This window comes from Arachis ipaensis, chromosome B10 (assembly GCF_000816755.2).
Source record: "Arachis ipaensis cultivar K30076 chromosome B10, Araip1.1, whole genome shotgun sequence".
Taxonomy (NCBI): Eukaryota; Viridiplantae; Streptophyta; class Magnoliopsida; order Fabales; family Fabaceae; genus Arachis; species Arachis ipaensis.
This window is the reverse complement of record NC_029794.2, coordinates 58,066,131-58,137,819: the sequence shown is the minus strand read 5'-3', so window position 1 is coordinate 58,137,819 and position 71,689 is coordinate 58,066,131. Positions and strand designations below refer to the sequence as shown.

At 37.8% G+C, this 71,689-nt stretch overlaps 1 protein-coding gene, 1 long non-coding RNA gene and 1 other non-coding gene across 7 annotated transcripts; all 3 read right to left on the bottom strand.

Moving 5' to 3' along the window:
* On the bottom strand, window positions 266-338 carry TRNAR-UCU. The gene has a single exon. It is a non-coding gene; the product is annotated as a tRNA-Arg (tRNA).
* Window positions 508-16,830, bottom strand: LOC107623004 (methylcrotonoyl-CoA carboxylase beta chain, mitochondrial). 2 transcript variants are annotated; one of them, XM_016325108.2, is made up of 10 exons: window positions 16,799-16,830; window positions 5,189-5,510; window positions 3,867-4,301; window positions 3,691-3,781; window positions 3,336-3,577; window positions 2,889-3,053; window positions 2,105-2,179; window positions 1,733-1,864; window positions 1,481-1,537; window positions 508-816 (listed from the first exon to the last, which is right to left on the bottom strand). In XM_016325108.2, coding segments are annotated over exons 1-10 (1,725 nt in total). In that variant the 5' UTR covers window positions 16,801-16,830; the 3' UTR covers window positions 508-612. The 2 variants fall into 2 exon arrangements, with proteins under 2 accessions (XP_016180594.2, XP_020970574.1); XM_021114915.1 differs by lacking the exon at window positions 16,799-16,830 and having other exon boundaries at window positions 3,867-4,294; window positions 5,189-5,325.
* Window positions 33,968-67,569, bottom strand: LOC107622088. Of its 4 annotated transcripts, XR_002355973.1 has the most exons (5): window positions 67,124-67,569; window positions 66,599-66,730; window positions 65,569-66,480; window positions 65,404-65,482; window positions 33,968-34,152 (listed from the first exon to the last, which is right to left on the bottom strand). It is a non-coding gene; the product is annotated as an uncharacterized LOC107622088 (long non-coding RNA). The 4 variants fall into 4 exon arrangements; XR_002355972.1 differs by having other exon boundaries at window positions 33,969-34,152; window positions 65,404-66,480; XR_001616065.2 differs by having other exon boundaries at window positions 33,969-34,152; window positions 65,404-66,480; window positions 66,599-66,721.

Here is a 71,689-nt window from a genome sequence, read left to right as displayed (position 1 = left end):
AGGTCTGCGACGAATTATGGTTCATTCTGATGGTGCTGTACTAACACGCCCTCTGCATGTTGAGCTCACCTACAAAGCTGCAAAACACCCTAAATGTCAATATTTGACAAAAATATAATTATCCTTTTCATTATGTTTTTCTGTTTTCTTCTTGCCAAAAACTTGAATATCTTAAATTCCTTATTAGCCATTTTTTTGGTGTTAGAAAATTTTAATAAATTAAAAAGAAAATGAATAAATTCAAAAACAAAATAGCAAAGAGAAGCACGCCCGGTGGGACTCGAACCCACAATCGCCTGATTAGAAGTCAGGCGCCTTATCCATTAGGCCACGAGCGCCGTTTGATGATGTCAAATTCATACTAAACGTATTTAAAATCCATAATTTCTGAGCTATTTATTATACCGAGTCCATCGTGTTTTGCACATTAATATGTTGGCGTAAATCCAACGCGACGTGCATGAACAGTTTTCCATTATATATAGTTACATGATAAATGGCTCACACTGAGAAAAGAAATTTACTTTTCATTTCCACTTAAATTTATTGTTGTAGAAGAGTGATACATCATTGTCAAGGCTGCACCTGCAGCAACTTATATTTTTCGAATAATCACATTCTAAATACACCATATTTGGTATCTTGAGTGGCACGGTTGAGTGACGCTGAGATGCATAGACCAATTACTTTCCTTGTATCAGCTGGATCAATGATTCCATCATCCCAAAGCCTAGCTGTTGAGTAATAAGGACACCCTTCTCTCTCATAAGCCTCCACAACCTTTGCTTTAAACTTTTCCTCCTCTTCCTTGTTCCACTGCCATTACAAGTTTTATGTGAATCATTCAAAGAAAGCGAAGACATAAAAAAGAGGGCAGTGGCAGACTACACTAGCTTCCCCTTGTGGAATTCATAGCATCCCCTCTCTAAGTGGTCAATGTGTGTTTTTAGAAAGATTTAATTACTCTATTGGGCTTTATAATTTCACTATTGGACTTTATAATTTCATCAAATTTTTAATTGGATCCTTATAGTTTAAAAGTTTGTAATTGAGTATCTATACTAGATTAAAACTTTCAATTGGTTCCTTTTTAACTATATTTTGTCAAAAAATACACTTCTTTTAGAAAATATTCATTTTTATGTTTGCGTAGGATGACTTATAGAATATTCTAAAAGTAAATATATTTAGGTTACTGTATTTTCTTTTCTTTTTTTTTTTTTTTTTTTTTTTTTTGTGAAAGAAAATAACTAAAAAGGATCTAATTACAAATTTTTATCTAATATAATGATTCAATTACAAACTTTTAAACTGTAAGGACCTAAATAAAATTTAACGAAACTATAAGGACTATCAGAATAATTAAACTTTTTAGAAATACAGAGGAGGCTATGTGAATTTCACCAAGTATCATAGGAGGTGAATGTAATTTCATTTAACTACATTAAAATTAATCATCTATTGCGCAATTATATTTTACCTGAATTCCTTGTTTTTTCTTATTGGCTTTCTCTATTTGCGCCAGCACACCAGCAGCCTGATAATCACAGATTTCCCAGGGATATATGTAAGACCCCACAAAATAGATGAATATCAATTGATAATCAAATCTTATAGATCAATTGATGAGATATAAAACATGCTAATTAGAATCTCAGCAGAGTCATGTTATGGATCATTTGCTGCAGAAAATTTCTATAAAGAATCACAACTAATAAATAACATGTACTACCTGAGCACCACCCATCACAGATATCCTGGCATTTGGCCAAAGGAACATGAAATTGGGATTATAGGCACGGCCACACATTGCATAATTCCCAGCACCAAAGCTTCCACCAATGATTATAGTTATTTTAGGTACCTGCAGCCATTGATTGAAAACAAGAAAAATGGAAATTTACAATTGAAAGGTCCCTTTCATGCTTTCAGATCTACTTTTATGAAAATGATCAGAACCATCTTTTCATTAGCAGAGTTAACATTGACGCAACAGAAGCACATTCCAAGGCTCTTAATTTTTGGCTGGCTTTGAAAACTTTTGATTAGATAGCTAACAAGTGCAGAATATGTTATAAGTAGGAAGAACCTCAAAACCACATACCTTTGCACAAGAAACAGCCATCACCATTTTTGCACCGGACTTTGCTATGCCACCTGCCTCGGATCTTGACCCAACCTACCAAGTATGCAAGTATCAAAATTTCATTCTTCATTTTTACTTTGAAGTGGGTTGCGACATCATAATTCTGGAAATTTAGGTTTGTATTCTTAACTAGTTAAAAAAGGAATCGAACTAATAGTAAACATTGTCTTTCATTTACTCAAGCATTTCCAAGAAAGCATGACTATGTGATGAAGACATAAAGATAGATGACATGAAGTATTTGCAAATTGAGGAATAGTTAAAGCATAAACTGTTGACTAAAGAATAGTTCCAAAATTCAATATGCACGATATCCATGCAGAAAGTTGTTTAAGAAATAGATGGTTTACTATCAGAAAGGAATATGCAACATCACAGACAAAAGATAAGATGAAGAATCAATACTTAAGCTCTCTTATGAGCATTGACTTTAATCTTACTGTCATTACAGTGTTACTTATCTAACCCCAGCCTACACTTGATTACTCTTCTATTGATTTGCAACTGATAATTCTTAAACCAGCCTAACTTGAATGCCTAATCACAAATTGATCATGGAACAGATTTATTCATGAAAAATGTAGAATATAAATTATTGCTGTTCTCTCAATTAATAAACACTAGTAAATAATGAGATAATTCACAGCATAAGTCGAGCGAAGTTTTGCAAGGGGTACTATCCACTCAAAAGTTAACAACATAGTATCAAAATCAGTGTCATTGAAGAAACCCAAATGCATACCATGAATCCAGTAATGTTTTGAAGGAAGACCAAGGGAATATTACGTTGAGTGCATATTTCAATGAAATGGGCCCCTTTCAGAGCAGATTCATTGAATAAAATCCCATTGTTTCCAATAATTCCAACAGGTTGTCTAAAAATCCGAGCAAAACCTGTTACAAGAGTCTGCACAGATTTTGAATAAGGATGTGTGTATTATACAAACAAGGGAGTTACTATATTATCCAAGTTTTCATCTACATAACCAGTACCTTCATAAGTTATCAAACATCTATTCGTTGCTGCTTATACTTAGTGGCTCCAAACATTTATTGTGCAAGCAAACAACCAATAAATGTTTCACAACTCATCTAGAGTACTGTAACTGAAGAAAGAGAAAGGATCCTACTGCATGACCGATAATGCTAATGATCAAACATCAAGCAAGTCAAGTGAATATGCCCTCACACTGCCATACAATTTCTTGAATTCATCAAATTCACTTCCATCAACAATGTGAGCAATAACCGATCGGATATCAAACTGTTGCTTAAGATCAGTGGGAGCAATAGAACGAAGTTCATTGGCATCATATAACGGCTCTTTATATTCATAGTTTATGTTTTTCAATCCATTTTGCAAAACATCTTTACCAGCCATATGCAGATTCTTTATAATATTCCTCCCAAGAGCAAGTCCATGCAGTTCATCTATTAGAATTAAACAGACAAAATGTCACCAATAATAACTAAGCTAATTTTAGTTAATATCTTCTTTTTCATACAGTTAAATGCATGGGAGAGAAAGTCAACATAGTAAATACCTTGAGCAAAATAGTCTGAAACACCTGATGTCTTGCAGTGCATGGCAGCACCACCCAAATCCTCGGCAGAGACTTCCTCTCCAGTTGCAGCCTATAAAGTCATTTAGTTTTTAAGAAAAGTAATAGCAGTAGTTATCACACAAGAATTTTAGAACATTAGAGTGCCTAGAACTGACCTTTACAAGAGGAGGCCCTGCTAAAAAGATGGTGCCATTGCCCTTGACCATCACACTTTCATCGGCCATGGCAGGTATATAGGCACCACCAGCAGTGCAAGAGCCTAAGACCAGTGCAATTTGCGGAATGCCTTCTGAAGACATAACAGCTTGATTATAAAATATTCTACCGAAGTTTTCTTTGTCCGGAAAGACATCAGCCTGCTTCGGAAGGAAAGCTCCTCCACTATCAACAAGGTATATGCAGGGCAATTTGCATTGTGCAGCAATCTCCTGCGCCCTGAGATGTTTCTTGACAGTGATAGGATAATAGGTCCCTCCCTTAACAGTTGGGTCATTGGCCACAAACATACAAAGTCGCCCATGAACCGGACCTATCCCAGTAACAATCCCAGCAGAAGGCAAGGGTTCTCCATACAAGTCATGTCCTGCAAGCTTTATCACTTAAAATCCATAAGATCCCTAGGAATATTCATCACGAGGCAGTTTCAAATCAAATCAAACACAACTCATTTCTCATTTTCAAGCCTTAACAATTTAACTGAAACTGTTTTACTTCCCCAAGTTATGCAGAAGCAAACTACTATGGGTGTGTTTGCGAGTTGGAATCTCAGAAGGCAGGGGATACATCAGAGGGGTCTTAAGAGTAAAATGAACTTAAGTTTACTCTTCAAGCCCTTCCTTTTCATCCCTCCCTTGCTCTCCATTCAAAACCCAGACATTCCCTAAGGCAACAAACTAGATTTTATCATTTTCATGTTTATGTTCATTTGAACGAGGCTAACTCAACCCCAAAAACAAGTTCATAAGCAATTTGTGACTTCTAATACACCTACCTCATACCCAAGTAACAAAGACAATGATGGATTCCAATACCATAACAGAATTGAGTGCCTAAGTGCCTAACTCAAATCCAAAAGTTAGTTGAAGGCGTCGAGTGCCAAGAGTTACCAAACACAAATACATAAAGGCTATTGTGCCCATATCTTCAAAACTAACCAAGTTAGGTTAATATAGTGATTAGCTCACTAATCCATTTAAACAAGTGTCACGGGTTCAGATACCCCTTTGTGCATGCGACAACCCATTGGCCAGAGTCAAAACTCCCAATTACAATTCAGATCTGCGACGGATTAGTAGTTGGTAAGCCGGGTTGAGAAATACCATAAGAAAAAAAAATCAAAATTGACACATGCTATATAAATAAAGGGACTGTTTTCTTCCTACAAAATTTGACCCTCAGAATCAGGGCATATGCAATCTAAGTAAGAAACTTTACATAAACCCAAATGAAGAAACGAAGCAAATGCAGTAAAACCAACCTGTGAGAGCTCAAGGAATGAAGAACCAGGATCAAGGACGCGATCGATTCTCTCTCTGGGGAGAAGCTTGTTCCTGCTCCTGTTCCTCTTCACAGCTTCTGGTCCTCCACCGGCAACTACCCTTTGGACGTGAGATTGGAGCTCGGAGATCAAGTCTTGCATGGCGGTTGAGTTAGCGGCGAAGACATCGGAGTTGCGATCAACGGCATCGGGAAGAACGCCGAAGCTGAAGGCCCTTCTTGTTCCGAACAAGTTGGAGCAAATCCAACTTGCTTTTCTTCTTCCAACTGAACCAATCATCATCATCATCTTCTTCTTCTTCTTGTGCTGTTGTTGTGTGTTCTTTCTTTTTTTTTTTTTTTTTTTTTTCTTTGCAGTTTCTTCAGTTTTTTTAATTTTTAGGGGCTAAATATAAAATATCAATATCAAAATTTATCATCAATCATTAAAATTTGCCAAAACTTGCTGTAGATTTGCTTAGTTAAGATAATTGCGGTTTTTTTGTACTATTTGGACCAAAAAAAATCAAGTGATGCAATATAAAATGTACTACTATTTATAAGTCAGAAAAATGTATTTTCTGCGAAAGATCGAGAACCGGCAACCGAAATGGTCGAACCGATTCAAGCCTGTCCGGTACTGTGTTTTGAGAAAAATAAGATTTTGAAAAATTGATTTATTGTTTTGAAAAGACAAAAATAATTTAGAATTGAAAACCAGACACTAATCTTAAAGGTTTTGACCCAAAATAGGCCAAATGGACCAAATTGGACCGGGTCCAAGTGGGCCCAAATCCAACATATAAATGTCCTAACTAAGAGGCATTTGGCCTCATTTTTCAGAAATGAAAGAGAGAGGGGCGGTGAGAAGAGAGGAAGAAGGAGAGTACTATTCACCTCCACCTTTCGGGAGCCATAACTTGAGCTACGAAGCTCTGATTGACGAGCCGTTTGCGGCCACGCGAAGCTCTCGTCGAGCTCTACATTTCTATCTAAGCAAACTTGGTAAGAACTCAAAGCTCAAGTCCCAGTTTCGTGCTCTAGATTCTTGCATTTTTGAGGTTATGGTTTTGAGTAGATTTTTGTGGTTTTGCTTGTTTATGTGATCTCTAGTAGCGGGTAATTGATGGATTTTACCCCTAATCTCATTGGATAAGGTAAAGAACCTCTTTATCCTTGTGGTTTGGTATAGTATGAGCTTTAGTTGTTGATGTATGGTTATGTTGTATGTATGAAGCTTGTTTTTGGAGTTGGTGGTGGCTTTTGGTTTGGCTTTGATGGTTTGGAGCTTGGTGGAAGCTTGATTGGAATCAAGTTTGGTGTTTGAGCATATTGGGAATCGGTCAAAGTATGATTTCGGTTTCCTTTATGTAATATGTAATGTTTCTGGATACTGGATGATGGTTTGGATGTAGGTTGAATGAGTTTGAATGTGATCATGATGACGATGATGATGATGATGATGATGATGATGATGATGATGATGATATATATATATATATATATATTGTTAGATGATGATTATTGATGAGTTATGTTGACAGGTGTTGAGGTTCAAAGATGGATGTTGATGATGATTTTTTTTATTGTTGGTTATTGTGGTTCATGTTGAAAGTAAATGAGTGAAGAGATTTGATGAATTGAATGGATTGGTGAGAATTGTGAATAATGAGTCTGAGTGTTGATGATTGATGGGAATGGTGAGTGGTAATATTGAGGTTAATGAGGTCCATGGAAATTGAGATATGTGAGTTTGGTTGGATTTAGAGTTGTTGAATGGTTTAGAGGTTTGTGAGATTGAGAAAAGGGTTGAAGAAGTGTTAGTATGAATTTTGGGTTATTTTGGTATGGATGAAATGTGATTGAATTAGTTTTGGATTGAGTTTTGGTTAAAAATTGAGGTTTTGAGATTTTGTGTAAAACTTGATTTTTAGTGAACTTCAATGGATCATAACTTGGGCCTCAGTTTTCGAAATCGATTGAAATTGGTTTTAAATTGAAGATGATTTCAAGGGCTTTAAAACGATATAAAGGTTGAGGAAAATGGATTTTTGTAGAGGAAGTTATGATCATTCAAAGTTTGGTGTCAAAATCTAAATTTCTGGAGAGTTGCAAAATTTTGTGATTTCTGGTATGTGCGCACGCACACACTAATGAAGTTTTACAACCTGTGCGTACGCACAGCCTTGTGCGCACGCACAAGTTGGGAAGGATCGTCTGTTGGGGGCGCTAGCACAGGATGTGCGAGTGAACAGACAGTATGAATTTTGACACCTGTGCGTACGCACACCCCTGTGCATACGCACACCTCTATACATACGCACACGCCCTGTTTCTCAAACTTAAACTTTACTTTCAACTATTTCACCTTCCCAATAAGATTGCAAGCTTCTGTGACACCATTTTAAGACTCTCTGGCTTATTTTGGGTATGGGAACTTGGGAAAGAACTTTAGAGATCTAGTTGATGTCATTTTGAAAAGTTAGCAAATGGAGGTGTAGATTTCTAGTGTACTAAGGATGGGTTTAGTAGAGTGAGAAAGAAGAATGGTACTGGAATTGAGAAAATGAGGAACTAATGAGTTCGGAATGGATTAAGAATTGATGATGGTTATTATGAGCTTGATGGATATTGAAGGGAAGTGTGCCAGTCACTATATCCTTGAGTTAAGTACGATGAGAACTTAAAGAGGAATGAGGATCTTGTTGAATGTGGAAAGTGTGCCAGTCACTATATCCTTGGGTTAAGCATGATAGTGTGCAGGGTACTATATCCCTAAGAATCAATTATGATTAATGACCTTTTCTGCTGCAAGAGTGTGACAGGCACTATATCCTTGGGTTACGCATGCGAGTGTGCCCGACACTATATCCGTGGGTGAATAGAGTGTGCCCGACACTATATCTGTGGGTCATTAGAGTGTGCCCGGCACTATATCCGTAGGCGTGGCAGAAAAGCTACATCCGAAAGGATATGTCGGGTTGGCATTTATGGACCGACAAGTGATATCACGAGCCAATAGGATAGACATTCATCATATGCATTTCTTATGTGCTTGTTTGCTTTGATTACTTGAGTTTGCCTAATTGTATAATATGCCTATTTACTTCCTGAATTACTTGATATATATGAATATTATCTGTGTTTTACTTGCTTGCATTATCTGTGTTTGTCTGGTGCTGAGGACGTAGGTAGGCGGTGGCGATGAGATCGCACGGAGGGTAGGTTGGCGAGGGCTGTGGGATACAGCGGTGTGATTAGTATTAGTTAGACTTCCCCTAAGTTTAGATAACCCGGTTTATGGTTTAAGTTCTTTATTTATTTATTTATGTTATGTTTGAATATCGATTTGGTGTGAAGATTTAAGAATGCCTTCGGTGTCCCGGAGCCTTACATCTTACATATTGGTCACTGTTACCATACTGAGAACCTCCAGTTCTCATTCCATACTTTGTTGTTGTTTTTTAGATGTAGGTCGTAGTCCACCTCGGTGAGATTGCGGATATGGTGACAGAGCGGAGTATGGTTCCTCCTTGGTTTATTTCTGTTTTTCTTTGTTATAGTTACTCTGATATCTTTTGTATATTTATCTTTATGGCCTTAGAGGCTTATTTGAGAGAATAGTTGTATAAGCTGTTTTTAACTCCAAAATTCTGTATGTCTGTATATACTAGTCGGCTTAAACTCTGCAAGCTGCGACTAGTCCCCTATGATTATTATACTATTATATCTATATATTCCATTATTTTGCATCTATACCTTGTATCTTATGCGTTAGTTTCGTGTGAACGTTTCGTGCTTTTGAAATCCTGTTTTTGAGTTTAATCCTTCATCAGGCTTCTAGAATATATTATTTTCTTCTATATAAATATGTATAAGCCTTAGAATTGTCGTAACCTTTGATTAACCTTTGCCTTACGGCTAGAGATAAGGCTTAGAGTAATTGGGGTGTTACACTACCACCACCACCACTACTACCATCCACTTTGATGAAAATCATCATCAATATCATCTAACGAAATATACATGTTTTGGGGGTATTCGTGGTGGTGCGGTTTGATTTGGTTATTTAAAAAAATATCATATGATCTAATGTTATATTAATTCTACGGTTCAGTTTAGTTTGATTTTTTTACCGAGACCAATTGAATCAAACCAAACCAACTAAAATTGGTTTGGTTCAATTTTTTTTATTTCTCAATTAAAAAAAAAAACATTATGTGCTAGCAAAGCATGAGAAGCATGAGAAGTTCAATAATAAAAGAAATTATAATACAACAATTAAAAAGCATGAGAAGTTCAACAGAACAAAAAGAAAAAAGTTGTTTTGATTAATTTTTTCAGCAAAGCAGCCACATCTTAATGTTCTCTGACAAGACAACAAAACATTGTTCAGCAAATAAAGAACTTGAAATAAAAAACTGAGTTATAACACAAACAATTAATACCAAATAATAAAACTAATTTATATTGATTTAAGTTAAAATCCAACATACGCTAGAGATATAGAACACAATTCACAGAATTATAAAAACATAATAAAAAAATAAAATCATAAACATAGAATCATAATAAATAGCAAAAATAGAAAATAATCAATTAATAATCAACAGGTCTAAACAATAATCAACAAAAAAATAATCAATTAATAATCATCAATCAAGAACTAAAGATATAGAACAATAATCAACAACAAAAAAATTAATAGGCTGAACAGAAAAAATCAAGAAGCAATAGAACCAATCTGACTCGAAAGTTCCATTGTTGAGACCATTCGTGTATTTCTCCATTCGTTAAGCAAGTTGGCCCATTTGTATCTCCAAATTTCTCATTGAAACTTCTTGGTTTTTTATGAAAAAGGTAGTGTTTTGTATAAGCTTTTCCCAGGGTATTTCAAGATTAGAAAGCCTCTGACTGTCTTATTGAGTGGAGTGTGAGGTCTGGGAGAATTTTTCTACTGCAAATTTAAGATTAGTAAGCCTTTGGGAGTCTTGAGATGGTTGGGTGAGGGATGGTTGTTGTTGTTGGTGAAAATTGCTTTGAGGGTGGTTGTTTTATTGATGGGGGTTGAAGGTATTATGTTAGGAAGTGAAGTGATTTTGTTGATGGTTATGGTTAAAATTGTTGGGTATCGAATTTTGGTTTCTCCACCTAAAATTTGGGTGGTTTCTCCATCTGGAGTTATAGGTTTTAGAAAATGGATCATTTTGAGATTTATTTATGAAATATACTTGCTCAGTGGAAGAATATCCATACTCCATGCCTTCACCTTGAGATAATCCATTACTCACACTATAGGAATTTTCTTGAGAACTCACTGCTGACACTTGCATTCCTCCTATGTATTGAGTAATTGCATTTGATTGCTGGGACAAGACTTTATTCTGAGCCAAGAGAGTGTCCAAAGCATCTAATTCCATAACTCCTTTCCTCATTGATCTTTCAGAAGAGTAGAAGTATTGATTGTTGGCCACCATCTCAATCAACTAGTGCCTCATCAGTAGTCTTCTTCATATACAAAGATCCTCCAACCGAGTTATCCAATAAAACCCGTGAGGCAGGGGTGATCCCATCATAAAATATGTGAAGATGGACCCAGTCTACAAACATATTCAGAGGGAACTTTCTAAACATCTCCTTATACCTCTCCCGAGCTTCATAGAGGGACTTTCCTTCATGCTGTCTGAAGGTCTAAATCAGTTCTAAGCTTAGTTAACCTCTGAAGTGGGAAGAACTTGTTTAAAAACTTAGTGACCGGATCCTCCCATGTGGCTATGCTCTCCTTGCACTGATTATCTAACCACTATTTAGCCCGGTCTCTCACAGCAAAAGAAAAGAGCAAAAGTCGATAAACCTTGATGACATGTCATCATGTCATGTTTTTCTATGCTTTTTCATACAAGAAATTGATGATTTGTGCTTAGATATTGAAAGCTTTTGTGCTTAGATGGTATATTTCCTTGATCTTTTGGTTTTATAAATTTTGTAGGAAATAAGTGGAAAAAGAAGCAAAATAGCAAAAAATAAGCTAAAAAGAAAAAAAGAGGAATTTTGGAGTACACTTTGAAGTTTGAGCACATTTTGGAATCTTAGGCCATGCTTTTAAAAGCGTAGCCCATGACCATGGAGCCTTGGCCTTACTATCATGCATTAATGCCTTATGCATGTATGAAGTAATAATGGAAGCATGCATGCATTTAAATTGATAATGCCAATTAAGAATGAATCTACGTAATTGGCATTAGGAATTAATAAGGCTTGTATGCATGAATCATTTAAATCAACGCCAATGCCAAGTAAATTCATGCAATGAATTAATGCTTCGGTAAGTTAATGAAAGAATGCATGCAAGTAATATTATTTCAATACTTTGCCAAGGCATTAAATGAAAGCATGCATGCATGAAATATTTACTATCCATTAGAGCATTTCATTGATGAATGAAAGCCTAGCGTTCATAAATGTAACGGAGCGCTCATTATTGACAAGAGCGCTACGTTGAAACATTTACCTTTTTCGAGCTTGGCACAAAGAAAAGCAAAAAAAGAAAAAAACAAGGAAGCAAAGCACTCAAGCATAGTGCTACGTTAATTTTCTGAACGGAGCACTCATCAAAGGAAGGGTACAACACAAGGCATCAGCGCTCAAATATGTAGCGCTAAGTTAACTTTGTTAACTTTTTCGTGCTTCATCCAAGAAGAAAAGTAAGGCGCTACACAAGCAAGGAAGCCAGCAAGGTTCGAACCAGGCACATACTAGCAAGGAAGAAGTGCTACAAAAGGAAAGCAAGGGCACTGCGTGAAATGATTTAACTGAGCGCTAGTACCACTCTACTTGGGCCAAGGCAATTGGCCACAAAATGCATCCACTAGGGCTCGAATTGGAGCCTCCCTCAAAGGCAAAGGGGCGCTGTGTTGTTTCTTTTAACTGAGCGCTATAAACAAGGCTCGACATGAGACAAAAATTGAAGGGGACAAGGCATTGAGCGCTACGTTGCCTTACATGACCGAGCACTTGATGAGCAGATAATTTATACGCTTTTTGGCACTGTTTTTAGGTAGTTTTTAGTATATTTTAGTTAGTTTTTATTATGTTTTTATTAGTTTTTATTCAAAAATCATATTTCTGGACTTTACTATGATTTTGTATATTTTTCTGTGATTTCAGGTATTTTCTGGCTGAAATTGAGGTACTTGAGCAAAAATTTGATTCAGAGGCTGAAAAAGGACTACAGATGTTGTTGGATTCTGACTTTCCTGCACTCGAAGTGGAATTTCTGGAGCTACAGAAGCCAAATTGGCACTCTCTCAATTGCGTTGGAAAGTAGACATCCTGGGCTTTCCATCAATATATAATAGTCCATACTTTGCCCGAGATTTGATGGCACAAACTGGCGTTCTAAGTCAGCATAGAAATTCTGGCGTCAAAACGCACGAACTGGCATAAAAGCTGGAGTTAAACGCCCAAACTGGCACAAAAGCTGGCGTTTAACTCCAAGAAAAGTCTCTACATGTGAAAGCTTCAATGCTCAGCCCAAGCACACACCAACTGGGCCCGGAAATGGATTTCTGCATTAATTACTTATTTCTGTAGCCCTAGGCTACTAGTTTTCTATAAATAGGACCTTTTGCTATTGTATTTTCAGACTATCAATCTTGGTTCTTCTGGTTCCCTCTCTGGGGCCGAAGCCAATGATCACCATTATCACTTTTGTATTTTCAACGGTGGAGTTTCTACACACCATAGATTAAGGTGTGGAGCTCTGCTGTTCCTCATGAATTAATGCAAAGTACTATTGTTTTTCTATTCAACTCAAGTCTATTTCTTCTCCAAGATATCCATTCGCACTCAAGAACATGATGAATGTGATGATTATGTGACACTCATCACCATTCTCACTTATGAATGCGTGCCTGACAACCATTTCCGTTCTACATGCAAACAAGCTTGAATGAATATCTCTTGGGTTTCTAATCTAAGATTATAACCTTCGTGGTATAGGCTAGAATTATTGGCGGCCATTCCTGAGATCCGGAAAGTATAAACCTTGTCTGTGGTATTCCGAGTAGGATCTGGGAAGGGATGACTGTGACGAGCTTCAAACTTGCGAGTGTTGGGCGTAGTGACAGACGCAAAAGGATCAATGGATCTATTCCAACATGATCGAGAACCGACAGATGATTAGTCGTGCGGTGACAGCGCATTTGGACCATTTTTACTGAGAGGACGGAAGGTAGCCATTGACAACGGTGAAACCCAACATATAGCTTGCCATGGAAAGGAGTATGAATGATTGGATGAAGACAATAGGAAAGCAGAGGTTCAGAAGGAATATAGCATCTTCATACGCTTATCTGAAATTTTCACCAATGAATTACATAAGTATCTCTATCTTTATTTTATATTTTATTTATATTTTAATTATCAATTCTCTATAACCATTTGAATCTGCCTGACTGAGATTTACAAGATGACCATAGCTTGCTTCAAGCCGACAATCTCCATGGGATCGACCCTTACTCACGTAAGGTTTATTACTTGGACGACCCAGTGCACTTGCTGGTTAGTTGTGCGGAGTTGTGATAAAGAGTTGAGATTACAATTGTGCGTACTAAGTTGTTGGCGCCATTGATGATGCCAAGGCCATAAAAACGTCCCACATGGCCGAATGCATAGAGGAGGGAAAGGCAGTGATTTCCACTGAGGAAGACCTCAATGGACGTCCACTGACCTCCAAGGAGTTCCCTAATGAGGAACCATGAGAATCTGAGGCTCACACTGAGACCATAGAGATTTTATTGAATTTACTTCTGCCATTCATGAGCTCTGATGAGTATTCTTCCTTTGAAGAGGATAAAGATGTTACTGAAGAGCAAGTTACTAAGTACCCTTGGAGTAATCATGAAGCTAAATGCCAAGTTATTTGGTAATGAGACTTGGGAGGATGAACCCCCTTGCTCACCAAAGAACTAGATGACTTGACTAGGCAGAGATTACCTCAGAAGAGACAGGATCCTGGAAAGTTCTCAATACCTTGTACCATAGGCACCATGACCTTTGAGAAAGCTCTGTGTGACCTAGGGTCAAGTATAAACCTCATGCCACTCTCTGTGATGGAGAAGCTAGGGATCCTTGAGGTACAAGCTGCAAGAATCTCACTAGAGATGGCAGACAATTCAAGGAAACAAGCTTATGGACTTGTAGAGGATGTCTTGGTAAAAGTTGAAGGCCACTACATCCCTGCTGATTTTATAATCCTAGACACTGGGAAGTGTATGGATGAATCCATCATCCTTGGCAGACCCTTCCTAGCCACAGCAAAAGTTGTGATTGATGTTGACAGAGGAGAATTGGTCCTTCAAGTGAATGAAGACTCCCTTGTGTTTAAAGCTCAAGGATATCCCTCTATAACCATGGAGAGGAAGCATGAAAAGCTTCTCTCAATGCAAAGTCAAATAGAGCCCCCACATTCAAACTTTAAGTTTAGTGTTGGGAGGCCATCATCATGTTCTGAATATCTGTGAGGCTCCATGAGAGCCCACTGTCAAGCTATTGACATTAAAGAAGCGCTTGTTGGGAGGCAATCCAATTTTATTATATCTATTTATTTTCCATTGTTATTTTATGTTTTCTGTAGGTTGATGATCATGTGAAGTCACAAAAACAACTAAAAAAGCAAAAACAGAATGTAAAATAGTATTAAAAATAGCACACCCTGGAGGAGAAGCTTACTAGCGTTTAAACGCCAGTAAGGGTAGCAGAATGGGCGTTAAACACCTAGTCTGGCACCATTCTGGGCGTTTAACGCCAGAAAAGGGCACAAAGCTGACGTTAAATGCCAGAAAGGGGAGAAAAGCTAGCGTTAAACACCAGAAATGGGCAGCAACCTGGCGTTTAACGCCAGAATTGGCACAGGAAGGGGCGTTTACACGCCAATATGGTACAGGGATGAGAAATCCTTGACACCTCAGGATCTGTGGACCCCACAGGATTTCCACCTACCTCATCTCTCTCTCTTCTTCACACCTTCCCATAACACCCTTCCCCAAATACCCTTCACCAATCACCTCAATACCTCTTCCCCAAATACCCCTCACCTATCAAATCCTACCCTCTTCTCCATAATATCTTCCCCAATCCATATCCATCCATCATAAAACCCCACCTACCTCACCATTCAAATTCAAACCACTTTCCTTCCCAAACCCACCCATACATGGCCGAACCCTACCCCTCTCTCTACTCCTATATAAACCCATCTTCACTCCTTCATTTTCATACAACATAAACACTCCTTCTCCCCCTTGGCCGAAATACTACCCCCCTCCATCTCCTCTATTTTTCTTCCTCTACTCTCTTCTTTTATCTTTTGCTCGAGGACGAACAAACCTTCTAAGTTTGGTGTGGTAAAAGCATTGCTTTATGTTTTTCCATAACCATGTATGGCACCAAAGGCCGGAAAAACCTCTAGAAAGAGGAAAGGGAAGGCAAAAGCTTCCACCTCTGAGTCATGGGAGATGGAGAGATTCATCTCAAGGGTGCATCAAGACCACTTCTATGAAGTTGTGGCCAAGAAGAAGGTGATCCCCGAGATCCCTTTCAAGCTCAAAAAGGGTGAATATCCAAAGATCCGACATGAGATTCGTAGAAGAGGTTGGGAAATTCTCACCAACTCCATCCAACAAGTCGGGATCTTAATGGTTCAAGAGTTCTATGCCAATGCATGGATCACCAAGAACCATGATCAAAGTGTGAACCCGGACCCTAAGAATTGGCTCACAATGGTTCGGGGAAAATACTTAGATTTCAGTCCAAAAAATATAAGGTTGGCATTCAACTTTCCCATGATGCAAGGAGATGCACACCCCTACACTAGAAGGGTCAACTTTGATCAAATGTTGAACCAAGTCCTCATAGACATTTGTGAAGAGGGTGCTCAATGGAAGAGAAATTTAAGAGGGAAGCCGGTTCAACTAAGAAGGCATGACCTCAAGCCCGTGGCTAGGGGATGGTTGGAGTTCATCCAACGCTTAATCATTCCCACTAGCAACCGGTCTGAAGTTACTATAGACCGGGCTATCATGATCCATAGCATCATGATTGGAGAGGAAGTAGAAGTTCATGAGGTTATATCCCTAGAACTCTACAAGGTGGCGGACAAGTCCTCTACTTTGGCAAGGTTAGCCTTCCCTCATCTCATTTGTCACCTCTGCAATTCAGCTGGAATTGACATAGAGGAAGACATCCTCATTGATGAGGACAAGCCCATCACTAAGAAAAAGATGGAGCAAACAAGAGATCCCACTCATGGATAAGAGCATGAGGAAATTCCTCATCATGAAATCCCTGAGATGCCTCAAGGGATGCATTTTCCTCCACAAAACTATTGGGAGCAGATCAACACATCCCTAGGAGAATTAAGTTCTAATATGGGACAACTAAGGGTGGAGCACCAAGAGCATTCCATCCTCCTTCATGAAATTAGAAAAGACCAAAGAGTCATGAGGGAGGAGCAACAAAGGCAAGGAAGAGACATTGAGGAGCTCAAACACTCCATAAGATCTTCAAGAGGAAGAACAAGCCGCCATCACTAAGGTGGACCCGTTCTTTAATTTTCTTGTTCTTATTTTTCTGTTTTTGTTTACTATGCTTGATGTTTTATTTATGTTTGTGTCTTATTACATGATCATTAGTGTCTTAGTGTCTATGCCTTAAAGCTATGAATGTCTTATGAACCCATCACCTTTCTTAAAAGAAAAATGTTTTAATCACAAAAGAACAAGAAGTACATGATTTCGAATTCATCCGTGAAACTAGTTTAATTATTTTGATGTGGTGACAATACTTTTTGTTTTCTGAATGAATGCTTGAACAGTGCATATTTTTGAATTTGTTGCTTATGAATGTTAAAATTGTTGGCTCTTGAAAGAATAATGAAAAAGGAGAAATGTTATTGATAATCTGAAAAATCATAAAATTGATTCTTGAAGCAAGAAAAAGTAGTGAAAAGCTTGCAGAAAAAAAAGAAAAAAATGGCAAAAAAATAAAAGAAAGAAAGAAAAAGAAAAAAAGCAAGCAGAAAAAGCCAATAGCTCTTTAAATCAAAAGGCAAGGGTAAAATAAAAAAGGATCCAAGGCTTTAAGCATCAGTGGATAGGATGGCCTAAAGGAATAAAATCTTGGCCTAAGCGGCTAAACCAAGCTGTCCCTAACTATGTGCTTGTGGCGTAAAGGTGTCAAGTAAAAACTTGAGACTAAGCGGTTAAAGTCGTGGTCCAAAGCAAAAAGAGTGTGCTTAAGAGCTCTAGACACCTCTAATTGGAGACTCTAGCAAAGCTGAGTCACAATCTGAAAAGGTTCACCCAGTTATGTGTCTGTGGCATTTATGTATCCGGTGGTAATACTGGAAAACAAAATGCTTAGGGTCACGTCCAAGACTCATAAAGTAGCTGTGTTCAAGAATTAACATACTGAACTAGGAGAATCAATAACACTATCTGAATTCTGAGTTCTTATAGATGCCAATCATTCTGAACTTCAAAGGATAAAGTGAGATGCCAAAACTGTTCAGAAGCAAAAAGCTAATAGCCCCGCTCATCTAATTAAGACTGATCTTCATATATATTTTTGGAATTTATTGTATATTCTCTTCATTTTATCCTATTTGATTTTTAGTTGCTTGGGGACAAGCAACAATTTAAGTTTTGTGTTGTGATGAGCAGATAATTTATACGCTTTTTGGCACTATTTTTAGGTAGTTTTTAGTATATTTTAGTTAGTTTTTATTATGTTCTTATTAGTTTTTATTCAAAAATCACATTTCTGGACTTTACTATAATTTTGTGTGTTTTTCTGTGATTTCAGGTATTTTCTGGCTGAAATTGAGGGACTTGAGCAAAAATCTGATTCAGAGGCTGAAAAAAGACTGCAGATGCTGTTGGATTCTGACTTCCCTGCACTCGAAGTGAAATTTCTGGAGCTACAGAAGCTCAATTGGCACGCTCTTAATTGCGTTGGAAAGTAGACATCCTGGGCTTTCCAGCAATATATAATAGTCCATACTTTGCCCGAGATTTGATGGCACAAACCGGCGTTCTAAATCAGCATAGAAATTCTGGCGTCAAAACGCCAAAACTGGCATAAAAGCTGGAGTTAAACGCCCAAACTGGCACAAAAGCTGGCGTTTAACTCCAAGAAAAGTCTCTACATGTGAAAGCTTCAATGCTCAGCCCAAGCACACACCAACTGGGCCCGGAAATGGATTTCTGCATTAATTACTTATTTCTGTAGCCCTAGGCTAATGAGCATGCTTCCCAAATTTTCAAATTACTTATTAAATTTAATTCCCTACTTTTTCATATCATCCCATGTTCCCATGAAATTCCCCACACTTAAATTATACACAATATCTATCTTAAGCTAACCAAGGATTCAACTTGGGATTTTTATTTTGTTTTTCTGCTTAAGGCTAGTAATGTGGTTATGAAATAGAAGGGGGTTAAAAAGTTCAACGTGGCTAACAAGGGTGATGTAAAAGGTAGGCTTATTTGGGAAAAGTGAGCTAATAACAAATAATGGCCTCAATCATATACAAGCATGTAAATACACTAAATAATGAACATATAGACTGAAACAAAGTAAACACACAAGAAAGCAAGAATAAAATATTTATGGTTAAATAATGTAACCATATAAATAAGCTCAAATCTCACAGGTTGTGTGTTCTTTAGCTATAATTCATGTTCCAAATACAACTTCCAAACAAGTTTTAACATAAAATTTTTTTTCCAATTTAAATTAGTAAAATTTTTCAAAAAATAGAGTTACTTTAACCAAGTAGTAACTAAATGCACAAAATCAAATAAACATGCAATCAAATATGCAAATGTAACAATGAACAAATAAAGAAAATAAGATTATTGGTGTTGAAAAGAAGGTAACTAACCCATGGAGATCGGTATCGACCTCCCCACACTTAAAGATTGCACCGTCCTTGGTGCATGATAAAATGTGCAAGTGGACGGGGGTTGTAGTTCCTCAATTGGGGCTCTTTTTGTTCCTTTCCTTGCCGGTGGTTTGGGAGTAGCTTTCTCTTTACCTTTCTTGGTGGCCATCCTGAAAAGGGAAGAAGAAAGTAACTTAAATTCAAAGGGATAGAGCAAGGAAGAGAATAGGAGAGGTGGTAATTAATGCACATTAAAAGATAAATGATGTTGACACATGGTCATGACTACATGTGAAAAATCATAAACAGGAATATAGCAGTGCATATGAAGACAATTAAATGCAAGGTATTTATTGGCATGCAGGCAAAGGCATGAGTAGCATAGATCAAGCATTTAAGTCCAATTTAAATTACCAAGTCTTTCATACTAACAACCTGTTTGTAAGAACAATTATATTAAATTAATAAAATATAAAAAGGAAATTTGTGAAAAACAGGCATCAGAATAGTAGAATGGAATAATCTAGAAAAATGCATAATGCCATATGAGCTTTTTCACAAACACATAGCATGCATGGTAAATAAGCTATTGAAAGTATTAAATTGAACATGCAAGCAACCCTTTAAAAAGTAATATATAATTGTCAAACAAATCTTGAATAATCCACAAAAATATATAAAAAAATAATTACCCAAATAAATTACTAACACCAATGAAAGTAATGCAATAAATGAAAGTATGCAAATAAATTAAATGAAATAGAATGGAAGTGAAGAGGGATGATGAAGAAAAAGGAAGTGGAAAGGAAGGAAGAAAGAAGAAAAGATAGAAGAAATTAGGATTAGAGAAGAAAAGATAAGATAATTGGCACTAATCTGGATAGGTTGTGTGACGCTGGCGACGCGGTCGCGTGGGTGACGCGGTCGCGTAGTGTGCAATAAGGTCAGGCGACACGGACGCGTGGGGCACGCGGACGCGTGGCCTGATTTGTGCGATTGGCGCGAGTGCAGCCTCGCGCTCGCACAACTCTCTATTCAAAACTTAGTTTTGCCAAAATTCAGGGTGACGCGGTCGCGTGGTCGACGCGATCGCGTAAGTGGCCATTATGGGGATATGACGCGGACGCGTGAGCCATGCGTCCGCGTGGTAAGGCTTGTGCGATCAGCACCAGTCCAACACCACTCTCGCACAACTTTCGGTCGTGCACCCTTTCTTACGTCGATTTCCAGGTCACGCGGCCGCGTGGGTGACGCGGTCGCGTGGGAGCCATTTTTCCCACATGATGCGGACGCGTCAGCGATGCTGCCGCGTCGCGTGCGTGCTTCTCTTTTTTTTTTTTTATAATGCAGTATGCAGTATGCAATGCTAATATGAATGTTAGGCAAAACTCCAGGTTCAATACAATAAAATAAAATAAAACTTGAAAACAAATAAAACTAAATAAAAATGAAAAAAGAACGATCATACCATGGTGGGTTGTCTCCCACCTAGCACTTTTAGTTAAAGTCCTTAAGTTGGACATTTGATGAGCTTCCTGTTATGGTGGCTTATGCTTGTATTCATCCAGGAATCTCCACCAATGTTTGTAATTCCAATGGCCTCCGGGATCCCAAACTAAGCGCAGAGAGCCTTCAAGTAAGTTAAAGCAAGTTTTGCAAACTTCTTTAATTTCAACCTCTTCATCTTGGTAGATTTCTTCCAATTCAGTCTCTTCTGCACTACTTACCAAAGGCATAGGAGGTTGTGCTTCTTCTTCTTGAATCTCTATCTCTTGATTAACCTCTTCCAAGTCTTCAACTATGATATGCTTTGGAGGTTGTACACCCTCCTCAACATCAATATCAACATCAAACACCGTGGAAGGAGGCTCTGTGACTGGACTTTCCAATGGAGGTACAGCATCCCTTAAGTTTGCAACCACTTCTTCCTTTTTAATAATTGCTGCTTGAAAGAGCAGAAGATTGATGGTTTAGAGGTTATAAAAACTCTCGTTGTGAGTATAGTTACTAAACCAAGCAATCAACCTTTCTTACAAACGTGTTGGTTGTCACAAGTAACAAACCCCTTTAAAAATTGTTAACCGAGTATTCATACCTCGGGTCGTCTTCTCAAGGAACTGCGAGGAAGTGTGTTCTTATTATTGGCTATAAAGGTTGTAATCGGGGTTTAGAAGGTGAGAAGCAAGTAATTTAAATGACGAGTGAATTAAATGGGAAGTAAAAATAAATAATAACTGTAAAACAACTTTTGGCAAGATAAGGGAAATTAGAAATCCAACTTAGTTACCCTTCTCAACAATAATGAAAGTTGTATCTTAATTCCACTTGGTCAACCTTTACCGGAGCAAAGGAAAGTTAAGGGACTAATTAAATTGACCTTTGAATCCTAATTATTTCCTAAGAAAAGGTTGGGATTGTTTAAGTTCAACTTAATTAGCAAGATAACGATTATCAATTATGTTGAGTTTAATAACTGTTGAGTTACTGAATTCTTAACCAAAACCAAAAGAGGAAAAAGTAAATTGCTGAAATAATAAAAGTGTCCTTAGATGGGAAGCAATGGCAACTCAAATCAAGAGAACAATCATAAACTGAAAATACCTCAAATTATCATTAATTCAATTAGAAATCTGTAGCATGGAATAATTCTTAGATCAATTTATAATAATAATCAATTCAAATGTTGGAATAAATAAATAGAAGTAATACTAAAAGAACATTAAACCTGGATCCAGAGTTACTCTTGAAACAAGAAGAAATCCTAAATCCTAAAAGAGAGAGAGAGAGAAGATCTCCCTCTCAACTAAATCTAAATCATTGAAAGGTGAAAATATGCGAGCTCCCTTTGAATGGAAGCATTCCCACACTTTATAACCTCTGGTCTATGCTGTCTGTACTTGGATCTGGGCCAAAAAGGGCTTCAGAATTTGCTGGGGGCGTATTCTGTAATTTCTGGTGCGTGGCCTCTGTCACGCGTCCGCGTGGGTCACGCGGTCGCGTCATTCGGAGCTTTTCCTTGCCACGCGGTCGCGTCAGTCATGCGACCGCGTCATGTGTATTCTGCTTGAGGCGCGTGGTTGCGTCAGGCATGCGGTCGCGTCGCTGCTGATTCGTGCTTGGCACACGATCGCGTCATCCATGCGATCGCGTGGATACCAGTTTCTTTAAAGCTCCATTTTGCTTCCTCCTTCCATTCTAGTATGTTTCCTTTTTCCATCCTTTTAAGTCATTTTGCCTTTAGAAAATCTGAAACTACTCAACACACTAATCACGGCATCGAATGGAAATAAAGGTAATTAAAATAATTAATTTTTAAAGCTTAGAAAACATGTTTTTCATTATATGACATAATAAGGAAGGGAAAGTAAAACTATGCAATTAATGTGAATAAGTAGGTGAAGAGTTGAATAAATCACTCTAATTAAGCACAAAAGAACTCATGAAATATGGGTTTATCAACCTCCCCACACTTAAACACTAGCATGTCCTCATGCTAAATCCAAGGTAAATAATTAAGGTTAAAGTGATGGAGTGTTATGAAATGCAACCTATGCTAAATGCATCTACCTAATGAGTCATGCAATTCTAATTCATCCACTCATATATATAAAGTTTACATGTAGCTAAGTTAATTCACATTCTCAAGGGGTTATGTATATATATGTATATAGCCAACCCTTAAATAATAAAGTACTTTAGCAAATGAGATGGGAAAGAAAACATTGTACAAACTTGCAAAACAATTAGTAAATTTGAGCACAGATATATGTTGATGAGTTATTGAACCCTCACTGGATTTTGTGTTTACTCTCTAGTCACTTAGTGTTTATTGGGTTTATTCACTCTATTTTTCTTTTTATTCTTAATTTCTACAGCTTTGATTTTCATCTAACCAATCAACAATTATAGAATATAGTCATACCAAAAAGTCCTGAGGTCTTAATTAAGGTTGTAATGTGGTCAAGGTAAAGGTAAGGATTTATGTATAGGGTCAAGTGAGCTAATAAGTGAATCCTTAATTAGACTAAGATCTCACCTAACATACATATTCAGCAAGATAAAACTTCTTTACCTATTTTCCCATAATTTCTCACTTATTGTTACATGCTCATGTTTCACTTTTTATCATTTTTTTATCCCATGTGCATTATTTTTATTTTGCATTGGGAAATTTCTTTTGTATCTCCTTTTATTTAAATGCTGAAAAAAAAATTAACTTTTTTTTAATGCACATGATAATTGAATCATTTAGATTTTCTCATGAGCATGCTTCCCAAATTTTATTTTATTCCTTTTAACTTCTCTACCTTTTGTTTCTATCATCCATGTACCCAAAAGGTTTCCCACATTTAACTCTATTTATAATTTTCTATCTTAAGCTAACCAAGGATTCACTTGGGATTTTATTTTGTTTTTCTGCTTAAGGCTAGTAATTTGGCTAAATAGAATAAAGGGGTTTTGAAAGGCTCAAGGGGGCTAACAAGGGTAATGTAAAAGGTAGGCTAATTTGGGGTGAGTGAGCTAAAATCAAATGATGGCCTTAATCATTCTCTTGAGGTTCACCAAAATAAACGCCAGAGATGGCGACCTCCCCACACTTAAAATGAAGCATCGTCCTCGATGCTCAATCAAGCCTGGTGTGAAGGAGTGTTATCAATGGTAGGGATGGTAGCTGGGCTCTCCGTGGTGGTGGTGGGTTGAGGGTCTGGCTGCTGTGGAGGTGGGACGGACTGGAGCGGGATCTCCAGATCTGCAGCCTCTATCTGGGGCATAACCTCCTAATGCGGGACAGCCTGCTCTGTGGCTGCCTGCTGATGAGTCTCCACCTGGGAATGAGGCTCGTCCTCGTGCTCATCCTCCTCCTCGTGCTCATCCTCTGATGGCTCTGAAGGGGTGTCGGGCTCGGAGGGGATGTCGGCGCCCTGTCTGATCATCAGCTTTAGATGGGAATAGCGTCGCCTGCTGCGGCTCTCTAATCTCTCATATCGGCGCCTGTTACGGCGCTCCATCTGATCAAGCTGGCGGAATAGACGGTGCACGAGGCGATAGACCGGCTCAGAGGCGGGTGGAGGTGCAGTGGTGGCAGCAGGGGCAGCTGGGGCAGCTGTGGATGAAGAGGGTCCAGCAGATGGAGGGGCTGTCTCATCAGTAGCAGTGACAGGTGGTGGTCTGTAGCCCAAAGCAAGGAAGTTCCTGCTGTGCGGGATGATCTTCCTGTAGTCCGCTGCTGGTGGTCTCTCATCGGCATCTTCCCAAGGCACATCAACCTGACGGCCTAGCCGTCTAACCAGGTAAGGAAAGGGGAGGGTGCCTCGTACGTGGGCCCTGGCCATATAATGCCGGATAAAACGAGGTAAGTATATGTCCTTACCCTCCAGCACACACCAAAGGAGGGTGATCATGGTAGCCGAGATCTCTGTCTCGTGAGTACTCGGCATCACAAAATTACTCAAGACTGATGCCATAGCCGAGCCTCATCATTTAAGTACACTCTCTTGATCCCTCTAGGCATAGTGGTGTTCTGACCCATCTCCCAAGGAACAGCAGGGTCGAGAGCTATCCGTGCCTTTACGGCATCCCAGTCAAACTGCATCTGGCCCATGTCCTCCTCAGCCTGTGCAAAACCATCTGGCTGATCGGACTTGGCTGGGAGCTGGAGAATGGTCTCTATGGCTTCCTCTGTGACCAGAATTTGCTTTCCCCTTAGGTTCACTGCATCTAGGGTAGTAAGGTAGTAGTTGCAATAGAATTCCTAGACCCAAGATGCATTGACCTCTGTCAGTGGTCTCTCCAGAAAGTACCAGCCCCTTTGCTTGATTTGCTCAGTAGTGTACTGCTGGAGGGCTTCTGGAATCTTTAAGGTACGTTCCAGGTATAGATTTCTGGAGTTTGCAAAAGCCGGGTACTTCAGTTCACAGTACCGGTTTGCAAATTTTATAGGATCATTTGCAGGAAGCAGCTGGTTAGCTTTCTCCTGCGGTGTGAAGTTCTTCTCCCGCCATGAGGTATCGTGCATTAGGGAAATGATGGACTGGGAGGAATCTCCTCTCTTGGGCTTGCCAGTGGCCTTGCCTTTACCTTTTCTGTGTGAGGCAAACATCTTGAAAAATAGAAAATCAGGAATGGATAAAAAAATAGGAAAGCAAATAGGCAATTAAACAAAGGAAATTCAAAGCGGTAGGGGAGAAATAGAATAAGGAAAATGAGTAATTGAAATGTGATTGAATTTATGTTAAATGGAAAAAAAAATAAGCAATATGCCATGGTTAGAAAGTTAAAGGAAAGTGAAAATAATCAGAAAAGAGACCAAAAGGGTTGGTATGGTTAGGATTTGAAAAAAAAATTAGTAATTTAAAATCAGTGAGTTAGGAAGGTAAGTGGCATAGAAAAATTCCATGTAACAAGGATTCACAGGTAAGAATAGAAGTACTCATAATTGAACAAGCAGTTTATGAACCAGGAAATCAAAAAGGATGAGAAAGTCTGCCATAGCATGCATGTAAAGGTTTGGGTAAAGCAAAGTAAAACAGATTTCAGAAATGCCAAACCAAAACATAAATGAAAATAATTTAAAAAAAAACTTGGGCAGCATTCCGGCTAAAATTGGATTGTCCCGGAAAATAAACAGCAATTTAATCAGTTCATATGAATTAAAAAAATCAAGCCGCATGTACATAGATATAAAATAAACATAAAAACTCAATGTAAACAGCAGCAACATACAAGAAAGCAGCATATGAATCATGATTATAGCAGTAACAGATTTGCACATAGGGTAAAACAGAAGTAAGAACAGTGCAAGTAAACAGATCTAGATCCACTAACCACAGCCTAAGCTACCTAACATCCTAAAAATCCACTACAAAATGCAAGTATAACTATCCTAATTATAAACATAAACGGAATAAAAAAATACAGAAAAGTGACGAACAGATAAAAAAAATGGTTGCGTGTTGCGGAACCTGGTAAGTGGAAGGGGTGGAACAGGGAAGAAGGTGGCTGCGGCGGCGTCCGGCGCGGTGGTGGTGCATGGCGACGCGGTGGTGGCGGCGGAGGGGGTTGGTGTCGGAGAAAGGGTTTAGGTGGTGGGTGGTGGTTGGAGGGAGAGGATAGGGGTGGGAGGTTGTGGTTGGGGTTGCTGGCTGAAGGGGTGGGGCGCGGTGGATGGCCGGCGGTGGTGGGCGGTGGTGGTGGCGAGCAGCGGTGGAAAGGGAAGGAGAGAGGAAGAAGGAAGGAGAGAGTAGGGGAGGGGGTGGTACGGCGGCGGTGGCGGGTCGGCGGCGGCGTCTGGGTGATGGTGCGGTGGCGGCTGGAAGGTGGTGGGTTTGTCTCCCACCTAGCACTTTTAGTTAAAGTCCTTAAGTTGGACATTGGAAGAGTATCTTGTTATGGTGGCTTGTGTTTAAATTCGTCCAAAAATTTCCACCAGTGCTTGGAATGCCAATAGCCTCCGGGGTCCCAAACTAGGCATGTAAAGCTTCTGCGTAGCTTTAAACAGATATCCAGCCTCCTGGGATGACGAATGTCAGAATATAATCCATGATCCCAAGCTGTGTTTTTAGATCCACCTCCGTTTTGATTTGTAAGTTTCCATTCGGGCGGGTTAAAGAGTAGAATCTCACTCTGGCGACCAAACGTCCTCCGTGATCCATGCAATTGAGCACGATACCAAACTGTGTACTTCGAGGTGAAGCGTGGAACCTTATTGAACCTGGCGCACCAGCTCTGAATACGAGCCATTTCCTCTTACTCTTAAAGCCGCAGAGAGCTCTAAGCTGGCCATCTATTTCAAGAAAACCATATTCAAGTGAATAAGTAAAATTATAAGTTAAGGATTGTACCCACTTGAAGGTTGTATTGGGTGGCAATGGCCTTGGGATAGGTATTTTTGGTGGTTCTACAAGTTCCGTTTCCTTGTGCTCTTCTGTGAATTCTTCCACTTCCTTGCAAAGATCTTCGATTGTATCTGTATTCTGGTCAAAGTCTTCTGCGTCTTCCTCATCACTTGAGACATAGATTGGAGGTTGAGAGAAATCTACCTCCGCATCATCTTCATATTCACTTGGGGAAGATTCTTCGATCTCAGAGAATTCACTTGCGGACGCAAGTTCATCACTAGGAGCACTAGATTTGTGACTATCATCATCAAGGAAATTTGCTTCTTGGATTATTCCGTCTGATTCTTCGTAAACGACTTGCCTTGGAGATTATACGGTATCCTCCTTAGCATCAACTGTAGTGTCTTGGACGGAGTTTTCCTTAATTCTGTATTCCCAAGGAAGTTCAGCATCGCCTAGATCTTCAACCAACTCTTCTTTTTGAACAATGACAGCTTCTTCCACTTGTTCTAGTACGAATTCATTTTCTGTCTTGTCCACATTCTCAATAATAATGAAAGTTGTATCTTAATTCCACTTGGTCAACCTTTACCGGAGCAAAGGAAAGTTAAGGGACTAATTAAATTGACCTTTGAATCCTAATTATTTCCTAAGAAAAGGTTGGGATTGTTTAAGTTCAACTTAATTAGCAAGATAACGATTATCAATTCTGTTGAGTTTAATAACTGTTGAGTTACTGAATTCTTAACCAAAACTAAAAGGGAAAAAAGTAAATTGCTGAAATAATAAAAGTGTCCTTAGATGGGAAGCAATGGCAACTTAAATAAAGAGAACAATCATAAACTAAAAATACCTCAAATTATCATTAATTCAATTAAAAATCTGTAACATGGAATAATTCTTAGATCAATTTATAATAATAATCAATTCAAATGTTGGAATAAATAAACAGAAGTAATACTAAAAGAACATTAAACCTGGATCCAGAGTTACTCTTAAAACAAGAAGAAATCCTAAATCCTAAAAGAGAGAGAGAGAAGATCTCCCTCTCAACTAAATCTAAATCATTGAAAGGTGAAAATATGCGAGCTCCCTTTGAATGGAAGCATTCCCACACTTTATAACCTCTGGTCTATGCTGTCTGTACTTGGATCTGGGCCAAAAAGGGCTTCAGAATTCGCTGGGGGCGTATTCTGTAATTTCTGGTGCGTGGCCTCTGTCACGCGTCCGCGTGGATCATGCGGTCGCGTCATTCGGAGCTTTTCCTTGCCACGCGGTCGCGTCAGTCATGCGACCGCGTCATGTGTATTCTGCTTGAGGCTCGCGGTCGCGTCAGGCATGCGGCCGCGTCGCTGCTGATTTGTGCTTGGCACGCGATCGCGTCATCCATGCGATCGCGTGGATACCAGTTTCTTTAAAGCTCCATTTTGCTTCCTCCTTCCATTCTAGTATGTTTTCTTTTTCCATCCTTTTAAGTCATTCTGCCTTTAGAAAATCTGAAACTACTCAACACACTAATCACGGCATCGAATGGAAATAAAGGTAATTAAAATAATTAATTTTTAAAGCTTAGAAAACATGTTTTTCATTATATGACATAATAAGGAAGGGAAAGTAAAACTATGCAATTAATGTGAATAAGTAGGTGAAGAGTTGAATAAATCACTCTAATTAAGCACAAAAGAACTCATGAAATATGGGTTTATCACTGCTTTGTCCAGTTGTTTAAGTATAAAATCATACTCATCCTCGATGATTTTCTTTCCATGACAACTCCTTTCAACTACTCCTTCATCTTCAAGGGTCTCTCCTACCTTCACCCGTAGGGCTTCCTCTAGCTCTTTATGAAGTATGGATTCGCGAAGATGATTCCTTCTTTCCTGTTCCATATCAATAGCATAATTGGGATCATCTTGCTCTTGGATTGATGGATGTGGGTGCTCTTCCATGGAGGGTGGTGATGGGATGAAAAGATCATTATGTGGTTGAAAAGGAAGTGCACTAGAGCTTGAGGGTTGAATATTGGAGGTAGAGGGTTGGTTCATGCGGGATATAAGATTTTGGAGTGTAGAGGTAAGACCAATGATGTTAGAGATGAGTGTATTGTTATCCAATAGAGGTTGGGATGGATCTATGTATGGCTCATTCGGTTCATAGGGTGGTTGGTATGGTGGATGTGGGTTAGGGTCATATAGAGGTATTTGGTGGTAAGGAGCTTGTGAGTATGGTGGTCCAGAGTTATTTTGAGGAGAGGGTTCATAGGCATATGGTGGTGGTTGTTGATAGTCCATTGGAGGTGGTTGTTGCCATGAGGGTTGATCAAATCCTTGTGGCTCCTCCCATCTTTGATTGTTCCAACCTTGATGCCTGTTCTCCTTGTAATTTCCTCTTCTTGCAACATAATTGTAACCAGACTTATAGCCAAAGGGGTGAGAGTTCATAGTAGCAAATAAAAATTAAAAACAAAAACAAAAATAAAAACAATTTTAAATTAAAAGGTTATTTGAATTTTGAATTTGAAAATTAAATTTTGAAATTTGAATTTTAAATTTTAAAATTTGAAAATTGAAATTTTGAATTTTAAATTTTTAAAATTTGAATTTTGAAATCTGAAAAATTAAATTTTGAAATTTGAAATTTAAATAATGAATTTTGAAATTTTGATTTTTGAAATAAGATAAGATAATAATGAATTTTGAATTTGATTTTGAATTTTGAAATTTAAATTTTGAAATTTTAAATTTTGAAATTTTGAATTTAATGAGGAAAGAGAAAAACAATAAAATGACACAAAACTTAAAATTTTTAGATCAAAATGAAGAAAACAACTAAGAACAACTTGAAGGTCAAGATGAACACAAAGAACAAATTTTTTGAAAATTTTTTTTTATAACTAAATAAAAACCAATAACCTCTTAATTTATGAAAAAGCAAAAATAAAAACAAAAATAAAAACAAATAAACAAGTAAAAAGTAAAAATATTTACAATAACCAATAATAAGGCACACGTTTGCAATTCCCCGGCAACGGCGCCATTTTGAAGAGAGAACTTTTGCGTGGTCTAGAAATTCGCAAATAAATTCTCGTTGCAGGTATAGCTTCTAAACCAACAAAAGTCCTTTCTTACAAACGTTTTGGTTGTCACAAGTAACAAACCCCTAAATAAATTGATAACCGAAGTATTTAAACCTCGGGTCATCTTCTCAAGGAACTGCAGGGAAGTATGTTCTTATTATTGGTTATGAAGATTGTAAATTGAGGGTTTTGAAAGTAAGGAAGCAGTATGTTGAATGATAATAAGAATAAAATAAATAACTATAAAATAAACTCTTGGCAAGGTATGAAAACTGGAAGTCCTATCTTGGTTATCCTTATCAATTGTAATGAGAATTGGATTTTTCTCCCACTTTGTTAACCTCTAACTATGAAGGTAAGTTAAGTGGATGAATTAATTCTGATTCCTCAAGTCCTAGTCTTTCCTTGGGAAAAGTGAGAGTTATTAGAACCCGAATTAATTCTGGAAGAATTCTAATTTTTAATTAATAATGAGTTTGATAACTCAAGTGTCTCCAATGACTCAACCAAAGTCAAAAGGGAAAATTCTAAATTATTTATATAAATAAAAGAAAACAATCATAAATCTGAAATACCTCAATTAGCACTAATAAAGATATCAAATGTAACATGGAAGAGTTCATAAATTAAATTAGGAAAATAAATAAAAAGAACATTGAACCTGTGATGAAGAAGAAATAATCTTAAATCCTAAAACTAAATCCTAAGAGAGAGGAGAGAACCTCTCTCTCTAAAAACTACATCTACTCCTTAAATTGTGAATTTTGAAAGCTTGTTCATGTATGGATGCATTCCCCCATTTTATAGCCTCTAATTTGTGTTTTCTGGGCCACAAACTGGGTCAAAAACAGCCCAGAGATCGCTGGAGAAGAAATCTGCCACGCTGGTTTTTCGCCACTGTGACGCATCCGCATAGATCACACGACCGCATCGTCTAGCGTCAGAGCAACTATGGCATATTATATATTAAATCGAAGCCCCGGACATTAGCTTTCCAACGCAACTAGAACCGCGTCATTTGGACCTCTGTAGCTAAAGTTATAGCCGTTTGAGTGCGAAGAGGTCAGGCTGTACAGCTTAGCAATTTCTCCAACTTCTTGTATTCCTTCCACTTTTGCATGCTTCCTTTCCATCCTCTGAGCCATTCCTGCCCTATAATCTCTGAAAACACTTAACACACATATCAAGGCATCTAATGGTAATAAGAGAGGTTTAAACATAGGGAACTTAAGGCCAAAGAAGCATGTTTTCAATCAAAGCACATAATTAGGAAGGCAAATGTAAAACCATGCAAATAGTATGAATAAGTGGGTAAAGAGTTGATAAAAACCACTCAATTGAGCACAAGATAAACAATAAAATAGTGGTTTATCACCAGCCCCCTTTACATTTCATGCAATTTAACTTTCTTGCTCTTTAAGATTCTGTCCAATTTACTCCCTGCAAGTGAGATCTGCTGAAATTTACATTTCTTGTCATTTAAGATTTTGTCAATTTACTTTTCTTGTTCTTTAAGTTTTCTGCCCATTTACATTCTGCAACTTTAATTTCACTGCAATTTACATTTTGTTGCTTCAATTTCATCAAATTCACTTCAATGTTAGCTTGACTAGACTAATCACCTACTAAAGTTGCTTGATCCATCAATCTCTGTGGGATCGACCTCACTCTAAGTGAGTTTTACTACTTGATGCGATCCGGTACACTTGCTGGTGAGTTATTTGTGTTGGAATTCGTTTTCCAATCCATCAAACCTCAGCCGGGATGCAATTGGTCTTAATTGTGTCACAAATTCGTAATAAGTTAGAGATAAACAAATTTGGATCTTTTTGCAGTCTCCCACTAAATTGACAATTTTGTTGAACAAATGTAACAAGTTGAGGGTTCAACTCAAAATTATTGGCATTAACAGTGGGTGTCACAACGCTACTTCCACAACTCCCTAGATTAGGAGTAGTGAATGAACTAAGAGTTCTTCTAGAGTTCTCCTGGATCAGGGTCGTAGTGGAGTGGTTCTCTATCCCTATTATTCCGCATAGAAAAAAATAAAAGAAAATTAAATTGGAACTCCTTTCACTGTGTGAAGAGAATTCCCAAGAGGAATAAAATGAACAGTAAATATTATTTTTATATATATTCAAAAAAATAAAATAAAGAAAAATAAAAATAACAAAAAGAACTAAATCTGAATCCTACTCTTAAAAAGATCAAAGAAGAGATTTGAAAATTCAAAATTCAAAAATTAAAACACCAAATTTAATTTCTTATATTAATTATGCACTTTAAATAACTAACTAACTAACTTATAAATTTACAATTTAAAATTTAAAAAGGACACCAAACTTAAATTCTAATTATATCTAAAAAATTTAAATTTTCAATTTTAAATAAAAAATGAAAAACTTTTTGAAAAAAAGAAAGAAAAATAGGGAAGGAACTAGCGTAAAGAAATAAAAAAGAAGAAAAAGAAAATTATAAACTGAAAAATCTGCATAAGTTGAAAAATATCTAATCTAGATAATCAAACAACTGGTAGTTGTCAATCTCAACTAATCCCCGGCAACGGCACCAAAAACTTGATGCGGATTTTACAAACAACAAAACACCCACTACAAGAAAACACGTCTATTGCCACACTTTTAAAGCGTGGCGAAAAGCTGAAAAAAGCGTGGCGATAGCTTTTCGCCACACTTTTTGAGCTACCGCCACGCTTTTGAAAGGGTGACCTATGAAAGGGTGGCGGTTGCTCTATCGCCACGCTTTTTTCAGCCTATTGCCACACTTTTTTACAAACTGTCACTTGTAAAAGCATGGCTGTAGGTGGGAAATATGGCCACGCTTTTAAAGCGTGGCGATAGGTAGAGATATGGCTATGCTGTTAAAGCGTGGCGATAGAGAGATACGGCCACGCTTTTAAAGCGTGGCGATAGGGAGAGATACGGCCACGCTTTTAAAGCGTGGGGATAGCCTTATCAAATTAAAAAAAATCCTTTTTTTGACTTTACCTTCATCACTACACAATATAAATTTTCAGTCATTTTCTATTACCAAACCAGTATGCAATTTTTATTACAAGACAAATCAAATAGTAATTACTGACATATATAATTTTTGCTATAATTGTTTTATACATTAATGCTCAAATACAAAATAAATCTCAAGTTTAAAACTCTAATTTCACAACAAGCTTTTCAACTTGAGCAAAAAATACAATGCTATCTAATACTTCAATTAGCTTACCAAATTTGACAATAATTATACAGATTTACTAAGGTGGGATTTACAAATCTTGGTAGGTTTGTTCCTTCCCTTTTGGCATTTGAAACATCATGAAAACATCAGACCTGAAAGCCATCTTAGCAACATCTGTCTGCTCTAGCACTATAGAAAGAACTTTGTCTACCCCATCATTCGGTGTATAGCCTTCCAGCAATTTTTTAATATCTTCAAGCATTCTTTGTCATCTGAATTATGAAGTATGTTCTAGAAATAAAATAATATAATCTAAAAAAACTATGGGATCAACTCAATCATAATATTTATAGTTTGTTCCATTAACATTAACTCCTGTTTCTAGTGTAAATGTTTCGGCATGCTATCAAATAAATTATTTATATCAAATATATATTAAAATGCAAAAAATATATATTGAAAATGAATTCAATAATAATTTATTATACACAAATATACATAAATATACAAAATGTAATCTAATTAATTATACACAAATATACAACACAAAGAGAATCCGAGTTCATTATTTAGCTTTATCATTGCATCAAAAAATCATCACATGGAGGGAATCATTATTTAGCTTTAGCTATAATCCTAAAGCATTTATCATAAACAAAAGCATGCAGGTTCAGTACCCCTAAATTCTAACCACTCCTGTAATTACAATACTTCTAATGATATGTTAGGAACAAGTAGTTTCCAGTCAACCTTGATGATATAATATAGTCTATAGTTCATACATCCAAAGCAGAGACTGTTTTCCATAGTTATTAAAATATCCCAAAGAATGAGTTTCAGGAGCATCAGTGTCAACTTACTTGTCTTTGAGTTTCCAACTGAGATGTTAGAAGTCGGTTGTATTCATCCAAAATCTGTTTTTGAGAAATAACAATGAATCACTAACCATGTATAGAAATGGGAAATATACTCAATAATAGTGGTGCTAATAACAATGAAGACTTAGTGTATTAGAAAATTAAAATGCTATCCTATCAAATGATGATGTGGAACTATGTCTACAAGACAGTATATCTATTAAATATAAAGTGGTTCATGCAAGCAGGCCAGTGTTAATTAATCACAGCAAGCAAGATTATATCAGACCCAGATATGCATATGTTTCTATTTCAGACTATCTATCCAAGTTAGCTTCAACATAAACACAGGACATTCAAGAGTTTATATAGAACAAACATACTTCCAAAACTTCAATACAAAGTGGAAATATAATACTTTTTACAATTATTATATTAGTAATCGCTTTGTCCTCTAACAGATTTCAAGAACTAATGATTTTGTTTTTGGGGCCAGGGGGAGGGGAGACGGGGATTAATTCTAAAAAAAATTATAATGTTCTATACTAATGTAGGACAAAATAAGGGTTGCATAGTTTTATTATTTTTGTTTTTTGTTATAATGTCAGAGAAATCTTGATGCATATAATGTTCTATACACAAATCTTGATGCATATAAATTTTTCGTCCAAATGTTCCTCTTCAAGGTGATTTGAATTGAGATTTCTACTTAAAATCTAATGCAACAGAATAAACAGAGTAAATATATAAAACTGATAAATCCCGATTTCATGGTTTATCTTGTGCTTATTTTAGGGGATTTTATCACATTTTTCCACATTTATTCAATGAAATAGCATGGTTTTGTAATTCCCCCTTGAATTGTGCTTAAGTGTAAAAACATGCTTTTTTGGCCCTTAAATTGGTGATTTTGATTCACTTTAATTCCATTCGATGCCTTGATGTGTTTGTTAAGTGATTTCAGGTTCATAAGGTAAGTATTGGATGGAAGAAATGAGGAGAAAAGCATACAAAGTGGAGAATGTATGAAGAAACAAAGATTGGGAATGCATCAACGGGCGCGCACGCGTACGAGGCACGCACGCGCCGAAGTGATTTCGCGTAAGGACGCGCACGCGTACATGCCGCGTACGCGCGGATGAAGAAATAGCCAATCGACGTGCACGCGCACATGGCGCGTACGCGCACGCGCCGATACTCTCACTTGACCCACTTAAAAGCAAAACGCTGGGGGCGATTTCTGAGCTACCCAGGCCCAAATCCAACTTGTTTCTGAGTGTATTTCATACAGAATTGAATTCCAAGCAAGGGGGAGCAATTAGTTAGTCAACATGAGCCTTTAGTTAGTTTTCTAGAGAGAGAAGCTCCTTCTTCTCTCTAGAATTAAGTTAGATTGTCATGGATCCATGTTTAATTCCTTGCTTTCATCTTGTTTCTTTTATAATCTCTCATGTCTACATCTTGATTTTCTTAGTTGTAATGCTAATTTCTCATTTTGCTATATTGTTTGTGATGATGAACTCATGTTAGATTTGGTTTACAATTAATGTAATTTGATGTTGATGTTTCTTTCGTGTTGATCTTGCTTGCTATTATTGATTTCTTGCTTATGAGTTATGGGCTTCCTTAATTTTAGCATTTTGTGATGTTTACTTTATTGCACATTAGGTGTTTGATATAATGCTTCCTATAATTTTTGAGTAGTTCTCTTGACCCTTGGCCTAGGCTAAGGGGGTTGAGTGATCTTGAGTCCTTGGGTTTTGTTGAATTGGTAATTTTAGAACTCTTGGGGATCAATTTGATAACCATTGACTCTAGCCTACTACTAAGTCAATTAGTAGCTAGGTTGGTACTTATGGATTGATGTTGATCAAGCCATTTGACGTACTCCAAGCCTAGGAGTAGACATTACATACTTAAGGCTTTAAAGAGTAAACCTAATGAGCTCGGTTCCGCATAATTATCAATGTTTGAATTGCGACAAGGATAGTGATTTCAACTACCTAAGTCTTAACCAAGAGTCCCTTATCTTGCTTCTTTAATTGCTTAATTGATTCACTTTTCTTGCCATTTATTTTATTGCCCCTTTTATCAACCAAACCCCCTTTTACCCCTTGCATTCTTATAGCTAATAATTGATCACTTCATTGTTATCCTCGTGAGACGACCCAGAGTCTAAATACTTCGGTAATTTTTCATTGGGGTTTGTACTTGTGACAAAACACATAATCTTAATTTGATGCGAGAGTTGTTTGTTGGTTTGGAGCTATGCTTACAACGAAATTCTTCTTTCTATAAGAGAAATTCCTAACCGACAATGATCACTTTGACCATCAAATTAATGGTGCCATTGCCGGGGATGACAATGGTGCTATGTTATTAGCTATTGTATATATTGTGAATAGCTTGATTTTTGGTTTGTTTGTTGGCTTTTGCTAGTTGTAGGACTTTGTTTTCTTTGTTTCTTATTAGTTTTATTTTTATTTTCTCTTATCACCATGAATTCTCATCACTTTGGCTATGAGTGTATTTCAAACTATGTTGTAGGAAATGGAAGCTTCAATGAGGATGTGCATCAAAGATTTAGAAATCAAAGATGGGAGGAACCCCAAGCTCAAGGACAACTTTCTTGGCAATAACCTCCTCTGAATTCATATGGGTATAATCCTGATCCTAATGCATACCAATCCAATGTGTGTGATGACCCTTATTGTGATTGTCAACCACAACCACCACATGCATATGAACCCCCTCCGCAACATAATTTTGAACCACCTTACTCACAAGCCTTCTACCACCATTTACCTCCATATGTACCCACCATACCAACCACCATATAAACCATATCTAGGACCACCACCTTTCCATCACCAATTCTTCCATGAACCACAAAGTCCATACACACCACCTCAAGAATTTTACCAATATGGACCACCTTCCAATTACAACAACCTTCCCTCAAACAATGAACCCTCTCTTCCACCATTACCTCCCGATGAAGCCTCCATGTTGGAATTGAGAGATCTTGAATCTCATATCTTAAGGCGACAAGAGGAGGATGAAAAGAAGTTCGCGGAATTAAGATCAAAAATGGCTATCATGGTAGAAGCCATTGGTAACATGATCTCATCCCGCCTAAGCCTATATGATCAAGGCGCTTCCATTGTTGAATGTGGAAAAGCAACCAAAAAGCTTGGCGAGGGAGTGAACTTGAAGCTCCATGGAGAGGAGGAGGAATTAAAACAAGAAGTACAACAAGAGGAGGAGGTAGAATTTAGTGAACAAAAGGAAGTAGTGGTTGGATGTTTAGGATATGTTGAGCACATAATGGAATCTCAAGTCGAAGAGCCTTCTTCCACGAAGTTTGGAAGGGATGTTAAAGAGGAGAGTGATGTTGAGGTAGTACATAGAGAGTTGAAGAAAATTGATTAAGAAGTGGATTCCATCATTAGTGATTTTTTGTCCTTGTTAGTCAATCCCCTTGATGATCTTGTTGAGCCTTCTTCTAGTGGATTAGAAAGCAATGTTGAGGAGGATGTACAACTTCCAAGGCAATTGGAGAAGGAAGAATTGGAAGAAGAATCCCCAACAACAAGCCCTCCTATTTATAATGATTCCGAATCAACGTATGATCCCTTTGAGCTTAATGAGTCCTTCCCCACTGTGCTTGGAATTGATGACGAGGTAGACTTCACTAACCCTCCTATCTATGATGAGAGTGATGGGGAAGAGATAGAAGAAATTGGTGAAGAAGAGTGTGAACTTGAAGAAGCTTGGCGAGAGGTAAAGCTCAAAGAACCCTGCCAAGTGGTGGAAAACTCTAGAAAAGGATGGACGGGAGTAGAGTGTGCTTTATCAAGATCTTTGGGAACTCCTCCACCTAGGTTGTTACCCAATCTTTCATTTGAGTGGGTAAAACTTCTAACTCTTAGCTTTATTATCCCACTTGAGTATGGTTTGCTTGAGACGGATGGCCAACTTAGGGCGCTTTGTGGAATTAAGCGAAAGAGGAGGTTGTTTAGTGGTTGGCGTTCTAAATCTAGACTCATTATGGTTGGAAGCTCAAAATTGAAGAGTATGGATTGGTGCTATGCTCAATTGAATGTGTCTAGGAGGGTAGTTTGGTGCCTTCATGAGGATTCAGTTTTCTTGTCACCCAGACAGAATCAAGGCGATCAACTAAAAGATGGGTGCGAAGATAAGATATGGGATACTGGATCACACCATGGAAACCAACTTTGGAAGCTTATATCTTAGAGAGAACCTCACCAAAGCTTGGTGAAAATGGTTGGAACTTCTAAAAACCAATTGAAAGACAAGCACTCTTAGAGGTTCAAGGATGAATACAGGCATAAACCACCTTGACAAGGAACCTTCCAATTATCCAACTTAAGGACTTAAACCTAAAGTGCTTGGTGGGAGACACCCCACCATGGTAAACTCTTTCCATTCTCTTGTAGATATAATGAATGAATGAATTGGGTTCCATTTTATATAGTTTCTTTACTTCCTCAATATATTTTCTTTTGCTTGCTAAGGTGTTTATAGATTCTAAGCCTTAATTAGGGATGATTCTTTGAATTTGAGTTTTTGCTTAGATTGCAAGTTTTCTCAATTTGTTTGAAAATCCACAAAAAAATTTTTCAAAAATTTGATTTTGCATCTTAGCTAGTTCTAGAGTCTTAGAGAAGGTTGGAAAGATTTAGAGCTCTTCTTGTTGCTCTTAAAAAAAAAAAAAACTTGCCACGCGCAAGCGCACATTGCGCGCGCGTAGGCGTACCTGGCGCCTCCGCGCCCTATCATCAGTCAACCCATCCACGCGCAAGCGCACAGTGCGCATGCGTCGATGCGTTTTTGCATCAAGCAGACCAAAAGGCCCGAGAGTTATGCCAACTCTGAGCCCCTTTTGTCACTCTGACCAAGCTCACCCGCGCGGACGCGCACCGTACGCGTCCGCGCCCATTCTCAATTCACTTATCTACGCGCAAGCGTGGATGGCGCTTCCGCGCCCCTTCCTTATTCTCCCACCCATGCGGACGCGCACAGTGCGCGCACACGTGGATTCGAAAAATTCCCTTACCCAGGGATGCGAAAGCCCTAGCGCAGTCGCACCCCCAATCCTTCCCTCTTCTCCAACGTTCCATTTCTTCTTCTCTTTCCCCATAACCGGCTCTGTAACCACCGTCCCGGCGAGCGTCTCACAACCGTCACCGTCGCTACAACCCCCTCTCTTCTTCCCTCGCTCCTTCTTCCTCGCCTTCTCTTTCTCACTCCATTCTCTCCTCTCTGTCTCATCCATTCTCACCCCTGCTTCACCGCCAATGACGGCCGTGACTCCATTATCGCCGGTAAGCCCCCACGGTGACCACCAACCCTCAGTCGGTCACATTTCTTCCTCTCTCCATCACCCATCTGCTCTGTTCAGTTTCTGCTTCCCAGGTATCTGTCTTTCCCTGTTCTGTTTCCTTTACTATTTTGCGTTAATTTTGTTGATTAGTTTAGTTAGATTAGTTTAATTACGTGGTTAGAGAATTTGGGCTGAGTAGTGGATTTAGGCTTGTTTGAATTTGTGCTGCTGTTTGGAATTGTTCGGTTTCATTTGATTTGTCCTGTGCCAATTTGGATTGTTGATGCTAAATGTTACTTCCCTCATGACTACTAGTTGCCTAATTGCTCATTGCTATTTGTTGCTATCTATTGGCTTACATGCCTATTTCATATGAATTCATATCTGGCTTTTGTCTTTAATTGTAATGCATCCATATGGAACCTGATTTGATTGTTTGATTTTGGGAAATGGCCAATTTACTGCTGAAATGCTGCTGAATTTTTCCTAACCATATCTTATGAATCAACATTGTTTCACTTGATGCAACAAACTTCAATTTGACGATTTCTGTGTCAATAGGATTTTGTTTGTTAAATGGTTTTGGAGACTCCTCAAGGACATGTTTACAAGTTTTGGTCATGCTTATTATATTCTTTGCTTGATTACAATGTTAATTTACGTCTATGCATTGGATAGTTTGGGTAAATTTCCAGATTGACCATAAACTTGGTTTTCATTTGAAATTGAGTCCCATTTGCTTGCTTTCACAAGGTTGATGATTTCTTCCACCTATGTGGCTAATGTAACTCATTTTCTCTATACCCAAAGTGGCTAATGGTGCATAAATTTTCAACTCTTATCTCAACCTTGTGACCTTCATGCCTCATTGAAATTTGGTGTTTGAATTTCATTTATGTGCATTGTTCATTGAAGTTTTAATTTTATAATCACCAATTCATACAATTCTAGTGATCTTCGCATTGACTGATGACTTGTTTTCATACTAGTTGCTTTTTGGCAATGTTGTATTTCATCATCAATGACTATATGCAATTCATGGTTGTGAGTATGCTTGCATCCATACTTTGTACACTTCTTTTAATTGAGCCGATAATTGTCATATCACTGATTTTTGAACTAATTTCTAACTCTAACTTGATTAACCAGCTGATTTTCTTCCTCTCTCCATAACCCTTTTTAATCATTCTTTTGAATATAGCATTTCTTAGCTCAATGAACAAGTAATGTGCAATTGTGGTTTAAATTCTTGGTTTGTGACTTGGTTTGAATTTTGAATTTTGTTACTTGCATTCCAAGAATTCTATTTTCTTCACTCACTTCATGAATGTGTTTTACTTTGAGTGCTTTATATCTACTTGGCTAATTGCTTATATCATATCATAACTATTTTTCAGGATGTCAGACAAGGGAAAAGCTATAGCCACTACTTCAAAGAAGAAGAAGCACTCTACCCCTTCACCTTATGCTAATTATGCTAAGAATCCCCTGAATGAAGTGGACAAGGAGAATCAGCTACTCCCATCCACTGGCCCAATCAAATTCCCCAACCTCTACTGTGAGCTTCGCTTCCCTAAATTCCGAAAGACGAACCTGAACATTTAAAAGAAGTTGGTCCTTCCCAATAATGTGAGACGCGCCATAAACACCCACATTCTGGAGTTGGGATTGGACTTTGTTGACAGAGATTTGGGGAGGATAAACACTTCATGGGTGAGAGAATTCTACTGCAACTTCTTCCGTGCTACTCTTGATTCGGTCCAAGTGCGGGGTAGAGAAATTCTGATCACCGAGGCTGTTATCGGGGAGGCATTGCTTTGTCGACCTTGTACTGATGACACATGCGCCTATCAGTAGGCAGAGGTGGCTATCCACTGCATGACTTTTGACTATAAGGCGCTGAAGCGCGTGATTGCCACACCTGACGCCCCTTGGGTGATGGATTCTGGGAACAAGAAACCCAAGGGGATGTGTTTCACTTATCTGTCGAGAGAGGCTAAGACTTGGCAGCATATTTTCGCCCATTACGTCTTGCCCACCACTCACTTCTCAGAGATTCCGATGGATATGCTAGTTCTGATTGGTTGTGTGATGGAGGGAAAGGAGGTAGACTTCCCCCGGCTGATCAGGCAGAGTATGTGGCGAGCTCATATCCGTGGCCTGTTGCCATTCCCTACCTTGGTAACCAGCATGATTGAGCTGGATGATGTCCCGTGGGAGGACGATGATGTGACACAACCACCCCTAGAGAAGCAACCAAAAATCTTGGCGAGAGAGTGAACTTGAAGCTCCATGGAGAGGAGGAGGAATTAAAACAAGAAGTACAACAAGAGGAGGAGGTAGAATTTAGTGAACAAAAGGAAGTAGTGGTTAGATGTTTAGGATATGTTGAGCATATAATGGAATCTCAATTCGAAGAGCCCTCTTCCACGAAGTTTGGAAGGGATGTTAAAGAGGAGAGTGATGTTGAGGAAGTAGATAGAGAGTTAAAGGAAATTGATCAAGAAGTGGATTCCATCATTAGTGATTTTTTGTCCACGTTGGTCAATCCCCTTGATGATCTTGTTGAGCCTTCTTCCAGTGGATTAGAAAGCAATGTTGAGGAGGATGTACAACTTCCAAGGCAATTGGAGAAGGAAGAATTGGAAGAAGAGTCCCCAACAACAAGCCCTCCTATTTATGATGATTCTGAATCAACGTATGATTCCTTTGAGCTTGATGAGTCCCTCCCTACTGTGCTTAGAATTGATGACGAGGTAGACTTCACTAACCCTCCTATCTATGATGAGAGTGATGGGGATGAGATAGAATAAATTAGTGAAGAAGAGTGTGAACTTGAAGAAACTTGGCGAGAGGTAAAGTTCAAAGAACCCTGCCAAGTGGTGGAAAACTCTAGAAAAGGATGGACGGGAGTAGAGTGTGCTTTATCAAGATCTTTGGGAACTCCTCCACCTAGGTTGTTACCCAATCTTTCATTTGAGTGGGTAAAACTTCTAACTCTTAGCTTTATTATCCCACTTGAGTATGGTTTGCTTGAGACGGATGGCCAACTTAGGGCGCTTTATAGAATTAAGCGAAAGAGGAGGTTGTTTAGTAGTTGGCGTTCTAAATCTAGACTCATTATGGTTGGAAGCTCAAAATTGAAGAGTATGAATTGGTGCTATGCTCAATTGAATGGGTCTAGGATGGTAGTTTGGTGCCTTCATGAGGATTCAGTTTTCTTGTCACCCAGACAGAATCAAGGCGATCAACTAAAAGATGGGTGCGAAGATAAGATATGGGATCCTGGATCACACCATGGAAACCAACTTTGGAAGCTCATATCTTGGAGAGAACCTCACCAAAGCTTGGTGAAAATGGTTGGAACTTCTGACAACTAATTGAAGGACAAGCACTCTTGGAGGTTCAAGGATGAATACAGGCATAAACCACCTTGACAAGGAACCTTCCAATTGTCCAACTTAAGGACTTAAACCAAAAGTGCTTGGTGGGAGTGATGTGTGGAAAACGATCCAACACGAAACTCATCGGCAAGTGTACTGGGTCACATCAAGTAGTAATAACTCACATGAGTGAGGTCGATCCCACAGGGAGTGAAGGATTGAGCAATTTTAGTTAAGAGGTTGATTTAGTCAAGCGAACAAGAGTTGATTTGAGTGATTTGTATCCAACAGAAGCTAAACTGCATGAAATTTAAAGGGAGAGGGATAATTGACAAGAATTAAAGTGCAGAAGAATTAAAAGAGTTGAATCTTAAAGTGAAAGTAATGTAAAATGCAGAAACTTAGATTGCAAGAAACGTAAATAGCTGAAACTTAAAGTGCAAGAAATGTAAATGGCTTGAATCATAAAAGGATTTGGGAGTTGGGATTGCAGAAATTAAACAAGAGAAAGTAAAATGGCATGAATCAGAGAAGTAAAGTATGAATTGAAATGCAACAGATCTAAACAGAAAAGAACAATTGCTTGAAAATCCAAACAGAAAACAAACTGTAGCTCAATTGCAATAACTCAAGGGAAGTTGAAGATCTCAGGGTTGGAGGAGACTAGAGAACAAGTCTAGATCTCAATTCCTTTCTTGATCTACCCAAGAACAATTGCAAAAGAAATGGAAGAGTAAATTGCAGAAGAAGTAGAAGGAAGCAATAAACAGAATATAGATTCAAATCACAGTTTCTAGAATTATGCAGAAAATAAACAAAGAGATCTCAAGGTGAGATTGAAATAGAATTTCTTCAATTCTCCACCCAATATCCAAAACAAAGATCAAAAGGGTAGAGGCAAGAACAAAGAAGAAGAGAATTCAATTCTCTCCTCAATTTCCAAACCTCCAAAGCTAGAAATTAAGATTGACAATTCAAAAGTAAGCAAAAAGGTCCTTTCTAACTCAAACTAGCTTCTATTTATACACTTCCTATTTTTGGATTTTAGAATTTGGAGTGGGCTTTTTAATTTGGTGAATAATTTAATTTAAGTTGAATTTTGGTTCAATTTTGGCCAATGGGTGCTTGCTCCCAGTAGTGTGCTCAGTTGGTGGGGAGAGCGCAACACTCATGACTTGTGTCCTTGGCCCTTTGTAGCATGCCAAGCTAGCACCAGGGTAGCGCTCAGCTCTTCCCAAGAGTGCAGCACTCCCTTTGCTGCCTTGAGGCTTGTCTTGTGCGGACCAAGCTCCTTGACCGTTGATGCATTCGCATATTTTCTATTTTAACTAGTTAGTTTAGTTGGTTTTAGCTTAATTTCATGTATTATTACTAGAATAAACAAGCAATTTTGTGAGTTTTCTCTACATGCATTCATAAACCAAGAATTAGGTGAAATTTGGCATAACTCATGCAAATGATTTAAGAAGTTTATAAACAAGTTGATATGAATGATGCTCTTGAAATTCATTGCATAAGATAGCAAAACTTTTAGGAAGATTCTTTGGTTTATGTTAGGTGATAAAGAAAGAAGATGATGGAGCAAGAATTGGAGCAAGAAGGTTTGGAGATATATCAATCTTGGCAAGGAAACAGAGGAAGCACGTTGCCAACTCTGGAGTGTTTGTGGACAATGCCAGGAAGCTTGAAACAGAGCAAGAAAAGAAGCTTGAAACAGAGCAAAAAGGGGAGCTTGAGAGTGTTGCCAGGCAGGGAATGAACTGGCGTGTTCCCTGGCAATGCCCATAACAACGTCTAGGCCAAGAATTTTGGCTAGAGGAGCTCACTAGCACGTTGGTGCTGGCGTGTTCCTTGGCAACTCCAGCAAAAACGCCCACTTTAAGGCACCCCTAAAGAAGGCTCGAGAGCGTTGCCCAGTGAGGGATGAACTGGCATATTCATCAACAACGCCAATAACAACGCTGGTCCCTGCAAGGTGGCTATAGAAAATGACCTTGGGCGTTGCCAACTTGAAGTTGAATATGCGTGTTCCTTGGCAACGCAAGGCCAAGAAAGTGAGCTAAGGAGAGCTCGAAGGCATTGTTGCATTAAAGATGAAGTGGCGTGTTCATCAACAACACCAGCAACAATGCCAAGGCTAGGAACTTGGGCCAAGGGAGGATTGAGCGTTGCTAGTGGCGTGTTTGCCAACAACTTCACCAACAACTCCAACCAAGACAGCCTGACCTCACCTTCTTCAAGGATGTATAACTTGAGTTACAGAGATCCAATTTGAGTACTTCTAGCTGCGTTGAAAAGATGATATTCAGAGCTTTCCAACGATATATAATAGTCCATAGTGAAGTATGAAATGGAAGCTCGAATCAGAGTCATCTTTAGGCCCCAAAAACAAGGAAATGAGGTTGAGATTCAAGGAAGAATGAATGAGCCAAGAGAGGGGGTCGAACACGTTGCCAGGGCCAAGATGAACTAGCGTGTTCCTTGGCAACTCCAGCAACAATGCCCAGGCCAAGAAATTTGGACTAGAGGAGTTCTTGAGGGCGTTGTTAGTGGTGTGTTTGGTAAAAACGCCCAACCAAGGCAGCCTGACCTTGCCCTCTTCAATGGAGCATAACTTGAGCTAGGAAAATTCATATGAGGTAATTCCAGTGGTATTAGAAAGTAGACATCAAGAACTTTTCAATGATATATAATTCATATTGAAGCAAAGGATTGAAGCTCAAAGTTCAGGCAACATCAAGCATAAAAAGTGAAGAACAAGCAAGTGTTTGGCAACAACTTGGGCAACAACTTGGGCAACAACGCCCAAGCACCCTATCCCACTCCCAGGAAATTACCATGCACGTTGCCAACGTGCACCAAGGCTGGCGTGTTTGCCAATAACACCAGGCCATTGGGCCAGAGCAATGAAAATGAGCCCTGTTTCCTCTGTTTGACAAGAATTCTTTCATGAAGCAAAATCAACGAAGAGCAAGGACCAAATTGCTAACCCAAAAGGAGAATTTCAAGGAGTTTTAGGAATAGTATAAATAGAGAATAGTTTTGTACTTAGGGAAAGGATTTTTAGACACTTTTACAATTTACATCATAGTAGTTACTTTTACTAGCTTTTCACTCTGCTTGGTGCTACACTCCCAATTGGGAAGCATAGCAGGGAGGAAGTTAGTTTTCTTTGGCAATTTTTGAATTTTAGTTTTCAAGAACTTCTTCTTCATTCTTCATTACTCTTCTCTATTAAATTGGAATGTTTACTTTTGCACTTGTGGTTGAATTTAGAGCTATGATTCACTAAACCCCATTTTCATTAGGGGGAGGAGCTCTGCTCATTTGAATGGGTTGATAACTTTTCTTTTCCTTCTCAATTCAAGTGGTTCATCTATCTAATGATCTTTTCCATCATTAATTCTCATTTCTTTTGCTCTTTAGTTGTTTGAATACCCATTACCCAATTCCCTTCTACATTCTTGCAATTTATTATTCTTGTCATTTACATTCTGTTTCTCTATTTCTTGCAATTTACTCTTCTGCTCTTTAAAATTCTTGCACTATACTTCCTTGCAATTTATCTTTAATGTCATTTAAGTTTTTTGCACTCTAAGTTTCATTCGTTTACTTTTATTTTCTTTCTTCATTGCAATTCTTTAGATTCCTTGTCATTTAATTTTTGCAATTACGTTCAAGAATTAAAATCTCATGAAATCAAAACCATGTTTGCTTGACTAAATTTACCATTTAACTAAAGTTGCTTAATCTACCAATCTCCGTGGGATCGACCTCACTCTTAGTGAGTTTTATTACTTGATACGATCCGGTATACTTGCTGGTTACGCGTTAATATCTTATTTTTCGCGTATCAACCGTGCCAAATTGTGCGTGACATGCTTCCCTGGCCGTGTCACACTCGCGCATCATACTTCAAGGAATAAGGGGAGTAGCGCTCAGCTCTCCTTGAGAGCGCAGCTCTCTTTGCTTGGTGAATGAGGTTCCAAGTTTGAATCATGGTGGGAGCATTTTGGTGCCAATTTTCTTGGTTTCTTGTAGCGCCTTCTCCCCACTCTTCATGACTATCCCTGGTTCGAATCCTTGTGAGTGCATTTTGGCCAAGTTTGGCTTATTTTCCTTTGTGAGTAGCGCTCCTTCACTCCCCCTTGCTCATGAGTTCGAACCTTGTGGCAAGCATTAGCAAGCTTTTTCCTTGAATTTATTTTTGGATGGAGCCCGATAATGCTCTTGGCAAGAGCTGAGCATTGTGCTTCTTCCCTTTCTTCCTTGGTTCATTATAGTGCTCAGCTCTCAAGGAGAGCGTAGCATTCAAGCCTTTGCTTCCTTGGTTCAATTATAATGCTCCTTTGGAGAGCATTGAGCTCTTGGAGAGAGCGCTGTGGCTTTCCTCCTTCAATATGCCACGCTTCCTTGTCTCTTTTGCCACATTTTTCTTTTCCTTGGGCCACGCTTCTTAGGCTACGCTTTCTTGTTTTCTTCTTTTCTTCACCTACAAGTAATCAAAACAACCAATCAAAGTATCACCAAATTCACAAGGTTTATAAATCATTCAAAAACTAATTAAATTTAGTTTAAACCTCATTATTTAGTATCAATTAAAGGGTGGTTGATTGATTCAACAAAATCATGCAATTCCACTCCAAACCACTTACTTACAATGCAAGAAAGTGCATAAAACCTAATGAAACAAGTGAAAAAATGCTTGAAAAACTAGCATATGATGACTTGTCATCACAACACCAAACTTAAAACTTACTTGTCCCCAAGCAAGCACTAATCATAAGAGAAAATGAAATGAAACAGAGAAGTATGGATGTTCTTATTTAGCAGATAGTTGAACTTGGTTCATGGGGGTTTTATGCAGACAATGGTAGCTCACTTATTACTTGCTGTTACATAAGATATGTTTCCTCAAAGGTTCACTAATGTTGTTGCTATAATGCTTTACCTTTTTGCTTAATCTCTTGCTAGCTTTTCCTTCTTTATTTTTTTTGCTTAGAGCTTATTATTCATTTAAGGCTTGGTGGCAAATGTTGCAGCAGCCTTTTGGCTTAACTTTGCTCAACATTTCTTCACCACAGACACATGGCTCACATTTTCTTCCTAGGATCATTGATGCCCAACATCTCTTTGGATTACTAAATGTTTTGTAGCTAGGTTGCTCTTTATTGTGGACTTTCAGTTAGAAATCCCAAATCAGTTGATCTAAGTGGCCAAGTTTTGAAATACTCCTCAGAACCTACTTGTCCGAGCATATCCTAGTACAAAAACACCACAGGCATGTGTCCTGGGGTCCAAGCTATTGGTGTCTAGCCTTATTGTTTGTTTCTTTGCCAATTCTTGGCTTTTTTTCTTTTTTTTTTTTCTTTTTTTTTTGTTCTGATTCGTTCTCAAGGGACTTTCATTAATTGAAAGGTTATAGCAGCAAACTAGCTTAAGCTTCAAAGAACATGTCATTATGCAGCACTTATTTTATGAACTAACAATTGAATCAAACAAATACCACCACTAACTTTCATTCTAACTTCTGCAACATTGAACAATTACTTTTCTAAATCAAACATTTTTTCTTTTATTCAAGCAGCAAGGAAACAAAACAAGATTCAAGCAAATGAAGGATGACAAGATTATGCAGATCACTTTCAAGCAAAAAAAAAATTTATGCAGAACAAAGAGCACTTGGAGGCATATCATGTTTCAGATATACATCTTCCTTATTTAATTTGAAATTATGAAAGAACTTCACCACCTTCTAGTTGTCATGTCCCTAGTTTTTGCTTGATTCTCCCTTCTTCTTCTTTCTCTTCCAGAGCTTGGAATAGTCCTGAGCTTCTTTACCAGGGCATCTTCTATCCCAGACAAAATCTATGAGACCTGAAAGTCCTGATGCCTCCAATCTTTGATGCATCCATGATGAATGCCTCTCGGTCTTTGCCCTCTGACGGTCTCTTAACTCTTGGCATTGCTCAAATGGTTTGATTTGTGGATTCAATGCTGGCATGCTATGGGTTAAATAATCCAACTTTGCTTGTGTATCCTCATCATACTCTATTCTATCTGTGTGCCTACTTTCTCCAATAGTATGATGTATATTCTTCCACTGATACAAGTTGTGAATATATTCCCCAGATTTGGCTTGGGTCAGGAACATTTTGTCATATGACTCTTTAAGATTTGTTGTTTGTTCTCTCTGCCCCTCAAGAACCTTTGTTTGGAATTCTTGTTGTTGAGCCATCATTTGTTGCTGCCAGTTCTCTTGCCTCTCCTCCATTCTACGCTACCAAGCTTCATTTTGCTCTCTATCCTTCAAATATTGCTCCCGGTGCTCTAGATATTGCTCTTGTTATTGCAAATATAGCTCTTGTTGCCTTGAATACTGCTCTTGTACTCTCACATTTTGTTGTGATATTTCCTCAAGAGCTCTTTGCAATTGACTCATGTCTATGGCATCGTGAGCTTGCTCTTCCTCCACTAGTGATCTTCTTCTCCTTTGGGGTCTTTCTTCTTGATCATCATCTTCATTAATGCCTTCCATGCTTCTTTTTGTGATTCTCTTCCCCTTTTTTACTCTGTGTCCTCATCTTCAAAGATCACTCCAGCTTTGTTGCATAGCCTTAGGATGGTGCTCGGATGATCAAGCCTACTTGATTTGTTTGTGCTTTCAGCTATCTCTTGAATACTGTCGGCTATGAGTTGAAAAAATGCGAGGTTGATTTCTCCTCCATGTAGGATGCAGTATGTCAAGAGTGCTCGCTTGATTGTAACCCCTGAGGTGTTTCCAGTAGGAAGTATAGACCTCCTTACTATTTTATACCACCCCTTGGCCTCAGGAATGAGATTTATTCTTTTCAAGTGGCTTGGGACTCCTTTTGAATCTCTTTCCCAGTCTGTGTCTTCCAAGCATATCCCCTGTAAGATCTCATCGGGGTCATTCTCTCCCTGCAGTCTGGCCTCATAGCTAAACTCTTCATAAGTTATGGTTCTCAACTTCAGGGCCCTTATAATGGATGCTGGACTAAAATCCACTTCAACTCCTCTAACATAACTCTTGTAAGGGATGTTGTCTTCGCTCTCTTTAATAGTATTTGTGTAAAATTCCCTGATCATGACTGCACTAATGTTGATGAGAGGATCGCATAGAAGTTTCCACCTCCTTGCATAGAATTCCCTTATCATAACTGCGCTAATCTCAGTTAGAGGATGGCATAGAAGTTCCCACCTCCTTTCCCTAGTGATTTGCCTCATGATGGGGTACTCCCCATCCCTCAGCTCAAAATCCTTCTTATAAATGATATGCTTTGTTTTCATGAGCTTAAGATATTTTCTTTCATGAAACTGATATCTAAATTTCCTTGCATCATAGGATTGGGGTTTGGTCACCATTGGTTCCTTTCCCGGTCTTCTCCTTGAACTTGAAGAGGCCATTGAATTTGGGGTGAGAAGAAGAGAAAGGTGGGGTTGTGTTTGGAGTGATGTTTGGTTTTGCTGTGAAAGGAAAGGGGAAATGATGTGCTGTTTAGAGAAAGGAGAATTGTTGGCCGTGTTTTTGGAGTGGAAGAAGAGTGAAGCTAAGGTTTACAAGTGAAGGTAGCTTGTATGAATGTGTAAGCCATGTTGTGTTAAAGGCTATTTATAGACAAGGCTTTCAAGCTTTCTAACAAGACCACAAGGGAGGAGGGAGTTCGGTTATGACAATGAAGGGTGAAGAATGAGTTGAACAATATAGAAGACTCATGAAATGAATGGCCTGCATGCATTGTTGAAGCTTGACGAGGATTCTCTTCTCATTGGTTGCATGCATTTTGGTGTCCAATGGTGTATGCATGCAAATTTTGCTTTCCAAGGGGCATGCTTCTCTAGGCACATGTGATCACTTCTCACTTGACTTGTCATAGCCGTGGCCCTCCTTTTTCTTGTCCTCTTCTTAATCTTCTTTTTCCTATTCAACCAAATCAAAAAAATAGTGAGTCTTAGGATATAACACGGTAGAGTAGTGATGAACATTTAAACTAGCTATCATGTGCTTTATTCATAAAGAACCCATTGTGTTCCTTAAATAATGAATCAAGATTTGGTGAACACCAAACTTGTCAATTGCTAAGGAGTCTATGCAAAATGCACACAATCCATCACAATTGGCATATTATTCATAAAGCACATTTTATTTCTTAATATGAATTCCTAAGATGAACTATGCATGATCCATTCGTGCATGGCTTTGATTTCATGAACAGAAATTAATTCTTCTGCAAATTAGTGCATATGTAGACACCAAACTTAATGTTTGACTGTATACTTTATCACAATGATTAAGCATATAGTCTAAGAAAGCTTGAAAAGCCACTTGGAGTGCCTTAAGGCACACCAAACTTAGAAGTCCAATATATACTTTAAAACAGTGCATGCAGCTATCAGGTAAGTTCATGAGAAATCAAATTCATGCTAGAATGATCATAGATTATTGAATTTTAAAGACAAGGCAAAAATCTTAGATCATGGGTTGCCTCCCATGGAGCGCTCTTTTATTGTCACTAGCTTGACATTGGCCCCTCATTAGGGTGGTTGCTGACTGTAGTGTCTCAGCTTGTCTCCCCTCACTGTGATCTTCCTTTTAGTGCCTTGATGCTCAATTTCAGCATGCTCTAGTGAGAGTATTTTGCTGACAGTGTAGTAGTCATCAGCTTGTTGGCTTGTCCCCAGTTGTTGATAGATTAACTGCACTTTATCCCCTTTTTGGAATCCCTCAGTTGGGATCTTTTTGTTCTTCCACCCCCTTTTAACCCTTTTCTTGCTTTTCTTCTTTCTGTGTGTAGATCCTTCCCCCTTTTTGGCAATGGATTGTATCTCTGGACTTTCCTTCCCAATAGTTAACACTTCAATTTCTTCTTGATTTTCTTCATCACTCTGCACAATTTCATTCTCCTTTGTTTCTGCAGTGTTGTTTGTCTCTTGTTCTGGAAGGTAATCAATGACTATTTTGTTTGTTTTCTTCTTCCATTGCAAGCCTCCTTTATCAGTCTCCATGCAATTTCTTGTTTCCTCAATGTGTTGTGTTTCTGGAAAAACATTTAAGGTGATGCTTTCATTGTGCATTCTGAGGGTTAGCTCTCCTTGCTCCACATCTATAATGGCCCTTGCTGTGGCCAATAAGGGTCTTTCTAGTATAATGGAATCACCTCCATTTTCATCTGAGTCTAAGATCACAAAGTCTTCAGGGAATATGAATATGTCCACTTTAACTAGAAGGTTTTCAATCACGCCCCTGGGACATATCACTGACTTGTCCACCAATTCTAAAGACATCTGTACTATCTTCACTTCCTCTATGCACAGCTTCTTCACCAAAGAAGAGGGCATAAGATTGATACTCGCCCCTAAATCACACATTACCTTATTGATGATCATAATGCCAATGGTACAAGGTAGAAAGAAACTTCCAGGGTCTTCAAGTTTAGGAGGAAGTCCTTTCTGGATTAATACTATGCATTCTTCAATGAGCAGTATAGTTTCCTTCTCATGCCAGCTTATCTTTTTGTTAATGAGCTCCTTCAAGAATTTTGCATATAGAGGCATTTACTTTAATGCCTCAGTCAGTGAGATATTTATCTCCAATTTCTTGAAGACTTCAAGGAATTTAGGGAAATATTGGTCCTTAGTCTCCTTGTTGAACCTTTGGGGATATGGCAATGGAGGTGTGAAGTTCACTCCCTGCCTTTGTTCTTTGGTTGGTTCTTCCTTTGCTTTCTTCCCTTTTCTTGAGATTTATAGCTGTTCTTCCTTTTCTTTGAGCTTCTCTGAAGTTTGCTTGCTTGCTGTCACTTCTTTGTTGCTAGCTTCCTCTTTCTCAGCTTGCTTCTTGTCATTTTCCTTTTGCTTCTTGGTTGCTCCTTCATCTTTCACCAAGATCTTTCCACTCCTCAGTTGTATGGCTTTGCACTCTTCCTTCAGATTTGGAATTGTATCACTTGGGAGTGTACTTGATGGTCTTTCAGTTACAACTTGCTTAGAAAGCTGTCCAATCTGCCTCTCTATGTTTCTTATAGAAGCTTCATGATTCTTGCTTGTTGTCTCTTGGTACTTTAGCATCTTCTCCATCATCATCTCCAACTGGGAGATTCTCTGAGAGTCTTGTGAAATTTGTGGTTGGTTGTGAGCTGGTAAGGGTGAATGATGGTTGTTTAGGTTGGTAATTTGGTTATTGGATGGATAATGGTTAGAGTTGGGGTAAGTGTTTTGGGGTTTTCTATATAGATTTTGGTTATTATTCTGCTGGTTATTGTGGTTTGTATTTTTCCAACTATTTTGGTTTGAATTTTTTTGCCATGGCTGCTGATTCTGAGTGTGTTTGTCTCCCCATCTGAGATTGGAGTGGTTCTTCCATGATGGATTGTAAGTGTCACCATAAACCTCATTTGATCCAGAATTTTGGTTGTGCATATACTGGACTTGTTCTTGCTGCTGATCCTCTTGATTTTCTTTATTTGTCCCCCATGTGAGTGATGGTTGGCTTGTGCTCACTGCTGCAACTTGGAGGCCATCAATTCTTTTGGCCATTTGCTCAAATTGTTGCTGAATTTGCTGCTGCATCATTTTGTTTTGAGCTAGGATTGAATCCACTCCTTCCAACTCCATCACTCCTTTCCTTTGTGATGGTTGGCGTTGCCTTTGGTGAGCAAAGAAATACTGATTGTTAGCCACCATATCAATGAGATTTTGGGCCTCCTCTGCAGTTTTCATCAATTATAAAGAGCCCCCTGCTGAGTGATCTAGTGCCTCTTGAGCTTTCAATGTCAAGCCTTCATAAAAATTCTATAATATGTCCCATTCATTGAACATTTCAGGAGGACACTTCCTAATTAGAGCCTTGTATCTTTCCCATGCCTCATAGAGAGGTTCAGCATCCATCTATGTGAATGTTTGTACTTCATTCTTCAATCTAATAATCCTCTGAGGCGGGTAAAATTTGGCAAGAAACTTGCTCACCAAATCCTCCCAATTGTTGATGCTATCTCTTGGGAATGACTGATAAACCATTATTTTATGGTTCATATTGTGTTTAATTGTGTGGTTTTATCAAATCTTTACCCACTTATTCATTAAATAAACATGCATTTATAATTCCTTCCTAAAAATGCTTTATGGTTGAAAACTTGCTTCCTAGAAACTTTTAATTTTGTATTTTAATTCTCCTTTATTCCATTCGATGCCGTGATCTGTGTGTTAAGTGTTTCAGGCTTTATAGGGCATGAATGACTTGGAGATTAGAAAGGAAGCTTGCAAAAATGGAAGGAACACAAGAAATTAAGGAGATGACCAGCGAGAAGTGATGCGGACGCATGGCTCACGCGGCCGCGTGGATTGGAAACTGCACAAGTGACGCGAAGGCGTGGATGATGCGCACACGTGGCAACGCAGAACGCTGGATGACGCGATCGCGTGACATGCGCGATCTGCAGAATCTGCAGAATTCGCTGGAGGCGATTTTGGGCCCTGTTTTGACCCAGTTTTCGGCCCAGAAAAGCATATTAGAGCCAGGGAACATGCAGAGGCGATACACAACATTCATTCCGCATAGTTTTAGTTTTTAGATCTGATTTTACTCCTCCTCTAGGTTTTCTCTCTACACATTCATAGTTCTTAGGATTTTGATTTACTGCTTTTTGGATTGGGATATTGAGAAGAGTTATTACCTCCGTCAGAACTTCATCATTCTAGTTTGTTTCCTTACTTGTCTCTTACTCTTCCATGTCTTCAATTTATTTAGAATTACTATTGGATTATTTTTAGAATTTATTAATACAAGAACTACTTTTATTTTTAATTGATCTTTTTAATTATCATTTATCATGTCTTTCTTTATTTCCCTTTCTTATGTTGTGGAGTTTACATTCATAATGAGCGAGTAGTTCCATAACTTGATTGGGAGTTGATTAACAGGAAGACCTTGAGTTGGAATGCTCAAGAGAAAAATTGTAATTGGGTTTATTGTTGGATTGCCCTCTAGTCACTGACACTAATCCTTTCCAAGAGAGAGGATTGGGACTTGTGAATAGAAATAGCTTTCCAACTTGCTTGACTTTCCTTTACCTAGTAAGGGATAACTAAGAAGAATAACCTTTAATTATCAATTAATCTTGAGGGTACTCCAACAAGAATAGGGCTTCCAACTAATCTACTGCCAGTCAAGGTTTTTATTTAAATTACATAAATTCTCTAATTTAATTTCCTATTTATCAACTCAAACCATTTTAGAAAACATCTGATTAATAAAATAGCACACCTTTCTGCAACTCATTGGCAGACGACCTGGGATTCATACTCCCAGTATTTTAATTCTAATTTTTGTGACAACCCCTTCTAAATTGATAAACGGAATTTCGGTTGGTTAAGAACTGTACTTGAAACGTATCTCTTATAATAATTTCGTAACTCGCCAATTTCCGCCACGTCAATGACTCTAACCATTGAGTGGCTTTGTCTCTGAGAGAAAATGAAAACAACAGCAGCTTGTATATATCTGGATGCACCCCATTGGTTTTGACAGTATCACAAATCCTCAGAAAAGTAGATAAGTGTTGGTTTGGGTCTTCAAGTGGTCTTCCTCCATATGAGCAGTTATTTTGAACCAAGGTGATGAGCTGTGGCTTCAGTTCAAAATTGTTTACATTAACATTTGGGGTAAGAATGCTACTCCCACAATGTCTAGGATTTGCAAATATATAGGATGCCAAAACTCTTCTCTGTGTTGGATTGTTGTTGTTGTTGGCTGCTCCTGTTGGTGGATTTGTTGGGTTTGTTGAGTGTTCCTCCATGTCCTGGAACTCTTCCTCTGATTCTTCCTCTCCAATGACACTTTTACCTCTTGCTTCTCTTCTTAATCTCCTGAGGGTTCTTTCGTCTTGTTCACAAAAGGTGGGTATAGCTCCCCTTGTCCCTGACATGCAAACAAAACATAAAAATCACACTAAACCAGAAAAACCAGGAAAACTTCACTCTATTGCTAGAGTGAGGTTTTAGTTAGCTTAAGCAAAAATTCAAACAGTTAGTGTGTTAGTCAAAAAGTAAAGAAACAGAAAAGAAAAAGTGCTTGATCTAGACCTCCACCTTCCTTAATCATTGTCAATCTAATCAATCCTCGGCAACGGCGCCAAAAACTTGATGTGTGGAAAACGATCCAACACGAAACTCACCGGCAAGTGTACCGTGTCGCATCAAGTAGTAATAACTCACATGAGTGAGGTCGATCCCACAGGGAGTGAAGGATTGAGCAATTTTAGTTAGGTGGTTGATTTAGTCAAGCGAACAAGAGTTGATTTGAGTGATTTGTATCCAACAGAAGCTAAATTGCATGAAATTTAAAGGGAGAGGGATAATTGACAAGAATTTAAAGTGCAGAAGAATTAAAAGAGCTGAATCTTAAAGTGCAAGTAATGTAAATTGCAGAAACTTAGATTGCAAGAAACGTAAATAGCTGAAACTTAAAGTGCAAAAAATGTAAATGACTTGAATCATAAAAGGATTTGGGAGTTGGGATTGCAGAAATTAAACAAGAGAAAGTAAAATGGCATGAATAAGAGAAGTAAAGTATGAATTGAAAATGCAACAGATCTAAACAGAAAAGAATACTTGCTTGAAAATCCAAACAGAAAACAAACTGTAGCTCAATTGCAATAACTCAAGGGAAGTTGAAGATCTCAGGGTTGAAGGAGACTAGAGAACAAGTCTAGATCTCAATTCCTTCCTTGATCCACCCAAGAACAATTGCAAAGGAAATGGAAGAGTAAATTGCAGAAGAAGTAGAAGGAAGCAATAAACAGAATTTGGATTCAAATCACAGTTTCTAGAATTATGCAGAAAACAAACAAAGAGATCTCAAGGTGAGATTGAAATAGAATTTCTTCAATTCTCCACCCAAGATCTAAAACAAAGATCAAAAGGGTAGAGGCAAGAACAAAGAAGAAGAGAATTCAATTCTCTCCTCAATTTCCAAACCTCCAAAGCTAGAAATTAAGATTGACAATTCAAAAGTAAACAAAAAGGTCCTTTCTAACTCAAACTAGCTTCTATTTATACACTTCCTATTTTTGGATTTTAGAATTTGGAGTGGGCTTTTTAATTTGGTGAAGAATTGAATTTAAATTGAATTTTGGTTCAATTTTGGCCCATGGGTGCTTAATCCCAGTAGTGTGCTCAGTTGGTAGGGAGAACGCAACATTCATGACATGTGTCCTTGGCCCTTTGTAGCGTGCCAAGCTAGCACCAGGGTAGCGCTCAGCTCTTTCCAAGAGCGCAGCACTCCCTTTGCTGCCTTGAGGCTTGTCTTGTGTGCACCAAGCTCCTTGACCGTGCCAAATTGTGCGTGACATGCTTCCCTGGCCGTGTCACACTCGTGCATCATACTTCAAGGAATAAGGGGAGTAGCGCTCAGCTCTCCTTGAGAGCGCAGCTCTCTTTGCTTGGTGAATGAGGTTCCAAGTTCGAATTATGGTGAGAGCATTTTGGTGCCAATTTTCTTGGTTTCTTGTAGCGCCTTCTCCCCACTCTTCATGACTATCCCTGGTTCGAATCCTTGTGAGGTCATTTTGGCCAAGTTTGGCTTATTTTCCTTTGTGAGTAGCGCTCCCTCACTCCCCCTTGCTCATGAGTTCGAACCTTGTGGCAAGCATTAGCAAGCTTTTCCTTGAATTTATTTTTAGATGGAGCCCGATAATGCTCTTGGCAAGAGCTGGCCATTGTGCTTCTTCCCTTTCTTCCTTGGTTCATTATAGTGCTCAGCTCTCAAAGAGAGCGTAGCATTCAAGCCTTTGCTTCCTTGGTTGAATTATAATGCTCCTTTGGAGATCATTGAGCTCTTGGAGAGAGCGTTGTGGCTTTCCTCCTTTAATGTGCCACGCTTCCTTGTCTCTTTTGCCACATTTTTCTTTTCCTTGGGCCACGCTTCTTAGGCTACGCTTTCTTGTTTTCTTCTTTTCTTCACCTACAAGTAATCAAAACAACCAATCAAAGTATCACCAAATTCACAAGGTTTATAAATCATTCAAAAACCAATTAAATTTAGTTTAAACATCATGATTTAGTATCAATTAAAGGGTGGTTGATTGATTCAACAAAACCATGCAATTCCACTCCAAACCACTTACTTACAATGCAAGAAAGTACATAAAACCTAATGAAACAAGTGAAAAATTGCTTGAAAAACTTGCATATAATGACTTGTCATCAGGGAGACACCCCACCATGGTAAACTCTTTCCATTCTCTTGTAGATATAATGAATAAATGAATTGAGTTCCATTTTATATAGTTTCTTTACTTCTCAATATATTTTGTTTTGCTTGCTAAGGTGTTTATAGATTCTAAGCCTTAATTAGGGATGATTCTTTGAATTTGAGTTTTTGCTTGGATTGCAAGTTTCCTCAATTTGTTTGAAAAATCCTCAAAAAAAAATTTCAAAAACATGTTTGATTTTGCATCTTAGCTAGTTCTAGAGTCCTAGAGAAGGTTGGGAAGATTTAGAGCTCTTCTTGTTGCTTTTAAAAAAAAAACATGCCACGCGCAAGCGCACAGTGCGCGCGCGCGTGGGCCATGCATCTAAGTTTTCTGGCCCAAGGACCAGAGAGTTGTGCCAATTCTGGGCCAACTCTGTGCCTTAACCCACGCGAACGCATGCTGTACGCGTCCGTGCCCCCTTGTGTTTCCCTAACCATGCGTAGGCGTACCTGGCGCCTCCGCGCCCTATCATCAGTCAACCCATCCACGCGCAAGCGCACAGTGCGCGTGCGCGTCGATCCGTTTTTGCATCAACAGGCCAAAAGACCCGAGAGTTATGCCAACTCTGGGCCCCTTTTGTGCCTCTGGCCCAGCTCATCCGCACGGACGTGCACCGTACGCGTCCGCGCCCATTCTCAATTCACTTATCTACGTGTAAGCGCGGATGGCGCTTCTGCGCCCCTTCCTTATTCTCCCACCCACGCGGACGCGCACGGTGCGCGCACGCGTGGTTTCGAAAAATTCACTTACCCAGGGACGCGAAAGCCCTAGCGCAGTCGCACCCCCAATCCTTCCCTCTTCTCCAACGTTCCATTTCTTCTTCTCTTTCCCCATAACCGGCTCTATAACCACCGCGCCGGCGAGCATCCCGCAACCGTCGCCGTCATTACAACCCCCTCTCTTCTTCCCTCGCTCCTTCTTTCTTGCCCTCTCTTTCTCATTCCATTCTCTCCTCTCTGTCTCACCCATTCTCACCCCCTGCTCTACCGCCAACGACGGCCGCGACTCCATTGTCGCTGGTAAGCCCCCATCGTGACCACCAACCCTCAGCTGGTCACATTTCTTCCTCTCTCCATCACTCGTCTGCTCTATTCAGTTTCTACTTCCCAGGTATCTGTCTTCCCCTGTTCTGTTTCCTTTACTGTTTTACGTTAATTTTGTTTATTAGTTTAGTTTGATTAGTTTAATTAGGTGGTTAGAGAATCTGGGCTGAGTAGTGGATTTAGGCTTCTTTGAATTTGTGCTGCTGTTTGAAATTATTCTATTTTATTTTATTTGCCCTGTGCCAATTCGGATTGTTGATGCTAAATGTTGCTTCCCTCATGACTACTAGTTGCCTAATTGCTCATTGCTATTTGTTGCTATATATTGGCTTACATGCCTATTTCATATGAATTCATATCTGGATTTTGTCTTTAATTGTAATGCATCCATATGGAACCTGATTTGATTGTTTGATTTTGGGAAATGGCCAATTTACTGCTGAAATACTGCCGGATTTTTCCTAACAATATCTTATGAATCAACATTGTTTCACTTGATGCAACAAACTTCTATTTGACGATTTCTGTGTCAATAGGATTTTGTTTGTTAAATGGTTTTGGAGACTCCTCAAGAACATGTTTACAGGTTTTGGTCATGCTTATTATATTCTTTGCTTGATTACAATGTTGATTTACATCTATGCATTGGATAGTTTGGGTAAATTTTCAGATTGACCATAAACTTGGTTTTCATTTGAAATTGAGTCCCATTTGCTTGCTTTCACAAGGTTGATGATTTCTTCCACCTATGTGGCTAATGTAACTCATTTTCTCTATACCCAAAGTGCCTTTAGTCACATGGTGCATAAATTTTCAACTCTTATCTCAACCTTGTGACCTTCATACCTCATTGAAATTTGGTGTTTGAATTTCATTTATGTGCATTATTCATTGAAGTTTTAATTTTACAAACACCAATTCATACAATTCTAGTGATCTTCGCATTGACTGATGACTTGTTTTCATACTGGTTGCTTTTTGGCAATGTTGTATTTCATCATCAATGACTATATGCAATTCATGGTTGTGAGTATGCTTGCATCCATACTTTGTACACTTCTTTTAATTGAGCTGATAATTGTCATATCACTGATTTTTGAACTAATTTCTAACTCTAACTTGATTAACCAACTGATTTTCTTCCTCTCTCCATAACCCTTTTTAATCATTCTTTTGAATATGGCATTTCTTAGGCTCAATGAACAAGTAATGTGCAATTGTGGTTTAAATTCTTGGTTTGTGACTTGGTTTGAATTTTGAATTCTGTTACTTGCATTCCAAGAATTCTATTTTCTTCACTCACTTCATGAATGTGTTTTACTTTGAGTGCTTTATATCTACTTGGCTAATTGCTTATATCATATCATAACTATTTTTCAGGATGTCAGACAAGGGAAAAGCTATAGCCACTACTTCAAAGAAGAAGAAGCACTCTACCCCCCTTCGCCTTATGCTAATTATGCTAAGAATCTCCTGAATGAAGTGGACAAGGAGAATCAGCTACTCCCATCCACTGACCCAATCAAATTTTCCAACCTCTACTGTGAGCTTCGCTTCCCTAAATTCCAAAAGACGAACCTGAACATTGAAAAGAAGCTGGTCCTTCCCAATGATGTGAGACGCGCCATAAATACCCGCATTCTGGAGTTGGGATTGGACTTTGTTGACAGAGATTTGGGGAGGATAAACACTTCATGGGTGAGAAAATTCTAGTGCAACTTCTTCCGTGCCACTCTTGATTCGGTCCAAGTGCGGGGTAGAGAGATTCTGATCACCGAGGCTGCTATCAGGGAGGCATTGCTTTGCTGACCTCATACTGATGACACATGTGCCTATCAGCAGGCAGAGATGGCTATCCACTGCATGACTTTTGACTATGAGGCGCTAAGCGCGTGATTGCCACACCTGACGCCCCTTGGGTGATGGATTCTGGGAACAAGAAACCCAAGGAGATGCGTTTCACTTATCTGTCGAGAGAGGCTAAGACTTGGCAGCATATATTCGCCCATTACGTCTTGCCCACCACTCACTTCTTAGAGATTCCGATGGATATGCTAGTTCTGATTGGTTGTGTGATGGAGGAGAAGGAGGTAGACTTCTCCCGGCTGATCAGGCAGAGTATGTGGCGAACTCATATCCGTGGCCTGCTACCATTCTCTACCTTGGTCACCAGCATGATTGAGCTGGCTGATGTCCCGTGGGAGGATGATGATGTGACATCACCACCCCCAGATGATGACGACAAGGAGGTTACTATTCCATGGGGTGGATGGGTGCACGAGAAGCCCCCACCCAGATGCCGTTCTTGAGCAGCAGCAGGACCCCCTCTACTTCAGCAGTCGTAGCATCCTTACCACCACCTCCTGCACCTGAGCCGACTTACCTGTTGGTGCAGCGCCTGTTTCGCTTCATGGAGCGCAGCTAGTGTCGTATCATGTGACGTCTCGACTGCATAGATCAGGTGTTTGTCTCACAGGGTATTGAGCTACCTCCGCTCCCAGACTCTCCAGCCTCCGACGAACAGGATCAGGAGGAGGAGCATGTAGAGGAGCCGACTCAATAGGAGGCACCACCAGAGACACAGGCCACCACAGAGGCTCAGCAGCCCCCTGAGGACTCACAGCCAGTACCACAGCCTGAGCCACATCCTGACCCACAGCCCAGCGCGACTGTTGACCCCCATCCCGAGCTTCAGTAGTAGCATCGAGGACGATGCTTCATCCTAAAGTGTGGGGAGGTCACCGCTCATAACCGGTGAATAGCATTTATGTGGTGAATTTTTAAACATTTATCCTCTAGTTTCTGCTACTTTATTTTATTTCACATTTTATCCTTACACTTTATCTTTGTGATCATTTTGGGATTACTGTACATATTTGTCATTGTGGATACCCTTATTTTGGTTCTTGTACACTTTTAGTATATATATGTTGCATCTTGGCTTTTGATTGTGACTAGAAAAATATTTTGGATTGTTAAAACCTAGTTGACCCTTTTTGTATAAGAATTGTGTTTTGATTAAAAAGGGGCGTAAACTAGGGAAAATTGTGTTTTAAAATTTTCTAAATCACAACCTTACATTAGAATAAGCTTAGTCAATATAATGAAAATTTTCAAGAATTCCATCTCTAAAGCACCACTCCAATTGGTTGAAAATTTTTTTTAGAACTTGCTTGAATAATACAATTGTGGATCATGTTTTGAGCAAAGAACACAAGCATGAGAGATTTGAGCCTAATTGTGTGGTTACATCATATAACCACTTATTTTCATTCTTGTGTGCATTATTCTCTTCCTATGATTGTAATCTTTGATTTGCTTGATTCTTTATGTCCATTATTTTGTGTATATAAGCATTTATATGATTGAGGCCATTGTTCAAATAGCTCACTTACCCAAATAGCCTACCTTTTATCTTCTATTGCTAGCCAATTTTGAGCCTATGCTTAACCCATTTATTCTTAATCGTAGCACATTACAAGCCTAAGTGAAAAACAATAAATGTCCCTTGTTTGGATCTTTGATTATCTTAGGCTAGTGAGAGTGTTCATCATTAGAATTTAGGAAAGTTGGGTACATTGGGTAAAGATAAAAGTGTGTGTGTATTTATGTTGAAAATCTTAGGAATTGAGTATATACTCATGTATTAATCATGTGTAAACCATATGCATTGATGTTCTTATATATATATATATATATTTTAGTTTGAAAAGAAAAAAAAATTTAATGAAAAAAAAAGGAAATACATGAGTGTGTAGAAAAAGTGAAGAATGGATAGCTAGGTTTGTTTAGAGTTGTATAGGTTGTCATATGTTAGGTATGAAGTTTAAGTTAATCAAAGATTCAAACCTTAAGCTCACTTGACCATATGCATTCTACCTTGACCCTAGCCCCATTACAACCTATGGGAAAGTCCTCATGATATTTGTATGCATGCATAGAATAATTGTTGATTGTTAGATGAAAAAAAAATCTTAGAAAGCATGATTAGGAGAGAATTGAGTGAATCAACCCCATACACTTGAGTGCCTAGAGCGGATACACATCCGGTGAGGGTTCGAATGCTCCATTACATGTTTCCACCCATGATCATCTTTTCTTGCAAGTTTGTGAATTCTTTCAATGATTCAATCCAATTGTGGTTTGCTTGATTGCTATTGCCTTAGCCCTTGTGCTTGCATATGTATTCTTGGAGATTGATTTATTTTGACTAAACCATTACATTCATGTAAATAAGTTGCATATAGATAGATTGTATTTAGTTAGTTTGCATTGAATGAATGTTGATACCCTTTGCTTCTTTCTTTATTTTAGCATGAGGACATGCTTAGTTTAAGTGTGGGGAGATTTGATAAACCCCGATTTCATGGTTTATCTTGTGCTTATTTTAGGGGATTTTATCACCTTTTTCACATTTATTCAATGAAATAGCATGGTTTTGTAATTCCCCCTTGAATTGTGCTTAAGTGTAAAAACATGCTTTTTAGGCCCTTAAATTGGTAATTTTGATTCACTTTAATTCCATTTGATGCCTTGATGTGTTAAATGATTTCAGGTTCATAAGGCAAGTATTCCATGGAAGAAATGAGGAGAAAATCATACAAAGTGGAGAATGCATGAAGAAACAAAGATTGGAAATGCATCAACGGGCGCATATGCGTACGAGGCGCGCACACGCCAAAGTGATTTCGCGTAAGGACGCGCACGCGTACATGCCGCATACGCGCGGATGAAGAAATAGCCAATCGACGCGCACGCGCACATGGCGCGTACGTGCCGATACTCTCACGTGACCCACTTAAAAGCAAAATGCTGGGGGCGATTTCTGAGCTGCCCAGGCCCAAATCCAACTTGTTTCTGAGTGTATTTCATGCAGAATTGAAGTCCAAGCAAGGGGGAGCAATTAGTTAGTCAACATGAGCCTTTAGTTAGTTTTCTAGAGAGAGAAGCTCCCTTTTCTCTCTAGAATTAGGTTAGGATTAGGTTAGATTGTCATGGATCCATGTTTAATTCCTTGCTTTCATCTTGTTTCATCTTGTTTCTTCTCTCATGTCTACATCTTGATTTTCTTAATTGTAATGCTAATTTCTCATTTTGCTATCTTGTTTGTGATGATGAACTCATGTTAGATTTGGTTTACAATTAATGTAATTTGATGTTGATGTTTCTTTCATGTTGATCTTGCTTGCTATTATTGATTTCTTGCTTATGAAGTTATGGGCTTCCTTAATTTTAGCATTTTGTGATGTTTACTTTATTGCACATTAGGTGTTTGATATAATGCTTCCTATAATTTTTTGAGTAGTTCTCTTGACCCTTGGCCTAGGCTAAGGGGGTTGAGTGATCTTGAGTCCTTGGGTTTTGTTGAATTGGTAATTTTAGAACCCTTGGGGATCAATTTGATAACCATTGACTCTAGCCTACTACTAAGTCAATTAGTAGCTAGGTTGGTACTTATGGATTGATGTTGATCAAGCCATTTGACGTACTCCAAGCCTAGGAGTAGACATTACATACTTAAGGCTTTAGAGAGTAAACCTAATGAGCTCGGTTCCGCATAATTATCAATGTTTGAATTGCGACAAGGATAGTGACCTCAACTACCTAAGTCTTAGCCAAGAGTCCCTTATCTTGCTTGTTTAATTGCTTAATTGATTCACTTTTCTTGCCATTTATTTTATTGCCCCTTTTATCAACCAAACCCCCTTTTAGCCCTTGCATTCTCATAGCTATAATTGACCACTTCATTGTTATCCTCGTGAGATGATCCGGAGTCTAAATACTTCGGTAATTTTTCATTGGGGTTTCTACTTGTGACAAAATACATAATCTTAATTTGATGTGAGAGTTGTTTGTTGGTTTGGAGCTATGCTTACAACGAAATTCTTCTTTCTATAAGAGAAATTCCTAACCGACAACGATCACTTCGACCATCAAAAACCAGAAATAATTTATAGGCAACATTATAATCCTTTCATGTCACTTGCAATAAAACCAGAAACAGCTGTTGGTACCAAAAATTCCCACATAATAATAGCAAATACAACACAGAACAATCAAACTGCAAAAGTAGTGTTGAAACTCTATGTTCATATGAGGTCACTCTATTTCTAAAATCATATATGTCGAGATGTAGAAGGCATATAGTAAGCTGCTTCCTTCCGAAAAGTAACATTTTGTGACAATAGAATTGCCTAAACCAGCCAAAATAAGAACTTCAATACAAAGTGGAAACAAGATGAAGGAATGAAAAACCTTCTTACCGGGCAAGACAAGTATGTCCACTTTGAAACACAAGGGCATTGAAAGGAGTGATCGCAAAGTGTAGTGAGTATTCCACTTCTATCCGGAACATAAAAAGGTTGCACAATTAACCAAAAAATTATAACATGTGCTTTAACAATAGGACAAGTTGTGGAGAAAATTACCTTTGGAACTGCATTCCTTTGCCCTTCTGAGCACTAATCACAAGAACCTTCTGAGCACAAATAAAAAACCCCATAACATGAAAAAGGATAAAAATTCAAAGGGGGGAAGAAAAATAAAGAAAGAAAGAAGACACACCCTACAACAAGGCGACAAGAGAAAGAAAGAAAGAAAGAGAAAAATTAAAGAGGGAGTAGAGTAGAATAATAATGGAAGGGGAGAGAAAGAAAGAGGAAAAAAGGAAACAGAAAAAAATGAACAAGAATGGAAGAGGGAGTTAGGGGGTGTTGGAAGTGGCTGATCTCACAGGCCTGAAAGTCCTTACAACAACCCCAATTGGCTTCTATTTCTATCTATTGCACTAGATCTATGTATCTAATAAACCAAGAGCTAAGAAAAATTATCATGAGCAAAAGAAAAACATAAAAATATATATAAACATAAATTAAAAAAAAGGGCTCATATAGAAAGGAAAAAGTCAAAATAAGAAGTAAAGAAAGACAAGTGGAACTTCTTGTTTGCAGAACAATAGAGATACAAAGAGGAAAAATAAATTTGGTGCAATTTTCATTCTCTATTTTACTGTTATTTTTTTTCTTTGTTCATCCAAAGTTTGATAAGATTACTTGCTGCAGACATCTCACTTCCGAACTCCAATGAGCTTGGCATGGAGCACCTGCTGTACATCTCTTCCGTTCAAATAATTTATAACTTTGTCATCTACGCACACATCGATGCTCTCATTTTCTTTCTGTTTGGCTATAGGAAGGGAAAAAAACTCAAGTAAAAAGGAACAAAAAAAATCAAGTAAAAAAAACTAAAGTAAAAAGGGAATCTGATATTAATCCGTGAGACCAAAAAAACTCAGCCCTTGAATTGAAGTCAGTGGCATATTCTACAAGTGGATTACCCAACTGCAATAATGCAAAGAGACCCTTTAAGCATTAATATTATTAGCAATATCTAAGAATGAAAGGCAGAAAGAAGCATAGTTTATAAATATATTTGGTAAATAAATTGTATATTACTTACAGCTATGCCTTTCAGATTGAATATCTTCTCCTTTTTGTAAATAAAGGGCTCCTGACATGGATTCATTTGCTCCTGGAAAAGCCATCTTCTTTATTTCACCTATACCTACCCTAAAAAATCACACTACAAAATCTTCTCAATAATATGAAGAAAAATTCTGGTCTTGATCAGCTTCCAGATGGTGTTTGTGTTAGGGAAAAATCTGAAAATGAAAAGACAATGAAATATTGAAATTTTTGGGAAATCTATCTATCTCATTATAGCATATTTTTTCAACTTAGTTCACAACATTTATATTGTTAGCTTCTAAAATAGTTTCATTTGCTTCTAATATTATAGCATAGTATGCACTCTATGTCAAAGAACAATTTCAATAGCTACACGCTGGATAAAACTAAGTTCAATTAGCACACTGTAGCGATTTTCTATTTCATCATTCCTACACATGTCAAATCACGATTTTGGGATTTCAACGAAAGAAATATGCAAAGAAAGCAACAAACGTTTAAGGAGAAGAAACGGTACCTGATGAAGAGGAGGCGATGGAGATGGTGGAGGTAGGGCCCGCACCAGCGAATGAGGTCATCGAAGGAGATGTGATTGGGAACGGTGAGAATGAAGACAAGAGAAGAGTGAGAGCTAAGGCTTGGGATCGAGGAGTGAGAGGAGCTCCGGAACAAGTGGAGAACCCCTCTTCGCTCCCTAAATTTAGGGCTCGAATCTTCATCGTTCTCGGAGAAAGTCACCACCAGAGAGACTTGCGATGAGGGAGTCACCACCAAAGAGAATCACCACCGAAGAAGCAGCGATGGTGGGAGTGCCGGAAGAGAGATTGACAACGGAGGCATCGCGAGCGCCGGCGATGTTCTTTGGAGGGCTGGAGTTCTTCGCGGAGTGCTGGGGTGAGGACTGGGGTTCTTCAAAGCTTTTAGGGTTCTGGCCTTCTGGGTTCTTTAAAGAGAAAAGGGGTTTTGAATGATGAAGGAGATAAGCAGCGTTTTGATTGAGGAAGTAAAATAGAGCGTTTTATTTTGTATGAGGACCTTTTGGCCACGCTTTTAAAGCGTGCCAAAAGAGTACCAGGATATATGGCCACGTTTTCTAAGCGTGGCCGTAATGAAACCCTCTCGCCACGCTTTTAAACCGTCTTTGTTTCTCTCTATGGCCACGCTTTTGAAGTGTGGCAGAAAAAAAACCTTTTGGCCACGCTTTTAAAGCGTGCCAAAAGAGTACCAGGATATGGCCTCATTTTATAAGCATGGCCGTAATGAAACCCTATCGCCACGCTTTTAAAACGTCACTCTTTCTCTCTAGGGCCACGCTTTTGAAGCGTGGCAGAAAAAAATGTGGCCGTTTCTGCAATCAATTGCCACCCTTCCAAAAGCGTGGCCGTTGACCCTTTTCACCACGTTTTTGAAGCGTGGCAAGAAAAAACGTGGCCAAATCTCTATTCAATCACCACCCTCACAAAAGCGTGGTCATTGACCACTTTTGGCCACGCTTTTAAAGCGTGGCAAAAAAAGCGTGGCCATAGGCCTTTTTTCTTGTAGTAACCGGCAAGTGCACTGGGTCGTATCAAGTAATAACTCACGGTGAGTGGGTATCGATCCCACGAGAATTAATGGATTAAGCAATCAATCGTCAATCGATTAATCTAGTCAGACAATCAAATTAAGGTTTCGAAAACTTTGAAACACAAACAGCAATAAAATAAAGCAAGGCAGTGAGTGACGTAAAGATAATATGATTAAGAAAATTAAGGTTTCGGAGATATTAAAATTTCGGATTAATATTTTTAACTTTCCACCTTAATCATGCAAAGATTGTTTTATGGCAAATCATTAGTAATCAAATCTCAATCTCTTGGTGAGTTAATTTCTCTTTAACCTAATTAATCGCTAATCTCTTAGTCAATTATTTAAGGAAAAGAGTTGAAGAACGTTCACTGATTTATAAAACCACACAATTCATTAGAATCTTTCCTGGTTGATTTTATGTCACTTATCAATCCAGTTTCAAAACTTAAGAATTGTGAGAATCAATTTTCAAGCTTAATTCAATTAATCAACTTTTCTAAGAGTTTAAGAGAATTCAAATCAAAGAAGAATGGTTTCTCAATATATTCAAACCCTTTAAGATGAAGAACGAAAACCTTTTCTTAAGAAGAAATTAATTTCATAAATTAAAGGTAGAAAAGCTAATGTATTAAACCATGGGATTAATAAAGCTCTTAACCTTAACCGTGGAGAATTAGAAACTCATGTTTTTCAGAAAATCTTTAAGAAATTAAAATTGTAAATTTTCCAAGAGGAGAGAGTAAGAGAAAATATGAAGACTCCCAACTTTGTGAGTGATCTCACTTATTTATACTAAAATTCTTACTAATTCGAATTCGAATTCAAATTCTAAAACTAATCTTATCTAAGATAGCTTCCTAATTTAAATTAAAAAAATCTAAATAATATCTTTTTCTAATTAAAAAAATAAAATATAAATTAAATACATGAGGCTGCATTGCTGAGGGTGTGGGGACCACCCCTGGGTGCATGAACTAGTGCCAAACTTGAAGTCGTGGTGTTTGGCGCCATGGTTGCTTCCCGGACTGGCGCTGAATGCCAATGTCACGGCGTTTAGCGCTATGATGCTAGAAAGACAGTATGACTTATTATATATTGTTGGAAAGTTTTGGAAGTTGGATTTCTAATGCCGCTGAGACTGCATCATTTGAACTTCTGTAGCTCAGGTTATACTTGTTAGAGTGTGAAGAGGTCAGTGTTGACAGCATCCACGAATTCTTTTTGTACTTGTCTTCAATTCTTGGTTTTTCCTTGTGCTTTTGGTTCTCTTTTCCTATAATTTTCGTACAAGAATCATGAAATCAAGAAAATCAAAGTACTAATAGAATAGTCTTGAAACTCATATAATTTCCAAGTAAAAGTTATGAATTTTCTATGAGAAATGCCCAAGAAAAGTGCTTAAGATGCAGATGTATCACAACACAAAACTTAAGCTCTTGCTTGTCCTCAACCAAGCAAAAGATTAACTTTTTTTATTTTTGAATTTTTTGGAAAAAAGATTAATTTTTTTAGTTTCAAAATTTGAAAATAAAAAGTTTTCATCTTTTTTTCTTGCCTTCCTAATATTTCTAGACTTTATTTTATTTTTCTATTTTAAATAAAAAATTTAATTTTTAAATTTAAAAATTCAAAAAAATGAAAAATTTTGTCTTTTGAAATCCTAAATTTTTTTGTAAGAATTTTTTTTATTTTTTTATTCACCGGATATGCTATTTTTTCACAAATATAGAATAAATTAGTTTTAAAAATTCAAACTTTTTAAATTTTTGTTGATTGGATATTTTTGAAAATCTTTATTTTTCAAATTTTTGGTAAAAAGATTATGTTTTTAGTTTCAAAAATTAAAAATAAAAAGTTTTCATCTTTTTTTCTTGTCTTCCAAATATTTCTATAGTGCTATTTTTTCACAAATATAGAATAAATTAGTTTTAAAAATTTAAAAATTTAAACTTTTTAAATTTTTGTTGATTGGATATTTTTGAAAATATTTATTTTTTAATATTTAAAATAAAAAGTTTTCATCTTTTTTTCTTGTCTTCCTAATATTTCTGGACTTTATTTTATTTTTCTATTTTAAATAAAAAATTTAATTTTTAAATTTAAAAATTCAAAAAAATAAAAAAATTTGTCTTTTGAAATCCTAAATTTTTTTCAAGAATATTTTTTTATACACTGGATAGTGCTATTTTTTCACAAATATAGAATAAATTAGTTTTAAAAATTTAAACTTTTTAAATTTTTATTGATTGGTTATTTTTGGAAATATTTATTTTTCAACTTTTTGGTAAAAAGATTTTTTTTTGTATCAAATTTTGAAAATAAAAAGTTTTCATCTTTTTTTTTATTCACTGGATAGTGCTATTCTTTCACGAATATAGAATAAATTAGTTTTAAAAATTTAAACTTTTTAAATTTTTGTTGACTGGATATTTTTGAAAATCTTTATTTTTCAGCTTTTTGGTAAAAAGATTATTTTTTAGTTTCCAAATTTGAAAATAAAAAGTTATCATCTATTTTTCGTGTCTTTTTAATATTTCTGGACTTTATTTTATTTTTCTATTTTAAATAAAAAAATTTAATTTTTAAATTTAAAAATTCAAAAAAAATAAAAAATTTTGTCTTTTGAAATCCTAAATTTTTTGTAAGAATATTTTTTTATTCACCGGATATGCTATTTTTTCACAAATATAGAATAAATTAGTTTAAAAAATTTAAACATTTTAAATTTTTGTTGATTGGATATTTTTGAAAATCTTTATTTTTCAACTTTTTGGTAAAAAGATTTTGTCTTTAGTTTCAAAATTAAAAAAAAATTTCATCTTTTTTTCTTGTCTTTCTAATATTTCTGAATTTTATTTTATTTTTCTATTTTTAATAAAAAACTGTCTTTTGAAATCAAAATTTTTTTTCAAGAATATTTTTTATTTTTTTATTCACTAGATAGTGCTATTTTTTCACAAATATAGAATAAATTAGTTTTAAAAATTTAAACTTTTTAAATTTTTGTTGATTGAATATTTATGAAAATCTTTATTTTTCAACTTTTTGGTAAAAATATTATTTTTTAGTTTAAAAATTGAAAAATAAAAAGTTTTCATCTTTTTTTCTTGTCTTCCTAATATTTCTGGACTCTATTTTATTTTTCTATTTTAAATAAAAATTTTAATTTTAAATTTAAAAATTCAAAAAAATAAAAAATTTTGTCTTTTGAAATCCTAAATTTTTTTCAAGAATATTTTTTTATTTTTTATTAACTGGATAGTGCTATTTTTTCACAAATATAGAATAAATTAGTTTTAAAAATTTATACTTTTTAAATTTTTGTTTCTTGGATATTTTTGAAAATCTTTATTTTTCAATTTTTAGTAAAAAGATTATTTTTTTTAGTTTCCAAATTTGAAAATAAAAATTTATCGTCTTTTTTTCGTGTCTTTCTAATATTTCTGGACTTAATTTTATTTTTCTATTTTAAATAAAAAATTTTATTTTTAATTTAAAAATTCAAAAAAATAAA

What these genes read in the sequence shown, in the direction of transcription:
- LOC107623004 (XM_016325108.2), bottom strand. An exon ending in CATTCCTTGAGCTCTCACAG is followed by an intron (nt 4,302 to 5,188) that starts GTTGGTTTTACT and finishes TAAGTGATAAAG; the next exon opens with CTTGCAGGACATGACTTGTA. An exon ending in TCAAGAAATTGTATGGCAGT is followed by an intron (nt 3,054 to 3,335) that starts GTGAGGGCATAT and finishes AAATCTGTGCAG; the next exon opens with ACTCTTGTAACAGGTTTTGC.